Source organism: Cupressus sempervirens, chromosome 3 (assembly GCF_028749045.1).
Source record: "Cupressus sempervirens isolate cs-2001-9-10 chromosome 3, ASM2874904v1, whole genome shotgun sequence".
NCBI classification, from domain to species: domain Eukaryota; kingdom Viridiplantae; phylum Streptophyta; class Pinopsida; order Cupressales; family Cupressaceae; genus Cupressus; species Cupressus sempervirens.
In genome coordinates, this window is record NC_143120.1 from 818273997 (window position 1) to 818346085 (window position 72089).

A 72089-nucleotide genomic window follows, 5' to 3' on the forward strand; every position below is an offset into this window, starting at 1 on the left:
ATGATTCACTCTAATGTCAAGCTTGTGGAATTCCTCAGTGTACTTTTCTACATCCATCTCCTTTTGCCTAAAATTCCTCATCTTCTTGTACAACTATACTCTATAATCTTTTAACAAAAACATTTCCTTTATCTTCTCCACCATAGTATACCAAGATGTGATTTTGGGTCTACCATTCTTCCATCTATCTACCTGGATACAATCCCACCACCAAAAAGCATCTCCCTTCAACCTAGACTTTGCTATCTTCACTTTGTCCTTCTCTTCTATTCCTTCAGACTCAAATAAATTTTCAATTACACCAAACCAATCTATTAGTTCATCATCCATCTTACCTCCATGTAGGTAAGTCTATCCTTAACCTTCTATCTCCATTCCTTATGGCTTTTGCCAACTTAGCCATCCTTACTTCCTTAAGGTTCTCTTCTTCTTCTTTGTGTTCTTCCTCCTCTTCTTCATCCAATTTGATGTTCTTATCTTTCTTCTCTAGTGTTGACAGCCTCTCCATCATGGACTTTATCAATCTATCTTTTTCAACATTCTCTTTGTTCCTTTAGTCTAATGATATCCTTAACTTTTTGTTATATGCCACTTGTTCTCTCACTATCTTTGCCAACTCCACATTTTTCAACCTTGTAGGAATCTCTTCTTCTCCTTTAGACATGGTTGCTTGATCAACTTGGTACAAGAATCTACTATAAGGTTACTCCTCCTAGGATAGTTCAACTATAAGGGCTACTAAGGGATTCAAGAACCAACTTCACAAGACCGATTAAACTTTCGCAAGACCTTTCTGGCTCTGATACCAATTTGATGTGGAGCAATCTCAATGATGACAATAAAATAATAAATGACACAATTTACAAAGGAACCATATGGTAGACTCCACCCAACACTCCCTACTCTTGGAAAGTGACCTTTTATACCATTGAATGGTCAATACCAAAGGGAATTAGCCCCAAGAATTCTAAAACACCTGATTCCCAAATCTTGTCCTCACACCCTTGTAATCTAGGACTTCTCCTATCTCTAGTCAGAACACACTCCTACACCCAATTAGTTAATGATTCACCAATTAATAAACATCACAGAATATTTCAAATCATAATATCCACCCTCTGTTGGATAAATTGGTCACTGCTACACAATAGTCACCATCTTCACTATTTCTTTCACTATTCTAGACTACGACTACTTTTAATCCCCACAATTCTACATATGCAATGTTATTGGTTTATAATACAAGTTAGGAATGGTCATTCCATGAATATTAGACCTATATATTCATGGAATGATTCTTATTTTCACTAAATGCTACTGTAGTAGAGACTTAAGAAAAAGAAATATTGTTTCAAAACCAACTAGCGCACCATTGAATTCAATGTAATATGAAACACACCAAATAAACAATTAATAAATCACTAAATCCTTGTCAATGCATGAGAGTTTCGAATCACAAAATTGGAATTATATATGCCAGTCAAATTTCAAGCAACAAAGAGTTTTATTATTTCATTAATGCATACACCAGTCTCATATACTATCCCCTGACAGTGACTCTCACCCCAATATATATAGATTCCCAAATAATATAACTGTCCAAAAACTAATACAAACCAAATTCATCATTGGGTTTAATAGTTAAGTTTTAACAAAACAAAAAGCTTCCCTCTAATTCCTTAACTAACCATTTATGTTTGAAAATTTGAATTTCAAAATCATAAGAGGCACACTAAAAATTAATTGAAGAAATGCATTATGTTAATAACATTATAGGTGCCAAGATCCTCCATTTGATTTGTTGACCTAGTTTGTATAGTCCATCCTCTGAATTTTCTTTGAAGGTCTTGAAAGTCTGCCTAGTCTTCTTCTCAAATTGATTATGTGAGGTGCTCCTGCACTAGAAAAGGAAGCTATAACAGATGTTTGATCAATTAGACTTTTATAAGATAATTTGCTTATTTACATTATGAAGACATGAGAAGAGACTAACATATTGCATAATATTGACTAAGTAATAAAATAGAATATTAAGGAATTTGAATTTCATGTCGAGCGATGCTAGTGTCAAACAAGTGCCAAAATAGAGAAAGACAAGTGTGAGTACAATCTGAGTGAAACTTAGTATTGACCAACATCAATATCAATTGAGTAAATATTGTAAGTTCCAAGCAAGAAATCTAGTGATGATCAAGTCTCAAAACCTAGTAATAATAGAGTGACAATATTTTGAATGCATATGAGAAATAATGGTTTCTAGTTGACAAAGTTGATTTCTTGGGATATGGAAAGTGTGTTAAAGATAAGGATTGAAATGTGAAATCCTTTAATTTAAGGGGAGTAGTGCATAAGATATCTAAATGAATTTCATGACAATTTTCTAGAAGAGAAGGAGGTGATTAGATATAATGAATTTTTGGATTAGATTGCAAACCCTAAGATCTATGGTGATTGTGAGAAATGATAAAGGACCAAAATTATCTATTTAAGAAGGCATAGAGAAAAAATGTCATTGGGAGAAAGAGATGTGAAGAAGAGAAGAAATCAGAGTAGTTGTGTTTGTTTGATTGCTCAATTAGTACTAATTGACCTTGAGTAACTGGGTCACCCCCCATCTCAGTTATTCTAAACATTCTAACAATTGGTAAAGAGTCATTGGTTCTTATAAAGAGATGTTTGAAGGTAGTCAAAGCTAAAGATCATGCATACTTTTAGTTGAATCCCCATGACCATGGGGAATTTCACCATAAAGCTTGCAAAAAATTTATAAAAAACAACCAGTAAGACCATACCTTTTCTTCTATTTGTGAAAAAAAAAATGTAAAAGAGAAGGAATTCTTTATGTCTCAATCAAAGCAACAAAAACATCTTTCAATTTTTGTTTTGATGAATAGTCCCTTTCTATTAAGATGATAATAAAGTTATATATTCACAAAAAGGGTCTAAGGGATACTAGATGAAACCGTGGAAGTTCAAATGGCTATAGGTAAAATACTTAGCTAATCATTAAAAAGGAAATATATAAATCCCTTAGGCTGGAAAAAAAAAACATTCAACAAAACAAAGAATATGAAGAAAGCCCTCAAACTACAAGAGAAGTGCTACCCAGGGGATGATCGCTATCATCAAAAACCCATATATCAATGAACTTATTAGGTGGCTCATGAGGAGCCCACCCATCCTTAACATCAAAAAAAGCTTTATCTTTATCTCCCTCTAGCATGGGAGGGGAAATTTCCAAGTCCAACTAAGGGAAGGACCACTTTAGATCCCTACTAGAGGAGGGCCATGTAGAATCGGGAGCAATGGGAGGAATCACCAGGGACTAGTGAGAACCCTACCTCTAAGGAAGCAAGGATGAGTGGTAGGGACCACAAAAACTACCACTAGGAGAGTGATATAGAAGCTACAACCTAGGGGTGTGTGACTGTCAAGTAGAAGAGCCACGATCCTAGCAACAACCACAAGGTGATGTATGGTCTTCATAGATATTACTAGGTGGCACCCTAACCACCATATAGGAAGAATTCCCCCAATGTGCAAAAAGCTCCCGAAGGTTGGCCACCTTGATTGTCACCTTGTCAGTTTATACTTGAATTTGCATCATCACATTGTTACATATATATGATTTAGTGTACATAGAGACATTTATATAAAGAAAGATGTGAGAAAACAAGAAAACATTTTAATATTTCCAAAGAGTGAATAAAATCTTCATTTTGGAAGCATGGTAGATCTGGGAATATTTAAAGGGGAGTCTAGGTGATTCCTATAGAACAACCCTATGCCAAGAAAAGCCTTCTAGGCAAAAAATATTGAATAAGTCACGAATCTAGTGCCAGTATTGTTGAGAACATCTATAGAGCCAGAAAATATGTAGAAAGCTTTCTTGTTTCCCATAAAAGGGACATTTGGGGTCACAAACACCCAAATTTTCTAAGTTGAATGCACAATGGAAATCCCTGAAATAGGATGCACCAAGAAAAGTGCACAATTTTCAACTTAATGGTTTCTTTCCAAACAGTGGTAAACCTAAGACTCCAAGTCTTCTAAAAGGATTACAAATCCTAGTGCTAGTTCAGCACATCAACCATGGGAAGATGGGAAACCAACAACTAATAGCCAAACTTGGGTTTGTAGTTGGTCATAGGAATGGAAAGATACCACTTTAAATCCTTCCACCAAGGTCTAGATGACTTAATACCAAGCTTGTACAACATATGGGGAGGCACCATAGAAACTCAAAGATCTAATGTCTATTGATCTAGATAAGTTAGAACTACATCTTCATGTGCTCCCACAAGAAAAGGCTCATGGTGACCTTAGAAAATAAATCCTTGGGGGTCCTAATGTCAGGTTTGAAAAAACCAAACTATTTGCTCATTGAACTTTCACAACGGGCACCCCTTGAATGTAAAATAAGGGGACCATCATAGATTATGTCAGTTCATGGAGAGCCCATCTCTGAACCCATCTCTAGCCCAATAGACTCATGGCTTCCCAAGCGTTCCAAATTCTCTTAACCACAAAAGTACCCAGATTTGCATAGGTTCAGAGGTGACTAGAAGGGTTTGAAATCCAATCCCCTTCTACGTAGGTTGGTTAACCAAGAAGCTTGAATAAATACAATTTCACAAAAGAATTTCCTAGACCTCATTTCCAGTGAGAGCCTAAATGACCCACTTGGCATAGAGAGAAACACCTTTCTTTTGAGTAGAATGTACCCCTAACCTGCTAGAATCTTTAGGAAAAAAAAAAATCTCATGCTGCCCTATGGAAGCCATGGAGAGAAGCATCAGAAGCCAAAATAAAATCACACAACATATGTTCAAGCTTGAGAAAAGAGGCCTTCTATAAAAGTCCTCGTATTGCTGCAAATTTACTAACATGACCACTATATTGAGTATGTATTTTCCAAATTACAACAACGTCTTATATATATATATATATATATATATATATATATATATATATATATATATATATATATATATATATAAAGGGTAAATGCATTTGAATTGACTAAAACTTTAACACTCCATCTTAGTCAAGAAGGATAAGTACATTTTGATAATCAAAGGTAAAGGACAATTAGTATTTGAATAACCCAAAGATGATCAACAACTATCATCTAAGATCTTAGTTGTTAGTGTCAAAAATGCACACTTACCTTATACCCAATATGCATCTATATAGACAACTCAAAGACAATAAATTTAATGACATTTAGGCACTCAGTTGTTAGTCTCACAAGATACATATTCTCATGATTTAAGTACAACACTTACTCAAAATTTATAACATATAATTTAGCCAACTAAAGATTTCACACATCAACACTCCCTCTTAGCTAGGAATGATTAACACAAGACATATATTACACCATTTCTAATATTAGGAAGTCAAACATCAAGGAAGTCTTTGATCAAAATACTTCCATTATATGATATTGCATGGGTATTGGTCTATTAGAATGTTAACACACAACATTCACCAAATACAATTTTGATTTCATATTAGATAACAAGAATATTTGCCTATCTAAACATCAATCAAATGATATTCACCAAGTACTCAGAGTATTCATAAGGTATGTGCACACACATTCTCAAACTACTTAACATATAAATATTCACTATGCAAAGTATAATCTATCATAGTCTGCATAGATATCATAAAAATTATCTATCATAATATAAATTAAGTTATTGTAATATTATCACCTTTCAATAACTTCTACAACTACAATTGATATTTTTTTGTGAATCATCACTTTCTCATGATGCATACAAGGGGAAGGCCTAGTAAAATGATGTAGTCACACACATGAATTCAAAAATCCCTTTGATTCAGATATGATTAAAATATTCAAGGATCAATTAAAACATATCCTCTATTTGCTCCTTCAAATGAAAAATTTTGAGCTTCTTATCCAAACTTTCTTCCTGCAATAACAATCTCGAAAGAACAAATCAAGGAGCATGCTTGTATAGAAATACAAGTAAGGATATTGACATTAGTTAGGATGTTAGTAATTAATAGAAATAACATAAATAACTATTTAATTTATATTTCCAATAGTAGTAACATATTATTTAATCTTTACCTTTCATACTTTCATAATGAACCTCTTTATATTTAACATACATTATGTTAAACTACTAAATATCATTTTGAAAGAATTTATATATATTTTTAAAATAAAATATCTCTCTCTCTCTCTCTCTCTCTCTCACATCTCATATTTAAAGTTTTAGTAATATTTTTATGTTAATTTTTATAAAAATATCCATATGAATAATAAATCACTATTACTTTGCATAGAGAAAAACATAACACAAATTAATCAACATAATTAACATACCTCAATTTTTTACTTTTCTATACTTGTGCTTCGATGGTCTAGACTACCACCTTTCTAAATGTTTGGAAGGAGCATGTTCAACCTTAATCTTTATTTCAATATACTGTAGTGGATTTAAGTACTTATGAAAGGCGGTACTTACCTTTATTCCATACCCATCATTTCCATTGATTGGGATAAGTCTATTATACATGTTTGTACCTTTAATTTGTTTCTATCATCACATATGTTTTCACACAAACTATAGTTCAAGTCCATTGGGAGAGATGTGTTAGACCATCATTGTCCTGCAAGATTTACTGATTCTAGCTAGGGGTTGAATCACTCGCAATTTCATGCAATATTTTGTTGATTATCCAATATGTTACGACTATGAATTCTATAATTGTTCTACCCACTATCAGCAACATCTAGGTGTCACATACTTTCCTATTCCATATCTTCTTCATTTTATTAGGATGCACAATACTCTATCCTTGTGCGAGTCTTGTTTACTATCGTCAATAAATCTTGGTAGTTACGAGCCTTAGTCACCAGCAATATTTCATTGAAATATAAATTCTCATGAACTGATTCTTTTTACTTCAATCATATATTAAAGTTCCAACCAATGGAATTAATTGTAAAACTTAAGGTTGTTGCTTCGCATTGAATCGTCTACTATTTTTCACCAAACACAAGACCACAATTTTCATAGCCTCTTTGAAGGTCATCATCAAGAAATTTAATATTGAAATATAATTTGTATTTCTTTATACATAGTGATCTCAAATTCTTTCCTCAATTTAGATGTTAGAGAAGCCACGGAGTACTTTGTGATTTTTGACACTTAGTTTTACATGTTATTTCATAGGCCAGCACAAGTAAATTTAGGAATTATTGAATTTATAACTAAGATATTTAGGTTCCTTCATCTCTAATACATATATATATATATATATATAATATTTCATTAGAAAATAATAACTCAGTGCCCATGTCAACACTTGAACTTGATTTAAACTTAGGGCATTCATTCATTTCATTTCACCATGTCTCTTGCACTTCTCCTCCCTACCAGCATTTTTCTTGGTGGCTAATAAATTTTATGTCTTGTGATCTCCTACTTTACAAGTAGTTGAAGTGGACAAAACTCCACCATTGTCCAAGCCATCAAGTCTCCTTAGATTATCTAGCATTGTATTGCCAATGCTAAAGATCAGTTTCCCTCTATCAAATTATCATAAATTAAACTTCAAACCCATCAAAAAAATTATTAAATATTAAGGCTCGTGGTTACACATTATACCACCCTTAATCAATATTACTTTTTTTTGTGCCATAGCTAGACTAACAAGTGATATAGCTCTACCACTTGCAACTATGATACCATATCTCATTCTGATTCTATACCCTCTCAATCTTGGGAGGGATGGATCCCCCCACCCTACAACCCCCCCCCCCCACCCCCTTGGATCTAGCCCCTGACTACCCAAATTTGGAACTGATGGAAAAATCCCTAAATAGTCAATGTCCACTATAGGAGGATGTTTCTATCTTGGTGGATTTTGGCTCCATCCCTAATGATTGAGCTTTCTTGGGTCCCAAAACCTTGATCATCCCCTCAAATGAGGCCACTTCATTGGTGTGCCCTAAACCAAATTGGATTGGGCCTATTGTTAGTTCAAATATGCCTATAGAATATGATGCAAAACTCATGTTCTCCTCAAGTCCCACTAGATCCCCAATTTCACTCCTAGATTTAGTAGTGGATTTGACATCCTCGAGTTTTACCCTTAGCCTTGTTGGAAAGTTTGTCTATTTTTGACCCATGGTGGACATGGTTCAAAAATGGTGCTCTACTAAATGGAAACTAACGAGTTACATTTCCATCTCTACAATAGTGGGTGCCCTTTTCCTATTCAGGTTCGTGGTTGAGTTGGACCGGGATTTGATCTTGGTTGGGTCATGGAGCTTTGCCAAACACCATCTAATGATGGCTAAGTGGAAACTAGGGTTCAATCTAGAATGTGATCTATTCAAATCCACCATAGTTTGGATACACCTCCCTAGTTTTCCCTTGGAGTATTGGGATGAGTGTGTTTTTAGGTGGATTGGTAACTCCTTTGGGCAGTTCATAAAAGTAGAGTCGATGACTTTCACAAGGATTAAGATTGGGTTTGCTAGGATCTGTATTAATGTGGGAATGAATAAACCCTTTCCCACCATAGTGGGATTGAGATCAAAATGGAGTACTTGGTTACAACCACTATCTTATGAGAATGCTACACCCTTTCTACTAGAAGTGTAATAGCTTTGGACATCTTTTTTTTGGCTACCCAATAAGTGAGAAACTCAAGAACAAGGTCTCAACCGTAGGTGTTGAGGTGGTGGAAAGATTGAAAACTTTTGAGAGGGAAGCTATCCTTGAAACCATTAAAAGCACAAAACCACTTAGTTTAGGGGATCCCTAGATAAATGAAACCCCCAATATTGAGGAGAAAACCAGTACCCCTATGAAGGCCTAGGTCGAGAGGCAAGGGGAGGAGAACACAGGAAAGCTATCTGAGGCTTTGAAGATGATTATGCATGAAGAGGGGTAAATTTTGGATATCCAGACCTTGGAGATAATGCAGTCTGGTGAGGGTTTGCTAGGAAATGATATGGCTTCAACAAGAAATGGGAATGGTTACAGCCCACTCCCTGATGTGGGAGCTAGGTCACTATTTGAAAATGGAACCCTTGTGGTTTTCCTACCAAGAATTATTGAAGTTCTTTCACCCACTTTAGGAGACCCAAATACTTTTAACAAGGATTTTGAATGGACAGTCCTAGAGAGAAAGAATAGAGGAGGGAAGAAAGTGTATGTTAGATCTGATGATAGGGTTGGTGGTCCTCTGACCAAGATTATTCATCAAAAGTAAAAAAAAGGAGATTGCTTAGGGAAAACATAGAACCTTGAAGGAAACCTAGAGTTGTAAAAGATGAAGGTCATATCCTAGAATGTGGCAGGGCTAAATAACCCTAGGAAATAGTATGAAATGAAACAAAATATCATTAAGCTCAAGGTTGATTTGATTCTTTTGTAGAAAGTTAAAATGATCGCAAAGGTCTTCTCAAGAGTGGCTAGTTATATCTAGCTAGGTGCTAGCTACACTTATTGTGAGGATAATGGTGCTTCTAGAGGGATTGTCATGATGTGGAATCTTGATAAGGCATTCAGAGTGGATATCTCTACCATCACCCATTGTGTTGCCACCAAATTAACCAACCAATCTAGCAGTTGGTTTGTTTTCAATTTTTATGCCCCTAATACTCATAATGCTAGGTTTGCTATTTGGAATGAGGCCACCTATATGGTTGATTCCATAGGACCAAGAAATATCTTATGTATGGGAGACTTCAACACCCCTTTGTACCCCTCAAAAAAGATGGGGGAATTGGAGGACTTTCCAGATAGTATGTAAGATCTAGAGGATTTCCAAAGAAGAAACAATCTAAGGGATATTTATCTCCAGGGCTTAGCCTTCACTTGGTCTAATAACAGACTTGGGAAAAATCTAGTCTAGGCTAGATTTGATAGGGCCCTCATCTCTTCTGGATGGAATATTCTTCAATATACTAACCTAAAGGCTTATCCTAGGACCATATCAAATTATTCTATGCTTCTTCTCTCCTAGACACAAAGTCTAACCAGATGGCAACCTTTTAGATATGAGAGTATGTGGCATTTGCATAATGATTTCAAACACTATAAATTTCTCACTAGTGGAAGGACTTGATGGAATGTATGGCTATGTTCTAAATTGCTCGAAAACTAGAGAGAATCTCTAAGGAGGTTATTGTATGGTGCAAATTGTCATTTGGGAGTTTACCCAAAGAAAAAAAGAATACTGAAAAGAAGTTGGTTGACCTCCAAAATCAAATCACACAAAGGGGAGCCTAGGTGGTGCAACATCAGGAGGAGAGGGAGTGCTGACACAAATGAAACTCACTTCTTAATAAGGAGGAAGTCTTATGGAAATAAAGATCTAGGGTCTAATGGCTAGAGGAGGGAGACAAAAACATGGCATTCTTCCATAAATCAACCTCAAGGAGAAAAAAGAGAAATTCTATAAAATTTTTAGAGGATGATAATAACAAGGAGGTAACTAATTTGGAACAAATGGAAGAAAGAGTGAACACCTATTTCCCTCACTAGCTCGGCATGATATCCTACAAACTTTCCAACTTGTGATTATTGACTAGATGAATGAGGGGATCATGTGTAAGGCCAAAGAGGAAGAAATCAAAATGGTTGTTTTCGGTATGAATCAGTACAAAGCCCCTGCCATTGATGGGTTCGCCCTGCCTTCTTCAAGATTTTTTGGGACATTGTTAAGTATGATGTTGTGCAAGTTGTAGGGGACATTCTTAGAATGAGTAAGCTAATGAAGGAACTCAATCAAACTTTCATTATTCTCATTCCTAAGATTGAGGATCCCTAAAGGATGGAAGACTTTAGACCCATCAACATTTGTAATACTATCTACAAGATCTTTGCTAAAGTTATGTTGAATCGCCTCAAGCCCCTCCTAGAAAAATTCATTAGCCCTCATCAAAATGGATCTTTTCCTAGAAGCTAGATTCTTGATGTGGTCATAACTACCTACAAGGTGATACAGTCGATGGAAAAATCTAAAAACCTAGGTATGGCACTTAAACTTGATATTTAAAGCCTATGATAAGGTCAGGTGTGACTTTTTGTTTGTCATTCTTGGTAAACTTGGGGTTTAATTAGAGGATCCTAAGAATTATTAAGAATCTTGTGACTTATGTTACCTTCTCAGTGATTGTTAATGGTGCCCTGCGTAACTTCTTCTCTTCCTCTCAAGGTCTTCATCAAGGTAACCCCCTATCCCCTTATCTCTTTATTGTTGTAGCATAAGTTTTAAGTATAAATTTTGTCTCTTTATCTAACTCTAGAATAATTATGGGCATCAAGCCTACTTCTTGGTGCCTCCCCCAAGTCTTACAGTAGTTTGTGGATGAAACTTTTCTATTTGGCATCTCCTACACCTATGAAGCCAGAGAGTGGAAAGACACCCTAAATATGTATGCTCTAGTCTCTAGCCAATGCATAAGCTACCACAAAAGTCTAGTTTTTTTTTTTTTTTTTAACACTTGTGCCAATTTGTAGGAAAAGGTTACTAGTATCCTTGGGTGCTAGGAGGCTACCCTCCCTCACACCTATCTTGGTCTACCACTCACTATTTAGGAGATCCCAAACCATTTCTGGGAAAAAGTACAAAGTTGTGTCATCTTTCAGGATGACTTATCAGAACAACTAAAGTTGAGTATTTCTATCTGAAAAACAATTTTGTTCAAACATATGATCTTTGATAAATTTATTCTAGATAACTTATATATGGTCTCACACTTTTCCAATTGGAAATGTGTATTAAATGCATGTTTTATACAAGTTAGTATCCAATTACTAAAGAAATATAATTATTTCAAAAAATTGATGTTTCAATAACTCTTACTATTTTTAATGATATTTTTTTAATAACTTATAAAACACCATTTTATAGAGCTCAAAGTCAAAAATATTCTCATATAAAGTTTATAGTGTTTTAATTAGATACATTATATTGTAATTAAAAATTTCCACAAGTATGTATTTTAACACTTGAGAAGATGTATTTTTTGAGAAAGAAAAAAATTAAAAATTATATCGCATTCTAGAGGAGAGAGTCCTCTTCTAGAATCTATAATTTTTCTTTTGGTTGGAATAGATTTATTTTTTAAAATGTGGTGGGAGATGAAAACTATCAATTTGAATAAGTTGAAATTTGAATCATTATAAAAGAGAAAATATAGGTCTAAAGGCATTTTTTATTTTTTATTGTTCTCGCTACATATGTTGTCTATAATATAATATGAGATCAAAGAGAAATAAGTTTATTTCTATGTAGTTTTGTGGTGGGAACTAAACCCCTAATTTCTAGTCTTTTTGAGCAACTAAAAGTTATCTTTAGAAAATAGAAAAATATATAATTTCTTATTCCAAATAATGATTAAAAATTATAATCCTAAACTTCATCCATTTCTACAAATTTCATTGGTTTACTTCATTTTTAAATTCAAAATGATAATACCAATTTTATGGCATTGAAGGTGAACAACTATACTTTTGTTAGCATTTTCCTTTGTAAAAGGGTGACATTGGTTTGTGCTTTTACCCTTCTAGAATGGTCTTATGGAATTTTTGAAAAGAAAGGTAGTGGGTTGGAAAGGGAAAATATTGAGTAATGTTTGAAAACTTCAAATCCTTTTAGCCTCCCTGCAAGGCATCCCAGTGTTTTTCCTATCTATTTTCAAACTCCTATGAAGATTCAAAGATATCATTGAGAAAATTCAGCATAATTTCCTATGGTCCAAAATTGAAGAAAAGGCTAGAATAAACCTAATTATGGGGTAGAAATTTTGCAAATATAGAGCTCCAGGAGGACTAAATAAAAGAAGAATTGGACAATTGAATAAGGCTCTATTAACCAAAATTGGCTAGAAGTTGGTGAATTCCTAGGGTAGTGCTAGCCATATTGTGAGTTGCAGTATTTTGAACTTTTCCTAAATTGCCCATCTAGTTATGAAAAGTTCTTATTGCCACTTCGTGTTCTCCCAACTATTGAAAACATTGTATGAAGTCTCCTGAAGCTTCCCATCATTCCTTGTGTTGGTCTACACCTCTTTGAACCACTTTGAACCTTGGTTCAAAGTAGTTCAAAGTAGTTCAATCAAAAGGTTTTTATGCTAACCTTTGTCTTCTACAAGTAATTAGCATGAGACTATAGAGTGTTCTTTTGAACTACTTCAAACCCCTTTGAATCTTGGTTCAAACTAGCTCAAAGTAGTTCTACTACTAAGGTTCTTTGGCACAAATTAATTGTAGGTTGGTGAAGCTACCATTTTCAAATGGCATAAATTACCACGTAAGGAGGTAATGATTCAAAAGAGTTCCTTAATTTCAAGCGTGGGAAAATGTCATCATGATTTAAAGTGGAAGACCTTTCCACCAAGAAAAGAAGGATTAGGTGTTAGACAAAGTTAATCATTGTTAGTACAGCTGCAAAGGGAAGTATCTAATAAAAGGTCATGTCAATAGATTTTAAACTTGTGAGCCTAGTTGTAGTTGTTCTATCATGAATGCCTCATTATAAGGTTGTACTTTAGCATGTATGTTCTCTTCCCATTAAAAATAGCATAGTTTTTCCTTTTATTTATGATTTGATTAAGGACCAGTGGTTCTATCTCTGGTACCACTTGATCCGTAAAACTAATCGAGCATTTACTCAGAATAGTTCATGAGTTAGACTTACAACGATTACATTAGTAAATCTAACACCAAGATCTTTTAATTATTGATTTGAATCCAATATGTAAATTCAAACCTCTAATCTACTAAGCTCAAGAGACAATTGCAAAATTAATCACAAAAGAATAGAATCGAGATGATAACAGAGTTCACCGAAAATTGCCTACATCTCTGGATTTGCTAGAAAAATGAATCATTCTATTGCCTTCAAGACTTGGAAATGCCATAGGTTACAAAAAGAAGTCAGCTTTTGCCTTACAAGAGGCCTCAAGAAAGAAGCTCCACCTATGACAACAGCTCCCACATCGACAATACGTCCTTATAGAAGAACAAGAAGAAGCTTTGCAATAGCTTTTATAAAACGTAGATTCTTCGCCAAGTTACAAAATTCCTCCAAGGAATGCTTGGCTTACAAGAAGAATTACTACAAGAAGAATTGAGAAGAATTAGATGATCAACTGATGGATTTCCCCTTAGGAAGACCCTCCTAGTCCCCTTTTATACATAAAAATAAGCCTAAATTAGGCTTAAACAAATTGTTTTAAATATAGGGCCTATTGATTAATTGGATTTCGTATTTACCCATTTTACCCTATTATAAAATTAGCTCTAAACAAATTTTAGGGGTCAAAATCCTAACAAATACCCCTTAATTTAAAAGAGGTTGGTTGGTTGTTAAGATTCAAATAACAACTACACCAAAACCTTATCAAAGCACTTAAATAGTGCAACGACATCTACCATTTTAGGCATGCTCCCGGTCAAGGGTTCCAACCCTACTGGTGGCTCTTTAAAAGCCATTTTTGGTGCATAAACCTTAAATAGAAATTTTTCCTTTTCACTTTCAAAGTCAAGCAGTGGATCAATGGTCACTGACCGTGTCTTAGAGACTGCAAGTCACAAGTTTGAATCTGAGCATAATTTTTGATAGAACAAACATGTTCCTTCTGCCATGTAGGTGCCACGTGGCATAGATTTACTAGCCACAACCATGACACGTGTTTTCAAATGATTAGATCCTATTGATGGTACTTGCCATGTTTGCCACATCATATGTTGACTATACATGACATGTGTCATCATTTTAAACTGCCACAACACCATGCTAACATCATCATATAGACATGACAATCACTGGTCAACTTTTCCTAGGGAAAAATTTGATTGCTGATAACTTTTGCGTATGAATTCCTTTTTCGACAAAATGAACACCATTGGAATTGTGACGACAAGACCTTTCTGATGATGCCAAATTTGTCCAATTTGGTGACGATGAGTTTTTCACCTTTTTCTCATCCCTAATCCCTAAGTTGATCAACCTTTGACCAAGCTTTGACTGGCAATATCTTCCACAAATGGACTCATTTTTCGCCCATTCAAATTGTGCTGAATTCAAAATTTTGCACTCTACATGATGGTACTACTTCCAAGACAAACTGGAACACTTCAATTTCAGGTCCTGAAGATCCTCCTAGATCAAACCTCCCCATTGAAGAACTTTTGGTCCTCAAAAAGTGTATAGTTCCTTCAAAACATCTCACGTTTAGCATCCTGCCACTCACCACAATCTGAATCTCTCAAACACACTGTCACATCTGCCTAGTGTGGCCCTACACTTTGGTAATGTAGGAATTCACAACTCCTCATGATGCAGTTCAAAAAAAATGGAACTTAAAATACCCAAAGAAAGAAGGAAAAACTAAGTATGATAAACCTATCCCCTAGTGCTTCTCAGAGGGAGTTCACATTCTGCATCTCTCACCTCCTTTTGACTTGTTTTTGTTGCTTCTCCAACTACTCGAGCATGGTATCTGTGCCTCAGCCTAAAATATTCCTTCACCTTTGTATGTTGGAATAGCTAATTCAAGGCTCCACCATACAACTTAGGTCACATTCATCTAAAATAATGAGGTCATTGATAACATCCTTCAAGAACTTCAATTAAGTTCAGACGTATCATCAAAATGGCCTCAACTGAGTCTTCAAGCTGAAAACATACAAGGTCACTGTTGACCATTCTCAACAACTCTGTCTGAAAAGTGCTATTCAACTAAAGCTTAGCACTAAAAGAAACTACAAGAAACTACAAGAAACAATTTTCTATCCTGCAGTAAGAAGTTTTCAAGTATCTCATTCCACTGATTACAAGAGACAAGGCTTTTATGAGCCTTACAAGTTCTCAATCAGGAAGAAATAAAACTTCATAGATAAACTATTATAAAAAATTTTAATGAGTTTTATTCTCACAAAACCACACTAGCTTATCAACATATTTATTATACTACAAATACATAACAAACACACACAAGTTGATATACTAGTTCGACGAGCGACGTTCCCAGCTCTTTCGGAGCTGTTCAAAGGAACTCTCCTTTACTGGCTGCTTAGGTTGTGGCTTGGATTCCTCTAGGATTGCTTCAGAGGTGGTAGTAACTATTGTCTCTATTATTGTCTCATCAACATGCTAGTGTTTGGGTCTCTCTATGGACCTCGATTGACAATGGAGCTCTGGATGCAGCTTCCAACACTTTGTGTCCCAATGTCAACTAATGCCATAGTGGTTGCAAAAATTTTGAATTCTAGAGGATTGTCCTGTTTCCTTTCTGAATCCCAATCCTTGGTTCCATGGTCATTTCTTTGCCTTGATCGGACTAGTGATACCTTGCTCAAAAAAACCAAGGCCCTTTCCTCTAAAACCCATCTTTCCTAGTAGCTTCGTTTCGATACCTTTTGTGTGCTTCTCAAACTGCGCAAAAGACCTCTGCTCATCCTCTGGTAACTTCTTCTAGTTTGCGGAAGAAGATACGTCAAGATAATTATTGTCACTATCTGGCAGATTAAGAGTCTTAAGGTACTCCATCTGTCGACAATAAACACACTCTACTACACTAGGAGAATTCGCCCAATCATGGCCACAAGAAAACTTGGCCAATGACTTTATCGCTAAAGAGGTCCTCGTACTATCAAGCGGGGTAAGCGGGGAGTATGAGGATGATGTATCCTCAGAATGCGGATGAAACTTGCAAATACAATTGCTCTTAGATACAAGAGAACTCTGCTTGTTCTGCTCTTCAGTGATCTCTTGTAATAGGATCTCCAACCTTTGCTTTTACGCATTGGCCTCTTCCAACAATCTCTTCAATTCTTCATTCTCTTTCTATAAATGATGATTCGCCTCCTCTAGCCTTTCCATCTTTTCATACTTTTCACAATTACTATGAAAAATAGTCTCGATCATCTTCTTCATCTCAAAAAACTCTCGTACCATCAATGATGTCATCACTGTGGATGCTTCACCTGATTCGAATGCCATCTTGTGATTAATTGCAAAAAGATCCTAGTAACCTGCTCTGATACCAAACTTGATCTTATTAAGGACCATTGGTTCTATCTTTGATACCACTTGATCCATAAAACTAATTCAGCACTTACTCGGAACAGTTCACGAGTTAGACTTACAACGATTACATTAGTAAATCTAACACCAAGATCTTTTAATTATTGATTTGAATCCAATATGTAAATTCAAACCTCTAATATACTAAGCTCAAGAGACAATTGCAAGATTAATCACAAAAGAATAGAATCGTTCTATTGCCTTCAAGACTTGGAAATGCCATAGGTTACAAAAAGAAGTCAGCTTTCGCCTTATAAGAGGCCTCAAGAAAGCAGCTCCACCTATGAAAACAACTCCCACATCGGCAAGACGTCCTTACAGAAGAACAAGAAGAAGCTTTGCAATAGCTTTTACAAAACGTAGATTCTTCGCCAAGTTACAAAATTCCTCCAAGAAATGCTTGGCTTACAAGAAGAATTACTACGAGAAGAATTGAGAAGAATTGGGTGATCAACTGATGGATTCCCCCTTAGGAAGACCCTCCTAGTCCCCTTTTATACATAAAAATAAGCCTAAATTAGGCTTAAACAAATTGTTTTAAATATAGGGCCTATTAATTAATTGGATTTCGTATTACCCATTTTACCTTGTTATAAAATTGGCTCTAAAATAATTTTAGGGGTTAAAATCCTAACAAATACCCCTTAATTTAAAAGAGGTTGGTTGGTTGTTAAGATTCAAATAACAACTATGCCAAAATCTTATCAAAGCACTTAAATAGTGCAACGACATCTACCATTTTAGGCATGCCACCAGTCGGGGGTTCTAACCCCACCGGTGGCTCTTTAAAAGCCATTTCTAGCACATAAACCTTAAATAGAAAGTTTGCCTTTTCACTTTCAAAGTCAAGCAGTGGCTCAATGGTCATCGACCATGTCTTGGAGACTGTAGGTAACGGGTTCGAATCTGAGCATAATTTTTTATAGAACAAACATGTTCCTTCCGCCATGTAGGTGCCATGTGGCACAGATTTACTTGCCACAACCATGATACACGTCGTCAAATGATTACATCATGTTGATGGTAATTTCCATGTTTGCCACATCATATGCTAACTGTACATGCCACATGTCATCATTTTAAACTACCACAACACCATGTTGGCATCATCATACAGACATGACAATCACTGGTCAACTTTTCCTAAGGAAAACTTTGATCGCTCATAACTTTTGCGTATGAATTCCTTTTTCGAAAAAACAAATGCCATTGGAATCATGACAACAAGACCTTTCTGATGATGCTAACTTTGACCAATTTGATGACGATGAATTTTTCACCTTTTTCTCATCCCTGATCCCTGAGTTGACCAACCTTTAACTAGGCTTTGACTGGCAATATCTTGCACAAACGGACTCATTTTTTGCCCGTTCAAATTGTGCTGGAGTCAGAATTCTATGCTCTACGTGATGGTACTGCTTCTAAGACAAATTGGAACACTTCAATTTTAGGTCCTGAAGATCCTCCTGGATTAGTTTATCATGCGAAAAGAGAATTCAAAGGAGCTACTAAGGGACAAGAAAAGAGGTTATTTTTATTGGCAAGTTACAGGTGAGAACACATTAAAACCTTCTTTTTGTTTTACAATCTGTGTGCATTTCAAAATAGATTCAGTTAGAGCCTTCCTTTCCTTGTTTAAGTTGAAATTTGTGCTACATTTCTTTGGGAATGTTTCAAGTTTAGAATGCAAGAGACCTATTATTTTTAATACCAATTTAGAAGGTGTTAGGCTGAAAAAGTTACAGTCAAATTTCCTTGAGTGAGCTGATGAATTGTATGGTTGTATGGAAATTTTGACTAGTGGTCTGATTGAAGCTACAACTTTCCCTCTTGCATTGTTAAGCCCTAAATTGCTTCAACTCTATATTGACCATTATGATGTGAGAATTAAAAGTATCCTAAACAAAGCTGGAGAACCTGTACTGCCAATATCTGGAGAAATTATTGCCTGAGTGTTATATCTACCAGAAAGAACATTTTCTATATTTAGTCCCATCCAATCCCTAGTTAAGTACCAAGAAACCCCAAGAGAATACCGTAACATCCTAACTAGGAAGTGGAGAAAAACTAATTATGGCAGAGGTTCAAGGCTACCTAAGATAGTCACAAAAGATCACCTAAAACCTCATAGTCATGATCTTGTAGTGCTATTACACTAAGCTAAGGGTTCATTCAATGTCCTCCTTTTTGAAGAATGGATGTTTTCTTATGTTGAGATCATTTTAACGTGGTAGCAATGGATGGATTGGGCTGAAATAATTGCTAGCTCATTAAGAACATAGCTTAAACATGCTAAGGAATCTAAGGAAAATTTATATATGGCCTCTTATCCAACATACAACATTGCTTGTGTTAGTAATCTTACTTCCCTACCTCATGAGATTTGGAGTGAGGAAATAGAAATCTATCAATATTGTCCCCTACCTCAAAGAAATAAAGTGTTAAATTTTTTTAGAAAGGTACATGATGTATTGATAGAAAGTGTGCATTTATCTCTAAAAAAGACACCCATGCCGAGATTGTCCTTAGAAACCCAGAGATATATTCAAAATTATTGAAGCTATTACATATAGTACCCTAAGTTCACCTATTTGAGAATAGGTGGATTTGAGGATGGGCCAATGAGGTTACCAAATTATGCACTTGACTCTTTTGTTTTAACTGAGGTTTATAGGTAGTTATTCTTTGTAATTAAGGATAATCTACCTCAAGAGAATTGGGAGCTGGTGTTTCCTATAAAAATTGGTCCTTTGACTTGTAGCAACATGATCAATGCCTCAGTCATAGAAGCAATTTGCTCAATTTTGGTTTTGGGTCTTACCAATGAAGAAGCGATTTTGATAGTAAAGGATTTGTGGCTCAAGTTCTTGGTCTGAAGGATCAGTAATCCACAATTCCACACCTAGAATTCTTATGGAAGAATTGTAAAAATGATGAAAAAGTGTTAAAAAGTGACCACTGAAGATTAACACTTCAACAAATCAATTCCATCAAATTGAAATTTCAACTAGGAGTAGTTGAAGATGGTTTAGACATTGTTGTACCTAGGTGGGAGGAAGCTAGTGAGTTGAGAAAATTGGAAGTGGATTGGAATCTAGAAGAAGATCACATAAATCTAAGAACTAGATCCATTCTCACCACCCATACAGCCAATTGGCTAAGGAGGCAGAGCATGAAAGTAGTCAACTAACCATCTCTAGAGATGGTTTCTTTTTTTGAACCATTGACCTCTAACATTCAAGTTTCATCTCATGTTGCAGGTGGTGTGTTGACAATTGGTAAGAAGAAAAGGATGCCAACTCATACATAGAACATAGATCCTTGAACTAGATCTAAAACCAAGTCTGAAACTCTCATGGAACAAGAAGTTTAGAAGGAAAAGATGTTGACCCAAGGACATGATTCAAGCAATGGTATTGGTTTCTCAAACAATCCTAATGGTGATGCACAATTTATTGAAGCTCCTCAGGTGGACCAACCTAAATTCATGACTCCTACTTGGGATACTCAAGCAATCTTTGCAATTCCAATTGTCTCGTCCTGGTTATCTAACTCAATCAACAAGAAAATAAATTTGTAGCCAGTATGTACACCTATGAAAGATATTGTAACAAATTATGTAGCACATGGTTCAAAAGTTAAAAAGTTAAAAATTGATGCCCATTTAATTAATGATCCAATAACAAGAAAAATCATAGTAGAATTGGCCACGTATAAACAGAAAATTGAATCTAGAGAAATTGATAGCGAAGGCTTCAAAGTTACTTTAGTTGAATTGACCATAAATAGAAATATAGGTAATAACTTCTTCAAGTTTTCTATTGATGATATGCTAACCCAGTCTGAAAAGGTTAGTAGGGAGAAGAAGGAACTCAAAGCCCTAGTAGTGACCATGGCTACTTAAATAGGTTCACTGATGAATCTTAGGGCCCTACTAATTATTTAGACTCCTCAATATGTCAATCGTAATTTTGCTAATAGTCAAAAATTGGTTAAATATATGCAAAAAGGAAAGCTTGGACACAATGCAGGATTGGGTGAATTTTATCATTAAGGAATGAAATAAGTTTATCCTAGATTTCACCACTATGTATTTTGAAGCAAAAACACTACCAAGGGTGAGAATGACAACTAGCATCTCCACTTAGCTTCTCCATTGTGATGTGGCTCTTGCTAGACCTATCATTAATGTTGCCACTAGTTTGGCCACTCCTAGTGGTGGTTCTATGTGGTTTAAGCCCACTTCTCCCAAATGTTCATTTCATTGTTTGGCGTTGGGCATTTCACCCCCAAAAATTGAGGTGGAAAAGGAAAAATAAGAAGAAGATAATAATGATGGGTGATTCTATAAATATATTAACTATTATTCGATAATTTTTAAAGTTAATAAAAAATAAAAAATATATTAGCTATTGTTATATTAAAAATCTAAATACTTTGCATGGAATCTAGAGAGTCTTAATAGAAATTCTTTTGTTCCAAATTCATATGAACAAATGACTCCTATCAGTTAATTGTTGAGCATACATAAATGAACAAGTGCTAATCTAAGATGTTTTTATGCTAAATATATAACAAACTGAATAGCTAGAAATTCCATGGAGGGAGGTAGGGCTCTATTTTTTTTGTAGCAGGTGACTCTATGATAATTTTTGGATGGGGGGTTAAAGGTTTATTCATAATCTTTTCCTACAAAATGGGACCTCCAACTTTTTAGCATACTCAATTTGAATGGGTGGAAATGGGGTGGGCCTAGAAATAACCCATAAGCTTAGGGAATTTGTTGTCATGTGTCAACAATTCCTTTATTTTTCCATTAAAGCTAATTAATCAATTTAGAATCTCATGCTACTCTCACTCTATAACTCATATAACCTTTTTTAAATTTAAGAACATATTTATTTAAGATGAAATAAATTTGAAAATTCATAGGACCCTTCACCATTAAATATTTTGTAAAAATCTAGGACTACCCGCTCTAGTCTTATAATGTGAAATCATAAGGACCCATTTTCCTTCGATTACGAAAACCTAAATGTTGTGTGTTTTGGAATGGCTTAAACATCACACACAAAGCTTAATTCCTAGACCAAAAGTGTTAAATTGTCAAAGTTGACATTTTTTCCAACCTTTATAAATTGCACTATGATACATCTATTAGAAATTCTTTAAATTTATGCTTCTCCATGGGGTTTGGAGAAATTACCTCTACGATGCATGTTTTTTCACTTGTGAGATTGATGAATCAGTGGGCTTAGCATGTGAAGAGTCTCATTTAAAGTTAGAGGTTGATTTCTTCAATTTTTATTGTATGATAGCCAATAATGATTCTCTGACATTGTTACTCTCTACAATTAATCAGTGATGCAGATCAACCTCTAAATGATAATCCTAGCTAGATACCATCACCTTAATATTCGCACACAAACATATCACCTAAGTTTACAGAGGGATGGCTATCTAATATCTATATAATAGAGTTGAATGACATAGCATGCCATGTAACCATAAGAAGATATTCATGTGAAAAATCGAGTTTATAGTTAGAGGTTGATCTCTTCAGTTTTTATTGTATGACAACTGATATTTTTTGTATCATATTGATACACATGGCTACAATAATCAGTGGTGCAAATCAACTACTAAATGATAATCCTAGCTAGATCCCATCACCTTAATATTCACACATGAATGGTATATCACCTAAATTTAGAGAGAGTTGGCTATCTAATATCTATATAAGATGTATGCACCCTAAAATGGTCACCTAGACTATAAGCTCTCATTATTTAATTTATGAAATTTCCTGAATCAATGCATTGCAATATTTTATTAAATCAATTCAAATCAATTTCTTTGATCAAATTGTAATTAATTTAATTATTTCAATATTTCTTAAACATTTAATCATTTTATCCAAAGTCTTATTTAATTAAAAGAAAACTTCTCTTTTAATTAAGTAATTAATCCACATTTAATTAATTAAGAGAAAAACCCCTCTTTTAATTTAATTAAATATTTTTTTATAATTAAAAGAACTAGATCCTTTTTAATTAAATAAAATCTCACATTTCCTATTTCATTAAAAGAACTTGCTCCCTTTAATTAAATGAAATACCACTTGAAAAAGGAAATAAATTATATGAAAATAAATAAATCTTATTTTTCTCTACACTTAAATGCACATATCTCTAAATTAGATTCCTCTTTATACTTTCTTTTCAAACACTCCTCTTTTCTAATTGGTGGGATTTTATCTCACATGGATCAAACTCTATTTTCCCATATTGGTTGTGAAAAGTTGCCACTTCTACATTTCCCTTTATAAGGAGCTCTCTCCTTTTCATTTTCATATAGGAAGAACAACATAAAGAAAGATAGAGAGAGAGAGAGAGAGAGAGAGAGAGAGAGAGAGAGAGAGAGAGATGTTTGTTGCTATAGTATTATTATGCTATAGGTTTAGAGAGTGATAAGAAGTTTCAGCCTTAGGGTTTGGATATTGGAGCTTCATTGCAACTTCCCTCTTCTTGTCTTAGTCTCTCTTGCATCCATGGCTTCAATCACCAGGTTTCATCCTTACATTTTCATATTATCTTATAGTCATTTGATTTCATCAATTAGATTTTTTTTATTGCATTGCTTTGCATTATTATCATTTAGATTAGTTTATATCTTCATTTGCATTCATATTTTGATACTTCAATGTGTTGTTTTATGATGTACTTGTATGGACACAAACTAGGTCAAACTGAAAACCTATATCACCTAAATTTAGAGAGGACTGGCTATCTAATATCTATATAAGAGAGCTCAAAGTCATAGCATGCGATCTAACCATCGGGAGTTAATCTCTCACCGATAAAGATCAAGATGGCCGCTACTCGAGCTTTACAGCTCTCCCTCGTGTTAATAATGTATTTATTTTCCTTGGAGTCCAAAATAGTAGTGGCGAGATCAGTCGAGAATTCTCATGTACTAATTAATGTGACGCATGAGTCTGGAAATGGTATGGAGAAGCAAGAGCACGTAGTTCAAATGTTAGAAAGGTTAGCATGTTTTAGAATTTTTTATTTCCTTTTAATATAGCTACCATATATATATATTGGTGCAGAGCATCTAAATGATTTAACTTCAATATAAGCAGGAGTTTGAATGGATCAAAGGTGGGGTCGTGCGGAGCGGGGAACTCCATTGACGACTGTTGGCGTTGCGATTCTGAGTGGGCTAAGAACAGAAAGAGGCTTGCTGAGTGTGCCATCGGATTTGGCAAAAACGCCATTGGAGGTAAGAATGGCAAGATTTACAGAGTTACTGATCCCGATAATGACGACCCAATCAATCCTCGACCCGGCACTCTGCGCCATGCTGTCATCCAGACGGAGCCTCTCTGGATCATTTTCGAGAGAGATATGAATATTCAGCTGAAGCAGGAGCTGATCATGAACAGCTACAAGACTATTGACGGTAGAGGAGCCAAAGTCCATATTGCCAATGGAGCTTGCATTACAATACAGAATGCGAATAACATCATCATTCATGGAATCCATATCCACAACTGCAAACCTACGGGAAATGCAAATGTGAGGAGCTCACCCACACATTATGGGTTTAGAACTATGGCTGATGGAGATGGGATTAACATCTTTTCGTCAAGATCAATCTGGGTGGATCACTGTTCGTTGTCAAGCTGCGCAGATGGGCTGATCGATGCAGTCATGGGGTCCACTGCTATCACCATTTCAAACAACTTGTTCACTCAACATGACAAGGTGCTGCTGCAAATAGATCATTCTCTTTAATTTCTTTGACACTTGTAACACTTGTACATACTATATATTAACGTGTGTCTATCTCAAAGTTATTGGTTTCTTTTCCAGGCGATTCTCCTAGGAAACAGCGACGAGTATACCCAAGACGTCAAAATGCAAGTGACAGTTGCATTCAACCACTTTGGAGAAGGGCTTGTTCAGCGCATGCCCAGGTTTGAACAAAATGATCTTCGTTAAACTAGATGAGGGCCTTTTTATCCATCTGAGTGTGGTATTCATATTGTGATGCAGATGCCGACATGGGTATTTTCATGTGGTGAACAATGATTACACAAAGTGGGAGATGTACGCAATTGGTGGAAGTGCAAATCCCACAATCTACAGCCAGGGGAACAGATTCCTTGCTTCCGACTCCCAAAAGGAGGTAATTAGACTAGAAAGATCACGTGTTCGTGTGACTAGTTATAATCTAATGCAGGTATTCAGACGTAGAAATGGACTAATATAAGTATATAAATATGCAGGTGACACACCGGGAAGATTCAACGGGGAATTGGAAATCAGAGGGAGATATGATGTTAAATGGGGCATTCTTCAAAGAATCGGGAGCCACGGGGATGTCAAACTATGCCAAAGCTTCGAGCATAGAGGCAAGGCCTTCCTCCTATGTGCCTTCCATCACTGCTAATGCGGGTGTTCTAACTCTCTAGCTTCCCAACCATCATCACCACATGACTCAATTAAAGCTTCTCACTTATTTTGCCCTCTTTTGACGTCGAGATTCTCTCATCACTTCAGAGAAATGTCTGAATAATACACCTCCCAAATTTCAAATATATCAATAAATTCAATTCATGTTGCAGAAATTCATTTACATTGAAAAAAATGGAAAGCTCAGAATAGTGAAATCATGCGTGAATAAAAGGTACAAACAAAAAATCATATTGTTCTTAAAGTATTGATTGAGATAATCTTGATAAAGTGTACATATTTCATTTATGTACTATCGTTTAATATGTTTTTTATCCGATTTTTGAAAAATGGTTTTAGGTTGATTTATAACGGTTTAATAGCATATATTTATAATATATACTCCTACATCTTATTTATCATATTGTAAACCCTTTTCCCTTTTATTTGTTAAATTGCATATTATTGATTGTCAAAGACTCCATGTTTTTAGAAATACTCTAGAAAGACAACTAAATGTAAGGTCCGCTATTTTATCTTTATTGCAAGAATGAATTATCACCTTAATGAATTATCACCTTACTACCTAGGAGTATGTGAGAGTCCTTATGCGCTTTTTGGAAAAAGTACGAAATTGGTTTTTAATTCATTGATAGATATTTAAAAGGAAGTTGTAGCTATAAATAAAAAGAGAAAACAAATAACATGAATTTTTCTCAATAGTTGTGAACATTTTTGTGCTTTCTAAGTCTTGGGCATAGAGCAAATTATCATTGTGTAATCAGAACGACAATCTATTCACTAACAAATTTTTGGTGATTCTATATGCGAGAGTCCCTGTTAAATAGAGCCAAACTTTAAAAAAGGCTATGAATTACAATGGTTCTCCCACATGATGATGTGTTCCCTATGTTTCAACCTAATCTTAGATTTGAAGATACACAAGAGGATATAGTCTCAGATTTAACTGCAACTACCTAGACATTGCATCAAAATAGCTAATAATTTCAACAAGCGTTGACTATCCTAGAAAGAGAAGAAGAACATGCTGAATTATTAAGAGGTGTACCTAAAGTTCAAGAAGAAGCAGTAGTAAATAGGCTTGCTCAAGCACCTGCAAGTCCTTAAGCAAGAAGTAAGAGGTAGAGCTAGCCGCTAGGAGATATACAAGAGGAGAAGGAGAAAAGGAGATCCTAGAAAAAAACTTTTAACCTTTAAAGTATTTGACTTTCCTACCTAATTTGAATAATCCCAAAAAGAAGAAAATTAAGTCTTGTATTAGACCCAGTTCCCCACCAAAATAGTCCCCTTTCTCACCTTTAGTGCAGTCTTTACTTCCATTGAAAGCTCTTGTTCTTTCTCATTTGAATATCCAACCTCTAGAAGTCATATTACCAAACATAGTTGTCAATCAACCATGGGTCTAGAATATAGGTCCATTAAACCTTGGTGTCAATCTTGTAGCATTACCTAAAGGTACCATAGAAATCCTACCCAGATTTAGTGGAGATGGTAAAGTTTCAATAGATGATCACTTGAGTGCTTTTCATATCGCTTGTGGCATTATAAGCATCCCTACCCAAGAAATTATTGTTAGACTATTTGTCCAAATGCTAACTGATGCTACTTCTAATTGGTTCAATCACCTACCCCAACATTCCATTACTAGTTGGAATGATATGAGAGATGCATTCAAAAATAGATTCAAAGCCCCTGAGAATGAGTGCTCCTTGTTACTTCAACTTACTCAAATGTAAAAGGAAATACATGAACCTATGAGAGAATTTGTGGCAAAATTCAATAAGTTAATTCAAAGAATTCTTGTAGGATCTAGACCTAATCTAGAAAACAAAAATATATTCTTTGTCAATGGTGTCCCTCCGGATGTAAGTTTTCATCTCATCAAGGACATAGTTGCTAATTTACCTGCTACCCAAAGGTTAGCTATTCAATTGGAGGATGTGTTTATTACTATTGGCAAATGGAGAAGAGAAGTTCAAAAACTTCTAGGACCACTTCATCCTTTGCTCCTACAGATCCTATCATGCAAAAGTTGATGAATGATGTGACAATGATGAAAAGACAGTAGAATAAACCTCATAGCCATTACCAAGCTCCCTACAAGGATATTCATAGGTGACAACAAGCCCCAAGTTATAGCAAAACCCCCACATTAACTGCCCCTCAAACAACGTTACAAATTGAAGAAGCCCCTAAAGAGGTGATGTGTTCTTTTCATATGACCACAGATCATGATGGATGAACTTTTTCTCATTGGTTAAATTTTTTTCAATTAGGGAAAGATAATCTTGTAGAAGAACAAACACCTGAAAGTGAAAAGGCATAAAACAGAAGTCCAGGTGCCTATTTTCTTGAATATGAATCAGACACAGAAAGGGGAGGTGATGTTTTCATGACACTTCAAAACCTTGCTTGTATAGTAATAACCAAGGGTCAAAGAAATCAAAAACTCTATATAAGAACCAGTCCAAACTCGTCCAATGCTAAAGGGAAAGAACACATACAAGTTGGTTCTACAAAAAGCCCAGAGCCCAAAAATATTGTCCAGAGTAGAATCAGTAGTTAGTACATCAACCTTTGATATCATAGAATTCTATAAGTCTTCTTCTATATCTCTTTCTCTAGCCAAATATTTGAGGTTGAATCCTAAAGACTTAGATAAGTTAGTCCAATATGTAAAGGGAGGCTCTGGTACTAATGCTCAATTCATTGATAATATGATTGAAAACCCAAAGGCTACAAGTGAACCTATTTTTATATCTGAAGGATACAAGAAAAATGCTCCTTATAGGGAACTAGCTGTTAATACTATTGATCGAGAAATAGAAGAGAAAAAGCCCAATCCTTTCTATGTATCATTATTATTAAATGGAGAGAAGCTCAGTAACTATATCATTGACTCTAGAGCATCAGATAATATTATGCCAATGCCTATTGCAAAAGCCCTTGGCTTAGTTCTTACAAAAACGTTTGAATGTTGTTATTCTATGGACAGGAAGCAAGTACCCCTGGTTGGCCAAGTGAAAGATGTGCAAGCTATTCTTTATATGCCTACCTAGAGAAAACATTGAAACTTACTATCCTAGTAGCTGACATACTAGCTAGTTATGGAATGTTACTTAGCAAGACTTTTTGTAAAGATATGGGTGGAGAAATCAAAATGGACTAGTCTAAAGCTTACATTCTAGTAGGAAAGAAAATGATAAAAATGGAGCTAGAACGAAAGAATAAATACACAATTGTACCTTCAGTCAACCTTAAAGCATAGAAACTATATGAAGAATGTCAATTTGGAAACTATGTTATTTTTCCTAAGAAACAATGTGAGGAAATTGAAAGGACAAATAGTGATGAAGCCCTGTGGACCTCGGAGTTTGATGGAAGCCACTCAAATTTTGGGTCAGGTGTAGGTGTTTCTGATCTCACCTTCAGGAGACATTTTTTCCATTTTCTTTTAAATTAGATTTTCATAATACAAACAACATCGTAGAGTACGAAGCATTGATCCTAGGTTTGCAAGAGGCCAAAGCAAAGGGAGTGAAGCAACTGAAGGTGAGAGGTGATGCTAAACTCATTGTCAAATAGGTAAGGAAATAATTTTCTATAAAAAATGATAGGCTCAAACACTATAGAAATCTGGTTTGGGATTAAATTGAATCTTTTGAAGCCTTTTCTATTTTATTTGTTTCTCATTCTGAAAATACTAAAGGAGACTCCTTAGCTATTCTAGATTCCTTGTTGTTACCACATCTAGAATTCAAAAGTGATACCTATAGGATTGAAATGATTTATAGGTCCCTAGAATCCTAGATAATGTCAATCACTAGAAAAATTTTGATAATGATGCACAGTTGAAGGATTTCATCTAGTGTGTTGGGAATTTTGTTGAAACTTTCTTCGAAGGATCAAACCATGAGGGTAAACCTGTTGGAGAAGGATCATCCAAATTAGGAGAAGTTTTTCAATTGAAAGGTAATCACATCCCAAATGGGTTGGTATCTCTAGAACATATCTTTGGTAGAAAAGATCATAGTGCCAAAAATAGGAGAATTGACCCTAATAAAGGTGGAGAGGAACATGACAAAATAAATATCAGAAATGAGGAGAACCCCAAATGGATTTCCATTGGCTGAACCTGCTGCAAGAAAGAGAAGGATAATTTTTGTCAACTCCTTGCCTAATATCAAGATGTCTTTGCCTGGGTATATGAAGAATTGAAGAAATTTAGAAATGGAGAGTTCATACATCATATACCTTTAAAGCCAGAAGCTACTACCTTTAGACAAAAACTTAGAAACTATAATCATAAGGTATCTAAGGCTATTTTTAAAGAAGTGGAGAAAATTTTGAGAGATTGCAAAATCTATTTGATTCATCACTCAACTTGTGTAGAAAATATTGTCCCCATGAGAAAGAAAAATGGTGAAATAAGAATTTGTGTGGATTTTAGGAATCTGAATCAAGCCAGCCTCAAGGAAAATTATGCACTTCCCACTATGGATCATATTTTGTAGATGGTTGTTGGGTCTGAAGTTATGTCAATGCTCAATGGGTATTCAAGATACAATTAGATTAGCTTTGCACCTAAGGATCAACAAGACAACCTTCATTACTCCCTTGGGCACTTTTTCTTACAATCGGATGTCATTTGGTTTGATCAATGCAGGAACAACTTTCTAGAGGGAAATAAATTCTTCCTTTAAATATTTGAGGGATAAAATAATTATAATATATCTTGATGACTTGAATTTATACTCTAAGAGAAGGGAACACCACTTGAGAGACTTGGGAATGGTGCTGGACTGATGTAGGCAACACGTTATATCCCTAAATCCCAAAAATTCTATGTTCTTTATAGAGGAAGGAAAATTTCTTGGACATATTGTTTCTAAGTATGGTATAAGGATTGACCTAGCAAGGGTGAAGGAAATACAAAAACTAGCACTGCCCATTAATAGAAGTGATTTGCAATCCTTCTTTGGTCAAATCAATTTTCTAAGAAGTTTTGTGCCTCAATTTTTTAAAAAGGTAAGATACATGTTGGGTATGATGAATGAGAAACATCCCTTCAGATGGTAGGAAGATGATAGGAAATCTTTTGAGGATATTAAAATAGCCATTTCAAATGCACCTATACTAGTAAGCCCTAATTTTGAAAAAGATTTCATTATTTACTACTATGCTTCAGAACATACTTTGTCTAGCATTCTAACTCAAAAGGATGATAAAGATAATGAAGCCCCAATTTCTTTCATGAGCATTCCCTTGAAGAAACATGAATTAAATTATACTCAAATGGAGAAACATACATTCACTATGGTAAAGGCATTGAAGTAGTTCAAGTATTAAATTCTACATTCCCATTCAATTGTTTATGTGCCAAAAACAATGGTAAAAAGTATATTAACTCAGAAGGATATTGGGGTAAATAAAAGATTTTTATGGGTAATTAAGGTTCAAGAATATGATTTAACCATTAAGCTTACTTATTTAGTAAGAGGATGAGGTTTATGTAGATTAATGGCTGAAAACAAAGATTCACCTCCTGATAATACTAAAGAAACACCCACTATTTTGCTAGTAAGTTCAATAGACTCCTGGTTCTCTAATGTAGTATACTTTTTGACATATGTTGAATTTCCTCCAAACATGAGATATTAAGAAAAATGGAATCTTAGGTTGAAGATTGAAAAATATGTGATTTCTAATGGTATCTTGTATAAGAGAGCTCGAATAGATGAAACCTTTTTGAGATGTGTAGATGCAGAACAATAGGAAAAGTTGTTAAAAGCATTATCATTTAGATGTATGTGAAGGGAATTTCTCATCTATAGTGACTACCTTTAAAATCCTTAGGAATTGCTTCTACTAGCCAAGTATGTTCAAATATGCTTACAAGTTTGTAGAAAATTGTGAAAAATGTCAACTTTTCACTAGGTGCCCTCAACTAGCGGCCTTACCCTTAGGCCACTAGTGATTGACAAACCTGACCATCAATAGGGTATCGATTTCATTGGACCTTTGAGTCCTCCATTGAGTGTTGGGCACATATACATATTAATAGCCACTTATTAGTTCACCAAGTGGGTGGAAGCTATCCCAACCAAGAAAGCCAATTCTTAAGTGGTATGCGAGTTCTTATTTGAATATATAATTGTCAGGTTTAGGGTTCCTCAAAAGATAGTCTTAGACAATGCAACCTATTTTTCATCAAAAGAGATTTCTCTTTTCTATTATGAGCATGGCATATCCCTAGCTTATTCATTAGATTATTTTCCTAAAGGGAAAGGGTAGGCATAATCTAGTAACAAGATCTTGGTTGCAATAATGAAGAAACTAGTAGTTGATAATCCCTGAAACTAACACAAAAAATTGGATGAAGCATTGTGGGCTGATCGTATTACTCCTAAAAGGGCCATTGGCATAGCTCCATTTGAGCTAGTATATGGAATTGGTGCTTAAGTATCTCTCTTTCTATAATTTTCTGCTTTGAAATTGCAATCTATGATTGAGGATCATTTTTTTCAAGACTCCCCAGAGAAGAGAATAATGTATTTGAACAAATTAGTAGAAGAAAGGGAAAACCTTGTTGATCATATTATAGAGCATCAGATGAAGGTGAAGCAAATTTTTTATATGAGAACTAGGCCTCACAACTTCCTAAAGAATGATGTTCTTTTGTGGGATAAGAGGAGAGAACCTAAAGGAGAAAAAAACAAATTTGACTCCCTTTGTAAAGGGTTGTTTATCATCTCTAAAGTTGTTGGTCCAAACACTTTTTGTCTAAGTTACCCCGATGGCACGATTCTGCCCTATACCTATAATGGGTAGGATTTGAAGTTAACAAGGATCTAATGTCTTGAAGGTCTCGATCTTGTACATACCTTTTGTTTCTATTTGTTTTCTTCTTCCCGTTGTTTTTTCTTTAGTTCTAGTGTTATTTTTGTTTCTAATTTTCTAATTTTGGCTCTCTTTTGCATACCTAGTCCCTAGTTAGAGTCCCTATTAGCCATATTGTGAGTTGCCCTATTTTGAACATTTCCTAAATTTCCCATCTAGTTATTGAAGCTTCTTATTGTCACTTCATGTTCTCCCAACTATTGAAAACATTGTATGAAGTCCCTCGAAGCTTCCCATCATTTCTTGTGTTGGTCCAAACCTCTTTAAACCACTTTGAACCTCGGTTCAAAGTAGTTGAATCAAAATGTTTTTATGCTGACCTTTGTCTTCTACATGTAATTCGCATGAGACTACTTAGTGTTCTTATGAACTACTTTGAATCCCTTTGAATTTTGGTTCGAAGCAGTTCAAAGCAGTTCTACTACTAAGGTTCTTTGGTAGAAATTGATTGCAGATTGGTGAAGTCACCGTTTTCACATCGCATAAATTACCACATCAGGAGGTAATAATTCAAAAGAGTGCCTTAATTTCAAGCATGGGAAAATGTCATCATGATTTAAAATGGAAGATCTTTTCAATAGAAAAATAAGGATTGGGTGTCAAACAAAGTTAATAATTGTTAGTACAACCACAGAGGGAAGTATTTAATAAAAGGTCACATCAAGAGATTTTGAACATGTGAGCCTAGCTATAGTTGATCTGCCATGAATGCCTCATTATGAGGCTATACTTTTGCATGTATGTTCTCTTTCCCTTAAAAAAGAGCATAGTGTTTCCTTTTGTTTATCAAGCAAAAAGGGAATTTGAAGAAGGAGCTACTAGGGGACAAGAAAAGAGGTTATTTACTAGGGGACAAGAAAAGAGGTTATTTTTCTTGGAAAGTTGTAGGTGAGAACACAAGAAAACCTTCTTTTTTTTCTACCATCTATGTGCATTTCAAAATAAATTTAGTTTGAGCCTTCCTTTCCTTGTTTAAGATGAAATCTGTGTTACATTTCTTTGCAAATGTTTCAATTTTGGAATGCAAGAGACCTATTATTTGTGATATCAATTTAGAAGGTGTTAGGCTAGAAAATTTATAGTCAAATTTCCTTGAGCAAGCCAATGAATTGAATGGTTGTATAGATATTTTGACTAGTGGTCTGATTGAAGTCGTAGCTTGCCCTCCTACCCTATTAACCCTTGAATTGCTCCAACTTTGTATTGACCATTATGATGTGAGAAGTAAAAGTATCATAAATAAAGATGGAGAGCCTATATTGTCAATATCTAGAGAAACTATTGCCTCTGTGTTACATCTACCAAAATGCACATTTGCTACACTTTCTCTCATCAATCCCTAGCTAAGTACCAAGAAACTCCAAGAGAATACCATAACATCCTAGCCAAGAATTGGACAACAACTAATTATGGTAGAGGTTCAAGGCTACCTAAGATAGTCACAAAAGACCACCTAAAACCCCATATTCATGATCTTATAGTGTTGTTGCACCGAGTTAAGGGTTCAACCAATGTCCTCCTTTTTGAAGAATGAATGTTTCATTATGTTGAGATCATTTTAAAGGGGGGGGGGGGGGGGGAATGGATGGATTAGGCTGAAATAATTGCTAGCTCATTAAGAACATAGCTTAAACGTGCTAAGGAATCTAAGGAAAATTTATATATGGCCTCTTATCTCACATACTAGATTTCTTGTTGTAGTAATCTTAATTCCCTACCTCATGAGATTTTGAATGAGGAAATAATAGTCTATCAATATTGTCCCCTACTTCAAAGAGATAAAGTGGTAGAGAATTTTAAAAAGGTACATGATGTATATTGGTGGAAAGTTTGCATTTATCTCTAAAAAAGGAACCCATGCCTAGATCGTCCTCAGAAGCCCAGAGATTGATTCAAAATTATGGAAGCTATTACATATAGTACCCTAAGTTCACCTATTTGAGAGTAGGTGGGTTTGAGGATGAGCCAATGAGGTTACGACATTATGCACTTGACTATTTTGTTTTAGCTGAGCTCTGCATGCAGTTATTCTCTATTATTAAGGATAATCTACCTCAAGAGAATTGGGTGTCAATGTTTCTTATCAAAGTTGGTCCTTTGACTTGTAGCATGATCAAAACCTCAGTCGTAGGAAGAAATTTGCTCAATTTTGGTTTTGGGTCTTATCAAGGAAGAATAGATTTTGATAGTAAAAGATTTGTAGCTCAAGTTCTTGGTCTAAAGGGTCAGGTATCCACAATTCCACACCTAGAAGACTTATGATAGGATTGTAAACATGAAGAAGTGTTAAAAAGAGACCACTCAAGATTAACACTTCAACAAATTATTTCCCTCAAATTGAAATTTTAACTAGGAGTAGTTGAAGATGGTTCATACATTATTGAACCTGGGTGGGAGGAAGCTAGTGAGTCAAGAAAATTGGAAATGGATTGGAATCTAGAAGAAGATGATGACATAAATCTAAGAACTAGATCCATTCTCAGCCATACAAACAATTAGCTAAGGAGGCATAGCATGAAAGTAGTCAATGAACCATCTCCAAAGATAGTTTCTTTTTCTAAACCACTGACCTCTGACATCTAAGTTTCATCTCCTATTGTAGGTGGTGTGTTGACTCGTAGTAAGTAGAAAAGGACACCAACTTATATACAGAACATGGCTCCTCAAACTAGATCTAAAACCAAGTCTAATGCTCTCATGCAGCAAGAAATTTAGAAGGAAAACATGTTGACCCAAGGATAGGATTTAGGTGATGGTCTTGGTTTCTCAAAAAATCTTGATGGTGATGTGTAATTTATTGAATCTCTGAGGGTGCCCCAACCTAAATTCATTACTCCTACCTAGGATACTGAAGCAATCTCTGCTAATCCCATTGTCTCATCCTAGTTATCTAACTCAATAAGAAAGAAAAGAAATTTGCAGCCAATATGCACATGTGTGAAAGATATTGTAATGAAGTATGTAACATGTGATTCCAAAGTTAAAAAGCTATAAACTGATACCCATTTAATTAAAGATGTAGTAAATAGAAAAATCATAGCAGACTTGGCCACATATAAATAGAAAATTGAATTTGGAAAAATTGATAGTGAAGGCTTCAAAGTTACTTCAGTTTAACTTGGGATCATTAGCAGAAATATAGGTAATAACTTCTTCATGTTTTCTGCTGATCATTTGTTAACCTAGTCTAAAAAGGATAGCAAGGAGAAGAAGGTACTCAAAGCCTTAGTAGTGACCATGGCTTCTTACATAGATTCATTGATGAATCTTGGGACACTACCAGTCATTTAAACTCCTCAATCTTTCGATCCTAATTCTACCAATAGTCAACAACTGGTTAAATAGATGCGAAAAGGAAAGTTTCTTTCATATACAATGTAGGATTGGGTGAAGTCTATCATCAAGGAAGGTAATAAGTTTATCCTAGATTTTACCATTGTGTATGGTGAAGGGGAAATGCTTTTGGGAGAAATTCATACTTTAATTCCAAGGTGGGAAACCAAAAGGAGTCAATGTCAGGCCATTGTGTTCCAGGTAACTGAAGTTAAAAAATACGAGGGCTTAAACTCCTAAGTGAGAATCCTATGAAAATTGTAGATTCTTGTATGATGCTCATTATGAAAAAAAAAATGGGCTAGAAAGAATTGATCTACAAAGAAGCTATTAAATAAATGAAATCCATTGAAAACAAGATTGCTAGGATGCATGAGGAGCTTCTTAAAGATATGAGCATAGTAAATCCTATAGGAATTGCAGTTTAATGATGGCAACATGGATTTTGAAGCATTAACAAAAAGCTTCAATGATGCTCTTGCAAAGATTAATGATAATGAATCACCTATCACTAGTGATTTCACCACACTAGCAGATGTTGAATCCATGCTATGTCTAAACAGGAACCTCATGCCGTGATAGAGCTTGAAAATCAAAGAATTCAAATGGCAAAAAGATGCTTGTAGGACTAAGCTATTTAGTTTGAAGAATCCCCATTCTCATGCGATGTAGGAATTTATGAACACCTTCAAAAGCTAGAAATTGGTAAGACAAACTATGGGTGAGGGGGAAAAGACCACCAGTGAAGTCTGACTAGGATAGTTACTTACAGTCATGTTTTGGGCAACCATTGTTAAAACTATTTTTATTCTCATCATAACTTTTTAAACCAAAATGGTTAGGTTTTAATGGAGGCCTTTCAGATATGTAATGAAACTATAAATGTTGGGCCATTGGACTAATTAGGGGTTAGAATAAAAAGCTAGAAAACACTATGATAAAACAGGTACTTTTTGCATAGCAATAGATAGATAGTATATATATATATATATTCTTTTTGAATGACTGTGTGTAGGAAAGAAGCTTATATATATATCATCATCATCATCATTGATCCCTCTTTAAAACTTAGTGTTTGAAGTGCTTAAATCATTGTTACTTTGTGAACATTTGCATTATCGTTTGAAGATATCTATTGTTGTTTCTTCTACAATTCATGTTGATCAAATTTATTGAATGGTTATTATGAAGTTTTTGTATCATTCTTTTCTTTGAATAAGTGGTTACAGTAAAATGATTGTGAGTTATTTTATCTTTATTTCAAGAATGAATTATCACCATACTACCTAGGAGTTTATGAGAGTCCTTATGCACTTTTTGGAAAAAGTGTGAAATTGGTTTTTAATTCATTGATAGATCTTTAAAAGGAATTTGTACCTATAAATATAGAGAGAAAAAAAATAACATGATGTTTTCTCAATTTTTGTGAACATTTTTGTACTTTCCAAGTCTTGGGCATAGAGCAAATTATCATTGTGTAATAAAAAAGACAATTTGTTCACTAACAGGCAGTTGGAGTAACATCATAATTGCCAAATAATTTGGGGGATTATCTTCCCACCACTTTATAGAGGCACATGCTCTAAGGTTTGGAATAACATTATTAAGAACTAAAATATCCTAAGAAATTAGTTTCACTACATCATGGGGAATGATAATTCAATAGACTTCTAGGAAGATTAGTGGATCAATGAGGACTCCCTCAAGAAAACTATGTTTTCCCCTCAAACTTGAGACTTTATCACCCCTAAAAATCAAAGGATCACTTTTTAGAATCTCCAACCAAGGGAGTTGAGTTTAAGTCTAGAATTGGAGGATCTCTTGCACACCTATAGGATTCCCCTCATCCCAGTTGAGGACTCCTTGGTGTGGAAGCTCACACCCTTGGGAGAGTTTACTATTAATTCTTCTTATCTTAGTCAGATGGTAGGGGAAGGCACACAAGATGATTGGAAAAAATCTTGGCACCCTTGGATACTACCTAAAATAGACTTCTTTTGGTGGTCAGCTCTACATGGGTTGATCCTCACCACTAACAACCTCTAGCAGCATGGTTGCCAACTTGCCAACTACTATATTTTATTCCTCAAAGAGGTTGAATCCATTTTGCACTTGCTCATCCACTGTCCTTTTTCCATGGATGTCTGGAGGGAGGTTCTTTCTTTATGGGGAGTTAGTTGGTGTATGGATAATGAGTTGAAGCAATTTTCCTACTAGGAGAGCCCAACTACCCACCCTTATCTCAGAAACCTTTGGTTGATTCTCCCACCTTATGTCTCATGGAAAATATGGAAGGAGAGGAACAATAGGATTTCTAGGGAACAAGGCACAACTAGATTGGGGGTGGCTCAACAAGTTATCAGGATCCTAAAGGAATGCAGTGGGATCTAGCATTGAAACCCCCTCCCCCCCCCCCCCCCTCCCGCCCCCCAAATCCCCTAAGTGAAATTGATAGGAACTAGGCATTGGCTTGGGATGTGGGACTGATGGTGGCATAGTGTGACAATTCCAAAATATAGGCAACAAAGGAAATAGTTTTGCACAGCCCCCTCCCTAAGTCCTATATAAAGTTAAATTTCGATGGGTTGGCCATGATAGGCAACACTACTATAGGAGATTCCCTTCAAAACAACATGGGAAATTTGGTGGCTGCTTATTCTAGTAACTATGAGTAAGGTTCTATAGTAAAACTGAAGTGATTGTGCTTCTTTGGGGTCTGAGAATGGCAAAAACTTGGGATTCACTAAGATAGCCATAGAGGGGGACTCTATGCTAATCATCAAAGCCACTAAGGGAGAGGGAAAATGCAATTTCTCAATTAATATCATTATTGATGAAATATTATCAAGATATCTGTGTGGCACATATATATCAGGAAGGAAACAACGTGGCAGATGACCTTACCAAATCTAGCCATGACACCATGCAATTAGTGGAATGGGATGACGCTAGCTTATTGGCATCATCAACACAAATGATGATGGAAAGGGACCATACCTTCAATAATGACACATGAAATATCAAATTAGGTGGCAGGTCTCCTTTTCTACACATGGTCATAGGAATGTGACAATCGGTAAAGGGATTTTTTTCCATGTTTGGATGTTGATTAACATTTATGTTCTAACTAAAATGAACATTGATGATTGTAGTAAAAGGACATAAAGGGGGGATTCAACAAGATTTAAAGATTGATTTCATAATTATCATAAAGGTAGGTTGATTAATTCTCATAATTGGTATTGATGGTGATGACCATTTATAGATGGAAATGATTTGCCCACATGTGCTATTTTGGGAGATTTTTGGTTTTTTGGGAAACATTAAAAATTCATGATGAGTATGCAATGCCTTTTCATTTTCTCAATTGTGGCTTGGCATTTTATATTTTGCACCTCCAAAGCCTGGTGCAAGGCTATATCATCAGAGGAATTGGTTGTGGACCTATGCGATGATATGGGCACTAGCTACTATATTGATCTAGTGGGTGTGGAGGCATGTACCAATAGTAGTGAATTAGTGATAGTCTACTTGTAGGAGGGGGGACTTTTACCTTATATGGAGGGCATGGTTAAACACAACAAGATCATCTCAATGCAGTTCTATCAAACTTGGAAGGATAGAAAAGTTACGGTTAATGGCATGAGTTTTGAGATTTTTGAAGAAAACAATGTGAGGGCTAGGGATTTTCCACTGGATGGTAAGAAATGGTGGAGGAAATCTAAGTTCAATGAGGAGGCAAGTTTGTAGAAATTATTCAAATCTGAGGAACCAAAGTGATTGTGTGGTGGGTTTGCATGGGCTACCCTCCCTAATCCTTGGGATACCATTTGCTATGTGATTATTAGATACATTACCTTGGAGGAAAACTATTAGGTACTATATTATTATCATTCTCCTATCCTAAATCATTTCAAAAATCTTGACCTTATCTCCTTTCCAGTTTTGTTATTGCATTTGCTGGAGGATAGTATCTTTAAGGCTAGAAGGAAACATGAGGAGGGGAAACCCTTCTACCTTATTCACTAGGGCCTAATGAATAAAATTTTAATCTAATAGCTAGCTTAGAATCCCCCTTTCCTACTCAACACCCTGGCCACTATCACCCTTCAAACCCCCTAGACCCTAGCCCTAGCTCTATTCTTAAGAGGCCTAAGAAAGTTCATGCTATTGAGGTCAAAATTAACCCTGAGGTTAAAGTTAGCATTATTGAGCCAGACTTGTATTCCAAGAAGAGTAAGTAGTGTGCTAGGAGAACCAGCAAGCATACCTATATGGAGAAATTCAAGACCCCCCAAAGTACAAATCTAGCTCTAGCTCCTTTGATAGTGAGGATAAACCTATTAAAAAGAAAAGACATCACCTCTCCTAGGAAGGCTAACCCTAAGGTTACTGGGAAGAAAAGAAAACATAGTCACACCAAGATGTGGTTGGAGAGGCTTGAGATGGCTATGAGGGACCTGGTGGATAACCATAATACTATATACCAAAGATTTGAAACCCTGGTGGAGTTCATTGCCAAGTTTATGCACTCTACTGCTACAATCGTTGACTACCTACAAGCTAACAAAGAGGAACATGAGCTTGGTAAGACTACTGAGACAACCCAGTTCATTTATGGGTTCTTAGTGGAGGATTGGCTAAAAACCATCCTAGACAAACTAGTGAAAGTGGAGGAGGAGGATGTGATAGGGGAAGCTTCTAAGGAGAAGAAGATTGGTAACCAGGAGAAGGAAGAGGACATCTAGCCTAGGTTCTATTGTGTTTTATTTCTATTTTTATGATTATGTCTCCGAACTTTACACCCAACAGATTTTTTTGGACTATGGCAATTAAGTGGACCACTAGCAACAATGTTTTTAAATGCTACTATTTATTATTTAGTTTCTTATGCATAGTAGTTTAAGGACCACGGTTAATGACAATTTGGCTCATCAAGTTTGATGGTTTTTTATGTTTAAAGTTGTTATAGGATAGACTTTTGCGAGGTAACCTCTGTCTGGTTCTCATGCTTATTTGTACTCTGGGTTCAGCCCCATGTCTTTTTGGATGCTATTAACTACTTCAAAAACATTAAAAAAAATTGCTTACACTTCAAATGTAGAGATCAAAATTTCTATATCTTGCCATGCTTTAATGATTAAATAAAATACTATTTGCAGTACAAGCTCTCCTTGGATCACAAATCCATGAAATTTCTCACTACAAATTTTCGCATAGGCTATGTCTAATTTTTACTTGCTCTACTTGACTTTAAGTCTCTTTCTTAATGATTGGAAATTCAAAATTCCTATAAGGAACATGAATCACTAGATGTTATGTACATTTGAACTTGGCTATGAGACCACCTAAAATTCCTCCTATTGCTACAAATGTAGTAATACTACCACTATATTCGGTATGTATTTTCCAAATGATAGCAACCTCTTATATTAAAAAAAAGAATAACAATGAAGAGATGTCCCTTGATGGGACATGTCTATTCATTAATTAGATAACTAATATATAATATAAACTTTAATCATATATATATCATATATGATGAACACATATATAAAGGGTAAATACATTTGAATTGACTAAAAATTTAACACCTTCAATAGATCCTAGTGGGAGGAATAGTACACATGGATAACAATCAACACCTTAGAGAAAATATGAATTTTGCTAGCTATGGAAAGTAGTTTAGAGATTTAGTATTCCAATTTCTTCTCAATTCTCACTAAGACTTCATTTAAAAGCTCTAAAGGGGAAGCTTGAAAGAAAAAAGGGATGCAGAGAAAGAAATAAATTTCTCCATGTTATGCCCATCACCATTGGTATCAAGCAAGCCATGATGGACCAGGTAGGAAAGACTATCGATATAACAGAGTTTTTCTACCATTGAATGGTTGAGCTAGAGGATAAGTAGAAGTTGTCTAGAATTTGAAAGGTATTGGTAACATTTTCTTCATCCTCAATGAGGGTGATGAAGGAATTATCCACAAAGTGGTTATTGACTAGCTGGTCAGAAGAATCAAGAAGAGTAATTCCATGCACACTGCCCATCGAAATGGCATTGGCAAGCAAGTAGCCAAACCCTTCTGGAACTAGAATGTAGAGAGAGGATACAAGAGGGAACCCTTGGCAAATGGACCTGAAGAGCCCAAAAGGATCATATTTCTACTCATTAATGGTGATGCACATAGAGGCATCTGTAAAGAGTATTGTCATGGACTATAAGAAAATAGGACAAAACCCCAAAGCTTACAACATGGCCAAAATGAAGGACCATTAAATTTGTTTGTAAGCTTTTTCAAAATAAATCTTGAGGAACAAGGATTTCTATTGATGATCCCACTACATCATCTCCTAGACTACAATGATGTTATCTAGAATATACTTGGATTTCATAAATTGAATTTTCTCAAGGTGCACAATCTATAGCAAGAGATGTTGAATCTTGAGGGAGAATGCCTAGGAAGTGATCTTATAGAAGACATTTAAAAGTTTGATGGGCCTCTAGTTGTAGATATCCCTTGGGTCACGAGCTTTAGGTATGAATATGATGTTTTATAAATGTTAATTATACTCCCTAAGGATTTTGAAAGAAAGGAATCCACATAGGCTTTGTGAAAATCAGGACCAATGGATTCCCAAAATGATTTATAAAATTCATAGGGAAAGCCATCGCATATAGGGAATTTATCATCCACCATTAAAAAAATCACCTATTTTAGATCATAAAGAGTAAGATCCTCTCTGAAAAGGTGTATTTCTTTGGTGCAAGTCTATTAGAAGTAACATAAATTCAAGACTATAAGACTTGCTCTCGTGAAACATAAATACCCTATGTAGTGAGAACTTTCTCATAATGGCACACAAAATCCTAGAGAATATTAGGAAGCTCACATTAATTTTTTTGACCTTCCTTGATTTTCTTTATGCCAATAGTAGAGTAGCAAGCTCGAAGAGCCTAAAAGAACTCATTGGAATCCTAATCACCAACCTCTAACCAATGGAGACAAGCCTTGATGTGAGCTCCCTGAGCAATATAGCTATTGACAACTTGGTTTAGGTGACAGAGGTGGGAAAGTTGGGTTGGTAAATTTATATCAAATGGATTTATAGAAAGGGCTTTAGAGGCCATACAAAGATCTTTTGTAGTGGTTCCATAAGATCTAGGTTTATACTTAGCCAACTATCTATCGTAAATGCATATAAATCTCACAAAATGAGTATTAGCATAATTCCACCATTGAATCTTCCCAACATGAGTGTGGGGCTGAGGCTCAATATTCCAAATGCGTAAGATATGAGTAGAGGTGGACACATGAGACAATAGAGAAGTTCTAACATAAAATTGTATTTTGAACGTATGAGGCTGATTTGAGTGTTAGATGATGGAAAATAAGATGGGAGAGTGATTTGACAATGTCACATCCACCAAGGGAGTGACAAGTAAAAACCTCTCTTTAGAGAATGAAAAGAAAGAATGTATTGTATGTATAACATGGTCAAGCCTCTTAAAAACCATGTGTGTACCAACTCAAAAGTTGGACCAAGTATGCTAAACCCTAGTAGACTATTGATAGTTGGTATTGGGATAAGAAAAGGCCTAATTTATTATGCATGTAGAAATAGGCCTCTCTTTTGATAGTTGACCATAAAAAAGGAATTAAGTCCTTCCTTGTCAATAGCAAGCTCAACCATATTGAAGTCCCCAGAAAAGAACCATGTGGCAGGAGGTAGATGATCTACCATCCAATGGCACGGGTGTGAATGATCCATAACATCATTGGGAGCATAAATATTAACAATATGAAAAGAATGATTCTCAAAAGACAAAAAAATCTAAATATTTCTTTCCATGAGATCTAAACCATGTGAAATAACTGATGAAAGTAAACAAGGTGAGAGAAGACTATCTGCACCACCTTGATTAGCTTTATTTCAAAAAGAAAATATTGCACTCTCCAACCAATTAAAATAATAGGTTGAGTTGAGAAGAAAGCTAGCAATTTGACTTCTTGAAGGCAAAAGAAATCCAGTTTACCAAGCTTACATTTGGTATCAAAAACATAATATTTTTGAGGGAGGTATGTTAGTCCCTGCACTTTTTATGAGAGAAAATTCATTATAAACCAGCTTGCATTTAATCTTCATCCCTAAGAGAGGAGAATTTATTATGCAAGAACATGGAGGAAGATTCAAATGAGAAATCTCTAAAGGAGATGATCCTCTATTTCTCCCCACTATTGAAAATCTCATTTCAATCTTCTAGGTTGTGAGAATGATGAAGGGACTATGAGGAAAACATTGAGGCCACTTGTGGCACATTGACCTAAGTGGGTCAACACTTGGTATTAATAGGACCCTCGATCCCCTCAAAACTAGGATTTGAAGGAGGTAGAGGCATGAGTAGAGGAACCGAATAGACCAATGACACCATACTAGAGATGGGTCGTCTAGTATTGTGTGGTGAAGAACCTTGTTTGGCAAAAATGTTTCCTTTGCAATATTTGAAGATAGTGGTTCACTCATATTTTTTTGTAGCTATAGAAAGCTTAGATTTTTGGGGTTGGCTAACAATTATGCTCCAGTAGGGGACAATGCCTAATCTTTCATTTAAAAGACTACCAATGATATAAAGTGTTCAGAATATTTGGATAAAGAACCTTCTAGGTGAAGGTGGTACTGCCAACCTAAATCTCCACAATTTCCTTGAGGTCCCTAGAAAGGCTGACATCAAAAAACACTCTATGCTGAGGGTGAGCACTATAAAAATTATCTAGCTCAAGGTATATAACATTTCCAAGAATTTGTATAATAGGCTATAAGAATGATCATCACTGTAGTGAGATCCTAGTATAATCGACCCAAACTAGCACTTTAAGATCCTGATCATTGTAGACAATAGAGTCTTGAGACCATCTCCTAAAGACTAAAGGGAAAGACCTAATAGACCAAGGGCCATGGGAAAACACATGTTCAGCCTAGCTAGTTTTACCAAAACAAAATAGAAAAAAAAAATCCCTTGGTAAGGTTTTGAACACCATCAAGGTAGACACCATGTGGTGTGAAACTCATTCTTTAACAATGATTTTAGAAGGAGTAAAATCAACAAAATAGCTTATCAAAGTTTTCTTCTCAAGCCATGCACTTGCAGAATCAAAATCCTTAGCATTGAGAATAATATCAGTAAAGGAGTTACCTTATGGAATACCTTGGGAACAAACACGTGTGGTTGTTTTCTGGGAGGAGACATTAGAGCCAAGTAAGTGGTTCCAATGCCAACATCAATTGTTGGGAAAGAGAAGGTCAAGGCCATTATAACCTAAAACTAAATCCCATAGTAAATGCAGTATGATAGGTGATGAAAATTAAAAGTTTCATAAGAAAGCCATACGAACCCTAGCATAGCTTAATGAATCATTTCAAGTTTTAATATTTCAAATTTTCAATCATCGTATTGGAAAAAAATATTCAAAAGAATAAATACAAATGAAAACACACTAATGTGATGTAACAACCCCAAACCAAATATATGAATATTCAATTATCAAAATATTGAAGAAGATAATTTCTTGATAACTTAAATGATTAAAATGATATTTATTACAAAGTAAGAAGAAATTCTAAAAAGAAAATAATGAAAAACCTCACCTACCAATATCCTAAGGCAAGCTTCTTCATTACCTAAATTTGGAAAACTCAACTTCTTACACTTTCAAATCAAAACTTCATTATATCTTAACAAGGTATATCTAATTGAAAGAGGAAAAATAGAAACTAACATGAAATCTCACAAGTCCAATAGCAAAAAAAATGATTCTTTACTTGCATGTCATTCTAACAATAGAATGTGTGAGGGTCTTAGCAACACAAATGGAATTAACAAGATTAATCAAGGAAATATGATGAATAAAAGGGAAAGAAGTTAAAAGATTAGCCAGTAACCAATATGGATAACAAAAATTCTCACAAATCCATATATAAAAATATAATTTTCAAAATCTTGGTTGGAAGAATACAAGAGATATTGTTCTAGTTTTAAGTTTCTCTAGACTAGATGGATAGGAAAATTGACACCTAACTTGGGAGATTTAACAAGCCTAGTGTCGTTTGACCTCTGCAAAAATTCTAATAAATATCATTGTGAATCTAGTCAACTATAGAAAATTGAAGTTCCTTTGAATAAGGCTTGTGGGAAATATCCCCAAAACTCTAGGAAAGATCACTAGTCTTGTTGCCCTTGACCTTGGATAGAATCTACTAAATGGAAGCATACTAGTATGATTGTTTTGTCTCTTTCACATGAGGTTTCCATCTTACCCACTCTATGCCCTTATAATCAAAACAAGGAAAATATTTCCTATTTTTTTAAATGTTGACTAAACTTTTAGAAAGATCTCTTAAGAATCTAACAAAATTTGAAGACTGGTAGAATTAAAAATAGAGTTGAGGCTATTCCATAAATCTAAGTCATTTTTGAAAGAGTGGATTTTAGAAAATACTCCATAGGTCTCCCATCTCACTTGCATGACAATTTTTTTTATAAATGCCAACTATTTTGCTACTTAATGTGTGAGAGGTGGATAGTTGTGGTCAAGTATAACATGAAGAAATCAATTAATTTTTTACCTAGAGCTTCAATCTTTTCAATTGTAAAAAAAATGCTAATCTCCAAAAATGGATACCTAAATAGCTCTATTTACTAGCCTTGTGCTATGTGATGAACATTCTAGATGGCTTCGAAAACTAGGAACTTCTTTGCATCATACTACATCTTCCTAAAAATCTATGACTAGACCTCTATTACTAGTCCTCTTGCCTCACAATGTGCATAGAACCTTTGAGAAACTAAAACTCTACAATGCACACCAATTTGGCCAATGGGGGCTTGCTAGGGCTCAAATGTTGCATGTAAATACTAAAAATTGATCAACTTTCAATAAAAAAACATTAAATAATATCTTGGAAAAAGAATATTTAAATGATGTGATTGGCTGTACAAAAAATGTATAATCACTATTTAAATGTAAAGCCCTACATAGTAGTTCTCTTCCATGGCAATAATTAAACAGTTAGAAATGATGTCCATTTGTGTACACATAAATTGAATTTTTTATGTAAGAGCATGTAAATTATCTTCTAATGGAAAGAGGATTGGCTTAAGATCCATTTGAAATGTTAAATTTAAAACTCAGAAGGGTTGAAGTTGTTACAAAAGTGAAGCATATCTAATCAATGGATGTGCATTAAAACTTGGAAAAAGAATTGATAATTTATAGTTTGACAATAGTTTTGATAAAAGGGAAATAGATGCTTTTGGATTCATTTTTTATTTGAATTTGGAACTTTAAAAATGCTAAGTTCATAGTTATGGAAATAAAAAAGTTTTAATTTCATGCCATTCTTTTTAGGCCTAGCATAATTTTTACTAATAAGTTTATTGTGATTACTAGCATGTACACTTTTGTTGCACTTCAATAATATATATCTCTACTACCTATTATATAACTTTTTATTATATTTTATCTTATTGAGCCATATAAATTATTTCTTTGCAGTTACTTTTTATTTTTATCTATTAATTTTTATCATTCAATATATTATCCAAAACATATATAACTTTGATTTGTACATCAATAGGCCTTAGAGATTATTTTTGTTTGAAGTTTAATTACTATGATAGACATGCTCATAGATGTGTAGTAAATTTTTTTATATGGATTATATATGGACAGATCCATAGATACTTTATTAGCTATGGTCAGTTTTTGTGTTGCACTAGTGGTTTAAATTGTGCAATCAATAATTATATAAATATGGTTACTATATGGGCTGGGATTATTGTCTAGATGAATATGTTTTTGACATTTTTGAAAAAAGAAAAAAGAAAAAAAGGTTTTTGGTAATCTATTATTGTTAATGATCATACCATGGTAATGCAGTGAGGATCATCCCATGGAAGTGAATGAACTTAGTTGTGAAATTGTGGTATGAACACAAATTTAGCCAATCTCAATCTTTATATTGCACTTCTTATAAGGCATAGTCAAGAAATAATAGAAATTTTGTGACAATCAAGATAATATAAATGTTATTGGCTTGATGTTCCATGATGATTCTTCAGTTTTGAGAATAACATTACTGATATATTCAACTTTAGTAAAATATGACTCGAGACTCTCCACAAGCAAAACTAAAATAACTAAGATGCCTCGCTTTGTGCTCTCATGCTTGGCAAGCTACAGAGTTAAGGGATTCCTAATAGTTAGTCTATAATGCATATGTTTTGGTCTAACAGATCGAGCCCTTTCTACATGTGAGAACACCAGAAGTTGCAGTGATTGAGCCCACAATAGATGAAGGTCTTGCCGCCATACTTGAAGCCTTTGCATAGCTTGAAGATGCTCCAGCTCCTGATGCTGTAAAGAATGCCCCATTCAACATCAGATCTCCCAATGATCTCCAATTTCCTTCTGTTGAATCTTCGTGCTTTGTGACCTACACATTTCTCATTACCATACTTATTCTACATTCATTGAACACTAGAGAACATATATGAGACATCAGTTGCAAATGGACTTTTACCTCCTTGTGGAATTGATTGTTAGGGGCAAGGAATCTATTGCCTTGGCTATTAATTGTGGGGTTTGCACTTCCTCCAATGGCATACATTTCCCAGTGAGTGTAATCATTGTTCACCACATGGAAATATCCATGTCGGCACCTGCACCACAACATATATGTCTTATAGTGAAATGGAGATTAAAGAAATAAACTTTAGTGAGCTAATGTCTTGAGTTCTTTGTGCAAGGATTAATATGGAGTTCTATACCTGGGCATACGCTGAACAAGTCCTTCTCCAAAATGGTTGAATGCAACTGTTACTTGCATTTTGAAATCTTCGGTATACGCATCACTGTGTCCAAGGAGCATCACCTACAAAGAAAAATGCCCATAAATACCAACACTTTTTATGTTTGTCTACTAATAGTCTTTTAGTACCCTACTCTATGATATAAATATAATCATCAAACCTTTTTAAAAACAATGCTAAATTAATGGCAGACTAAATAAACCGGCAGTTTTGAGCACCTTGTCATGGTGAGTGAAAAAGTTGTTTGAAATTGTGATAGCAGTGGACCCCATGATCGCATCGATCAGTCCATCTGTACAACTTGACAATGAACAGTGGTCTACCCAAATTGCGCTTGATCCAAAGATGTTAATCCCATCTCCATCAGTCATGGTTCTATACCCATAATGGGTGGGTGAGCTCCTCACATTTGTATTTCCCGTAGGTTTACAGTCATGGATATGGATTCCATGAATGATAATGTTATTCACATTCTGTATTGTAATGCAAGCTCCATTTGCTACATGAACATTGGCTCCTCTACCGTCAATAGTCTTGTAACTGTTCATGATCAGCTCCTCCTTTAGCTGAATCACCATATCTCTTTCGAAAATAATCCAGAGAGGTTCCGTCTGAATGACAGCGTGGCGCAGAGTGCCTGGTCGGGGATTGACTGGATCGTCGTCATTGGGATCAGTAACAATATAAAACCTCCCGTTCTTACCTCCAATGGCGTTTTTGCCAAATCCAATTGCGCAGTCAGCCAGTCTCTTTCTGTTGTTAACCCAATCGGAATCACAACGCCAACAGTCGTCAATTGGGTTGCCTGTTCCGCAAGAGCTCAGCTTTCTTCTCGAACTATTTATACTCCTGCACACAGCTACTTCTTTAAATTGCTAAATAATCTCAACTATCGACATATGCCGGATATAAAACAATGCTAAAACATCGAAGCTTTCTTAATTGAACTGACTTAAATAACTTTTCTGCAGTGAATTATTGATACATTTAGTATCTCAGCAACGACAATTATTAGCAATCTAATGGGCTAATAGTATCAGGAATAGAAATTTGATCTCCAACTATTAACAGCTCCGCACCAACTACAGTCACAATGAACTCAGCTAAGTTCCAGATCAAAATTTTAAACATTGAAAATATTAATAGATTTTTCTGAAATTTTCATGATTTGCATAATTTATATTCTAAAATAACAAAATATTTGAAAAATAAAATCAGTATTTTTTAAATCTAAAAAATAATTTTTATTTATTTTTGGTTTTTATCTTTAGTACAATTTATTTGACGATTAGCCAGCACCCACAAGAATGATATCATAGAAATTGCACTAAAGAAAACAGTAAGCATGAACAGGATAAGAATAAATAGAAAATGAATGACATACATTGTCATATGCATTTCATATTAATGGGTTGAATGCGATAAGCTATTGAATTTAACTTCCGCGATACCATTAAATTCTATAAACTGCCTAGATCATTTTGAAAACAACATGCTTACCTCTCTACCATTTGAACTACAAGCTCCGGATTCTCAACATGATATTTAACGCTATTGTCAGCCTTGGTCGTGTTGAAATGAGTTCTTATTGATTCCGCCATTACTGACATGAAAAGAAAGGAGGCAAGCAAAAGAAGCAATGATTTTAAGGCTCGACTGGAGGCCATTTCCGATAGGAGGACGAAACTCGCTTTGGTTGGATGAAATGCTATGGCATTGGTCTCTCTTATATAGACAATGAGCGTCTGTGAAAACTTTTTCTAGTGAAGAATATTGACTCTGCCTGTTGAAATTATGGTTGTACGCACGTTATTACAATGCGAGTATTACGGTCGTAATGCACATGACTAGCATCTATTGATTTTCTTACCTATACCCACAAACAACGGTGAGTAATAATGTGATAAAGCCCTCCTTGAGTGTTTCTTCGCATGTTTATTCCAAATTTTTCCTCAATGGATATAATTATCAAAATAAGTCTTTGAAAAACATAGATATAAGAAGTGAAACTTTCTTGGATGTAGTGGACGCGGCATCTTCTTGTCCTCTTAAGCTGATTGTTCCATGGTTTTCGAGCACATATATTCGCTCACCATATCATGAATGGGAGAGTCTTTGTAAAGATTTCCAACAATACGTTTGAAAATGGCGCAGATTGTCGTCTTCTGAAATCAGGTTGGATCCGTAATCGAAGGGCATTGAGGCGATTGAGTAAGACTAGTTTCTGCCAATTTCAGTTTCACATTTCAAAGCTGATAAACATTGTCCAAGGCGATTTGACCCACGATGGTTCTAAATGACTTTCCCCTTCCGTAGTTTGCACGGGATTGTTGGTACTAGATTTCCTACGAATAGTAGACAAAAATGAGGATTACTTTTTGCTCTCACATGGTTCACACGCTTTTCATATTTTCCCATCCAGGACCAAAAAAAATAGAGTTTACGAGGGAATCTAATATTATGAGAACTTGTGAGTGCAGGTTTTTACTAGGATAAACGTCTTTACTTAATGCTCGTTTTTTCTAGGATAAGCTTATTTAGTTAACGCAATATTTAAAACATACTAAATAAGATGTCATCAAGAGTGAGGGTGGGATGATGTCATAGAAATGTCCTATACATAGATGTCGTTTTCATCTAAATTAGTGTAAATGGGAATAGGATTTTCTAAGTTAGGAAAATTTAGGAAGTTGGTATAATGTCATAGGGGACGGCAAGGGTTGTAACATAGAAAAATATATGATAATTATTAGAATGAAAATCTATGCATGGTAAGAGTTATGAAAAGTAAACATCATATATTAAGACTTGATTCTTAGACTAAAAGTATTAAAGAGTTATAATTGACTTTTTTCTTTAGTCTGATTTTTAAGGATGACCTAAAAAGTATGTTGAAGTGAGATTAATTGAAGTGAGATTAAGTATGGTGGCTTGTAATTTAAAAAATTAGAACTTTGTTGTATGAGATATCACAAAGACAAGTATAATAGAAATACTTAAAATATTAGTCTAAAATTATTATATTCCTATGATTTCACTATCTTTAATTTTGCATTATATTGTTTAATGATACAATAAACATTATATTTATTTAGTTTATACTTTTTCTTTAAATAATTAAATCAATTTGAATGTGTACAAAATCAAAATAAAATATTCAACTTTGTGAAAATAATAGAAAATTCTGATATTGTTGAAATCTTTCTGTATGTTAATTAAATAACTTAATTATTTAAACCCTGTTAAATTCTAACACACAATTTAATAGTGATGAGGGTAAGAAGCATGCATTAAGAATGGCTGTTAATCCTTTCGATCTAACAAGATAACATCTATATATATATATCAAACTATGTTGAACTTCTCTAATAGAGTTGTGTGAACAATAGAGAGTTTTGGAATGCTTACGATTTTACTTTGTATTCACAGCAATCGCCATTGGAAAGAGACGGTTGCATTCAGAGGTATCGCCAAAAGAAAGATGCCCCACAGCAGCGTTGATAGCTTGACTTCTACATGACAGCTGGTCAAAAAGATTTAATGTTTTTCCATTTATGCAATACATTAGGTTTTTGCCTCATTTTATCTTCTCAACGCGAGAAGTTTCGTCCCAAAGCTCCCGGACTAAATAAAGTTGAAAAAAATACACTCGATATCTTAATCAGGAGGTAGTTGAACATGAAACTGTACCACCCAATTTAGTTCACCAAAGCGTCTAGTCGTGGTTAACTGAAATGTAGAAACAAAATCATCCAATTAAAGTCCAAATTTGTGAGCAAGAAAACAATGTAGATAGACATATAACTTGTGGGGATATTTTTGAATTTTAACCACAGAAATTACGCCTAGTTGAACGACATAGTTGATGGATTAGTTAACTACTATTACAAGCTCAGCATCATCCTGACTAGAAAAGCCCACACACTTTCATTGGAACATTTCTTTCTATCACGCATGGATTCAAATTGACCAGCATTATTTTGATGTACAAAAGGTCTAAAATATAATGGTAGTTTATGCACGGATACAATGCCTTCGATAGCGGAAATCTATAGAATTCACGAGTGTTTTTCTTTTTAATTTCTCTCACTATCGCTTTTAATGCCCGGTGACAATATATATGAAAATTCAATAGTTTTTGTTGAAATTAGTAGCACAAAAAAGGTTGAGGATGTGATATGCATAGTGCAAACATTAACAGATTCACGGAATAGCAAGGAGATTGATATGCATAGTGCCTCAAATCAATGTCAACGAGATTATTGGTAGATAGGTCGTTGAATACTGTTTATAACTGTAGATAATGGTGTCCCTGCGACTAGTTTATATTCCCATTTGATATCACAAACATTATAGTATGCACATATGTCATGGTATCAACTTTATGTTTTATTACTTTATTCAAAAGATTACTATATATTGTTGTAAGTAAATATTCAAGAGATTGCTATATATTGTTGTAAGTAAATTTTAAGATTGTTATAAGAAGACGTCAATTCTGAAGCGTGTATATTATTTTTTCCATGCAAATCTATGATAATAGATATATGTTTGTTTTTATTTTGATATTTGGTTATTTATATTAGGTATTTCGGCATTTCTATTTAATGACAATGATGACTTGAATGGGGGAGGAAGGCTTAGCCATTGATTTTTCTTGCTCCTTCCCCTTATCTTTCTCACCGTGCTTTTCTCTAACATTTCCAGTCTCTGGAAGAGAGCCACTTTCACACGTAGGAGTAATTGACACGTTCTTCTCTGGAGGTTGATCTCCTCCCTGTCCAATGGATTGAGCAGGACCTGCAACACTTGAAGTAGTGGCTGTGGTGTTTGTTGCTGCGGCGAATGGAGTGGCCCCAGATGAAACTCTTCCCATGGAACCAGTACGTCCTGTTCTTTTCTTCCTTGCTTGTGTCCACTCAACCCATTTATCAGTTCTTTTAATGATCCCTCTGTTGGTGATTAATTCAAACTAACAGCTCATACTCTTCTAAATCTTAACTTCTAGTTTACTTCTAGTTTCACTGTTCAAACTAGAAGTAAACTAGAAGTTAAGATTTAGAGGAGTATGAACTGTTAGTTTGAATTAATCACTAACAAAAGCACGTACTAATAGTGAAGAGGGGATATAGTCACTACACCAACATCCTCGCATGAGTACCTCTATGGTATCAGTAACTGGGCTAGCATATGGAGTGGACAGAATAGGGGTGTTCTTGATCTTTCATATGTGGGATGTATTAAGCCTCCGTCATCTACAAGGTCAGAAACATCAACTATAGTTACATAGTTGTTCAAACAATAATGAAATTTAAAATAATTATAATGATTTGATTGATTTTTTAGTGAATTGTAACATTTTTAAAAATCAATTCTTTTGAACAATTGAAAAGTTTTTAATTGAAAATACTCAAGGAGTCGTTTAAGTGAAATAAGGATGATTTTTTGATAATTTTTTATCAAATATAGATCAATAACATTATTACAAAATTTGACATGTTATTTAAAATATTACAATAACTTGAAATTCATGATAATATATATAATTTTTATAAGAATGTCATTGATTGTTAATTAATTTAAAATAAAAATTAGCAATCCTATTTATCTCTCTACGTGTCCCTATCTCTCAACAACTAGATGAAATCGACAGTTCATTGTTTTTTAAGTCAACCAAAATTTAACATTCATAATAACAAACAAACAACTCACTGTCTAATGCAATATTTAATTTTAAAAATATTTCTAGACAAATATATCGTAATATTTGAGACACCTAGTTAATTTGGAAAATAATCAACCTTCCTCGAAACTTCCGAAGAGGAAATAAACCTATTTAATATTACTGGAAATGCACCTCATTAATAGTGAAATAATCTTAATGCTAATGAATGTGACAGCCTTCCAGCTCTGAAATAATTTTAAAATTATTAATGCCAATTGTTTTCTCTGTCCATTGATTTAAGAAAAAATAGAAAGTAGCTTCGTTCCGAAGCAAACAATACAACATAATTTTATCAGATAAAAAGTCCATTTTCTCGCAAGCCAAATCATAAGGCCATATTCAAGAAATCTTATGGAGGAGTTGACAGATAATTGTATTTCAACAATTCTTTCCTTCACAACTGTGGAAGATGTTTGCAATCTGGCTGATGTGTGTCGATTTTGGGGATCTACTGCCAATGGAGATTTGGTTTGGGAGAAGATGATCACTCAATGCTTTGGCTAGAACATTTCCAAGGGAATCTCTTCTCTTTCCTTTTCTTCAAAGAAACACCTCTATTTCTATCTTGTTACAGAACATGGGAACAAGGTAGGGAGAATCTATCTCTTCTTTTTTCTTTTTTCTATTAAGAAGGCTTTACCATTCACTTTTAGAAAGTCTTTATAAGTTATAGGTATAAAAAAAGTTATTTTCAACTTTTAGATTGTATTGCTATTAATATAAGTATTTATTTATTTATTTATTATGTTGCAGCTATTGTCTATTGCAGATTATTTGATTGGATGAATCTACTAGAAAGATTGGTTGCATGATGTCTGCAAGCGATTTATCCACAACTTGGGGTGATAACCGCTCTTATTGGGAATGGGTGAGGGGGGATGATTCAAGGTTAGTTTATAAGCATTTCTTTTATGAGGTGACTTTATAGATTTTGACCTTCATTTTAGTTGTTTAGATTATAGATCTTGATGCTGGTATTGGGTTTTTTATATTTCATACTTTTGAGATTGGTTTCTTAGATTTCAAAGCTGATTTTAGATTTTGATACTAATGTGGTTTATCTTAGAAACTATAAAGAATTTTTATTTTAAAAGCATGTCAAATTTGATTGAATTTAATAGAATTTCTAGAATAGTGTTTCAATCATGAAAAAGCATAGTACTAAGGTAGTAGAACATAATAGTTGTCGGTAACCTAGACCCATTTTCCAACCCCTTCCTATCTACTTCTGCTGTCATCTATCTGATAACTCCAAATATCAATGCAAGAAGTCATAAATAATACTCTAAAACATGAATAGTTGAAACACAAGGGAGAGAAATGACAAACATACCTATCAATCTGTAGCAAAACATCAACCTCTTACCACAACAACAACTATAAGAACCATGTCCTACTTAAAAATGCCACATTAGATAGATGCAAAAAGATTTTAAAAAGTAGCAATCATTACAATATGGAAAAGTCAAATTGATTAACCATTACCAATTAGTTTATTAGCATAGCATAAACATTAAGATGCTGATCTGCAATATCACATCTTCAACATGTACAAAATAAACGTTCAGAGTTACATCTTCATGTGATGACTAATCACTTAAACACATCACATATTATGTCAAAAAAATAATACCATAGTTGCTGATCCAACTTACATAAATTATAGTGCAATAATTTATATCAGTTTCTAGCTTTTACATAGCTCTCAAATACAATTACATAGACTAGTTTATCTCAAGGATGAAACAAATACAATAAAACTAGTTAAACCTTTTATGTTGTGTTCTTCAGCGTGACCTATCTCCAAAGCTATAGGATGTTGTCCATCTACTATCTAAGATGGGAGTGTGGTCCAGGCACTTTTACCTCACCAAACACGGAGTGATTACTCCCCCGAGATTCTTCTTGACATGAAAAATACTCCAACCCTAGCACGAGAAGCCTAGCTTCCCAGAACAAGATGGATCAAATGGATCCAGTGCAATTGTGAAACACACTACATGCAACCATGTGCCTAGTAGCCTAATCAAGGAATGTAGCAGGGAATAAAAAAAAAGCTACACATCTACACATATGTAGTAAAACCAAATAAGCATAGTCACACACACACACACACACATATGCATTATCTGGGTAATCAAATGGCTTGGCCAAACACTTTACAAAGCCAGACTTAATGGTAGAAGAAACAAGGACAACATGTATCCATTCTATAGACTTGGCAAATAGAAGAAACTAAGCATTAAGTATCCATTATGTCTTTCACAATATTGCTACATTGCACCCAACCATGAAGGAAAATACACATTTATATGCTTATTTATAACAAGAGGTTTGAACTAATGTTGTTTCAAGACTAAAAGTAATAACACGTATGTTCATTTTCTCCTCATAGTACAGTCAATCACAGTAATGCTGAAAGAATTCTCTTGCAACTAAAAACACATATGTATATCCATTCTTTTCTTATGATTTAGCCAATCACTTAAATGCTGAAAGAATGCTCTAGCTAGAGGAAAGAAACAGAAAATGTATATCCCTTCTTTTCTTATGGTTTAGCCAACACTTAAATGCTGTTTTAATACTTTGTAACTGATCAAAACACACATAGGATTGTTCCTTCCATAAGGTACAGTTAGACAATACCTATGATCCTACAAGTTTGCATGATTATTCTAATAAGAAATTATATAATTATTCATTATACTCTTAACTTTGTTTCCAAACATTCTACTAGGCATGCATAAGGTCTTCGACTATCCTAAATTGTGAATTATGGAACTTCGTAATGCCTACATTATAGAGCAGCTATTAGTGCAACACATTGAGCTTATGTGAGGTGTAAAATCATGAATGACTAATTCATGCACATGGTTACTCTGTTGACCCTATATATCCTCTGAAGTTTGTAGTTGTTTCCTCATGCTTTTGAATCATATGTTGCAACAACTTGTGGAGAAAAAGAAATTAGAAAGAAAAATACAATAGATGGAATGAAAGACCCTCCAAGCTAGACGTGCCCTCTATAGGAGCTTCACTAACACAATACAGATGTCTGAGGAGGAGAAGCAAAATTTAATACTAGTTTATTAGGAGCTAACAGAGAGGACATGGACCATCTACTTTCTTATGTGCCATTATCTTTAAATGCACTTACAAGGCATGTTTACTACAAAAAATAAGTGAATCATAGGTGGCAATGGGGGCAATAAGAAGCTAAGAACACCAACATACAACTAAAACATGAAGTAAAAGAAAATTGTACAGACTAGCTCTCCAAGTTTCCAATTTTGGTTGTACGCTAAAAGATTAATGTTCTCCTTTTTTTGCATAGGTGGAATGACATTTCTAAAGATGAGACATGTTTTTAGATTGATTTTTCTAGTTTAAAATATTTTGAGAGGACATTCATTCTTTCTTAATTTCCACACCAAAATATAGAAAGTTCATATTCAACATACATTAATACAACAACATTTTCTCTACTCTATTGCAAAGCCCTCTAAAACAAGCAAGAATTGTATAGCCTATGCATTGAATAGAAACAAACAAAATAGAAAGAACCTAGCTCAATTGATGACTTTGATCAATAATGCCTCTGCTTGATGATGCTCCCCCTTCTTCCAACCCCAACTACTGATATCCCCCCTTTTCCCCCAGTTCTCCTTTTTTAACAAAACCACAATTGTAATTGACCTAAAAATAATTCTTGTGCTGTGATTTCTTCCTTAGATTTTTTTTTTTTTTTTTTTTGAAATTAAAATAATAAAATGTGTAAAACATTGTCCATGGAAACTTGTATGTATTAAAATCAAATTCTATGTTCCAATCAAGGACTCAAAATGAGACTTTAGTTTGTATATCATAATAAAACATCAAAACTGATTCGTTAGCAATTTAATATATTCACTTTCTATCTATACATCTTTAAATATATCATCTATAAATAAAATGAAACATCTAATTTTCATTTTGAACTTTTAAATTTAATTTTAGTAAATGTAAAGAAAAACATAACAAACAACATAAAATTCTATGTGATGTGTGTGTGTGGTAGCACGACATCCGATGCATCCCCTTCTGAAAGGCTAGCCCTCACTACCTCAACCACACTCTCATCGTGATGATCCCTACATCCACTCAGACACTCGAAACCAATAATGAGTCAGTATGACCAATAATGAGTCAGTATCCATCATAATTGATATATCAAATCTTTGTTACATCATCATTAAGAAATAAATACATTAGCATAATCACATTGTTATTAAATAATGACATTTAAGAAAACATTTTATGGAATTATCATCATAACATAATAAATCATGTATTTCCATATTAAAGTAATTCATTTAATTTTGGTATATTCTAAGATGTTAACTTTCATTTATCATAAATTAAGATTAAACCATCTTTGACCAAGTTAACATTTGATTATTCACCACATAAGCAAGAAAAATAAAATGATACATTAGCATAATCACATTGCTATTAAATGATGACATTTAAGAAAAAAATTTATGGCATCATCATCATAACATAATAAATCATGTATTTCCATATTAAAGTAATTCATTTAATTTTGGTATAATCTAAGCTGTTAACTTTCATTTATCTTAAATTAAGATTAAACCATCTTTGACCAAGTCAACATTTGATTATTCGCCACATAAGCAAGAAAAAGAAAATGATTCAAGGGCAAAACATGACACGAACATTAACCAAATTTATAGGAGGCTCTGGCATTGCATACACACTACCTACAAAGGCAGTGACTGAGTGTATAAAGTCATGTAATCTAGCATCTACCCTAACTACAAACATGTGGCCTCCATCCATCTGCAAATCGAATGTTTATGGTGACACCCATGGCCCCTCCATCTCTCTTAGACGCAACTATCTATCAACATAGTTACAACTAGGACACAACAGTAGTAGAAATTTAAAAAACTCAATGGCTCATCATGGCTAGAAGAACTAGTGGGGAGAAAATCCAGGCAACTCCATATGAAATAGCTCTGTGTCGAGCCCTTGCCTTTCTAAATTATGTAGTGAACCATTTGTTAGGCTGAACAAGACACTTCCTGGCAATGAAACCCTAGAGAAATAGCCTATCGATTAATTAATTTTTTCATATTAATGAAATAAATAGTTTTAGATGATTTTTTTTATTTTAATGTTTAAGTCATTATATATAAGATATCTATATTAATTTAACATGAGTATTATTATATTTATTATGTAGAGAACTACAAAAATATTTTTAAATGATGTATTCATGTTATTATAATTGATTTTACTAAAACTGCAATTTGATAAATTTGATAAATATAATTATATCATCTTTGCTAAATTTGATGAATATTATATTAATAATTAATTTTTCAATTTAGTCAGTATTGAAATAAAATATTCTTCCTTCATCTATATTCAACCCTTCAAGTTTTAAAGAAATCTTTTCAAAATGTATCTTTAATTTTTTTTTCTTTCCATTCATCATAAAAATTTAGAAATGTATCTGTGGCTCTTGTAGTTGATCTCCTGTCAAGTAGATACATGACCTATCACTGAAAATTTTTAAGCAAAGCACCAATGTGTTCTATTGAAATATTCGTGCACACAATTTTTTTTCTCACTTTATGGAAATATATTATGTTTCTATTTGTTGTTATGATAAAGTAAAGTGGGATGGGGCCAGAACTCATACAACCAAAAAACCAACAAGAAAATAGAAATAATATCAAGCCTAAAAGGTAGTTAGAAAGGAATTCAGGAGAGGTGAATTCAAAAGGCTTTCAAATGGAGACACAACTAGTAGGACTCAAGGTCCTAAGGACGGGAAGGGAAGAGGAGAAAAGAGGGAAACCAATAGAACAAATGAAAACTCCAACTACACCAAAACACGACATAAAACCTCCAAAATTGAATAGATAAGATAAAGATCAACAAGAAGAAATTATGAAGAACCAAACAACTAAAAAGAATGGAAAGACACTCTGAGCATAAATGAGAGTGAATAGATAACCAATGAAAGGCATCCAACTAGAAACTAACATGTAACTTAACAATCATGCAAGGAAGAGCACCCACAATCACATAATTCTTAGTACCAAAAATAATCCACCTCCTAAGGATGTGCCTCCACCTCAAAAGTAAACCAAAAGTAAGAGACACATGTAGAGGACACCCTAATTTCCATAAATAAACTAGGAGAGGTCTCACCTCAATGGAGAAAGACTCTCCCTTTATAAGAAGCTCACAAGAAGAAACCTGCAAGGGAATACCTTCAAAAAGGAAAAGGAAGAGAAGTGGGAAACAAGTCTCTCATTTGAAACTAACCTCCAAAAAAAATAACAATTTCTTGGTAGTGAAACAAATCCTTCTCAAACCCACCAAACTATGTAGGAAAGCTAGGAAATGCAAAATGAGTAGAGGAGACAGAAAAGATCTAGCGAGGCACCAAAAGCCTTACCACCAAGAAAGTATAATACATGTACTCCATAGGCTTAAACTAAATCACTTTAGCTTGTAGAAAAGGCCAAAATAAGTGCTCCCATATCCAAGCCAAAACTCTTGAACAAGAACATGTCCACACCTAAAAAGGGAACCCACAAAGCAAATGAGAAGACAACAAAAGCCCCTATGAAAAAGCAATAGGGATCCCCTATATTACAAAATTTAACCAGTATGTGTTGTCTAATTATAGTATCAAGCCATAAGCCCATACAACCATAGTACCAACAAAAAAGATTTCCCTAAACTAGCAAGTCATCTGGATCACCATCGTCATCCTCGACCATCAACTCCTCCTTGCTACTACAAACCCCAGTAAAATATTGCATGCTCATTATCATAAATATATTTTTTTAATTATCACTTTATATTTATTGTTTATAATGAAAAAATGTTTAATTTTGTTTCCTTTTAAATCAAATTTGCTAAGAACTCTCTTAATAATTATCAACATGTTTTATCAAAAATTACACACACACACACACACACACACACACACACACACACACACACACACACACACACACACACACAAGTTTATTTATTGTTATAAATCTCTTAGATTTGATAATGATAGCTTTATTTCAACATTTTCTTTTAGCCTTAAATGCACTTTGGTTAAGCATACACATATTTTCGTATTTTATTTATGAATATTTATAGAGGTTGATAGACCAAACAATGTCTTGAATCATTATTGGAAATATTTCAAATAGTTTTCTTATCAAATACATAGGTAATTGGAAAAATGCAACCACCGTGTACCCTTTTTTTATCAAATCATTTCTATTTTCATTTACATATCTTAACTATTATATTTATTTTAACTTAAGTTTACTTCATTTGATCTCCTTTGGTTTGTTATTTTTTGTTCTCACTATTTCTTATTGTATATTTCTATATAGCTTGCTCAAGCTTTGTGTGCCAATGTATCTTTTACATGTCAAAGGGTTTTTTCCTTCATAGACCTTCTCCTTCCTTAGAATTTATCTACCGAAGTCACCGACTTGTGTTATGCTAGTGAAACTTTCAGGAAAGTATGAAGAGTTAACCCCTTTTTAAACAAGATCATGTGTATTTTGAGGAATTTGAAATGAGTGGAGTATTTCTTTATATGTGGGTTATCACTTGTTCATTTCCTAGTTATCATGTCTTGCCTATATATATATATATATATATATATATATATATAGGAATATCTATATTATACTTATTCATTATATTCATTATTGATTGATGTAGTTGATAATATTATTTTGTATCTCCTTTGTTGTTGGTATTCTCGATGTTGTCATATCACCTAACACAAGTTCTTTCATTTTGTCTAAGCTTACATTGCAACAAATCTTGATGCAAATTCTTACATAGTATTAAAATTAAAGTCCTTATAATTTTAATTTATGGATTTATTTTTTTAATTAATAAACTTAAATATACTTATTAATTAATTCTTTTTATTTTTTTGGTATTTTAAATGAAAAGGGAAAATACATAATTATTAAAATATTGATATAAAAGAGTGGTGTTGATAACTCTAAAACTAGTTTATTTTGTGCATCACAAATTTCTAAAGAAAACATTAGATTTTAATGTTTCTATATTTTATTTATTTTTTCTCTACATGTATTTTAAGTGTTTATAGTTATTGTTTTAGCTTTTCAATAGCTTTGACATATATAGTGAGATTTATTACATGCTCAAGAGTGAAAATGTCATCATTTCTAGGTAATTTTCAATACATAATCATTTTCTTTGACCACCACAAAATTTGTACAAAAAATCTAAGATTTAAGGACAAGTATTGAAAGGGATACCCTTACAGATGACATTGTCACCAAAATTGAATAATTATTCTAATTAGGAACCTATTTTCTAGCTATTCAATATATATCAGAAATTAACTATTATCACTAACACTTATACCCCTCCGCCTAATCATGTTAGATATATCTATCTTGAAGAAATTTATATCTATCTAGATGACATATTAATATTTAGGACAAATATTATTAAGTAGAAAAGAGGAGTTTTTAGTTTTTGTTTATTATAAATGTGTATATATAAAACAGAACAACTATTGTTACTAACCAATAGATCCCTCCCCTTATATATATGTATGTATGTATACGTACATTATTAAAAAAAGGAATTTTAGATTTCATATATTATTTGGGATCAATTTAGATCAATAGATTTAAAATTCAACTAAATTGTGAACATATTATATATATAATACAAATCCATATATTTAGCAAATTAACCAAAAACAATTAAAGACGTTTGTATGCTAAATATATAATGAGAAACATATCATATTTGGTATTGTATTCTTGTCTTATAATATGAAATCAAAATCATCTATGTATACTAGCCCACCTAGAAGAGTTGTTTAACCATTGGGGGAACACACCTTGTATGGTGGCCAAAGTGCCAACAAATTCTAGCTCTACAGACTGCACTCCACCTTGTGGTTGTTGTCAGCGCCATAACTCTTCTTCTCGCCACTCTTGGACACCTCAGTCAAAGGCTCCCCACCACTCTACTGGGGGTGAGAATGACAACTAGCATCTCCACTCAGCTTCTCCACTGTGATGTGGCTCTTGCTAGACCTATCATTAATGTTGCCACTAGTTGGGCCACTCCTAGTGGTGGTTCTATGTGGTTTGAGCCCACTTCTCCCAAATGTTCATTTCATTGTTTGGCGTTGGCCATTTTGCCTCCCAAAATTGAGGTGGAAAAGGAAAAATAAGAAGAAGATAATAATGATGGGTGATTCTATAAATATATTAACTATTATTCTATAATTTTTAAAGTTAATAAAAAATAAAAAATATATTAGCTATTGTTATATTAAAAATCTAAAATTTTTTTATGGAATCTAAAAAGTCTTAATAGAAATTCTTTTGTTCCAAATTCATATGAACAAATGACTCCTAGCAGTTAATTGTTGAGCATAAATAAATCAACAAGTGCTAATCTAAGATGTTTGTATGCTAAATATATAACAAACTGAATAGCTAGAAGTTCCATGGAGGGAGGTAGGGCTCTATTTTTTTTTGTAGCAGGTGACTCTATGATAATTTTTGGATGGGGGGCTAAAGGTTTATTCATAATCTTTTCCTACAAAATGGGAGCTCCAACTTTTTAGCATACTCAATTTGAATGGGTGGAAATGGGGTGGGCCTAGAAATAATCCATAAGCTTAGGGAATTTGTTGTCACATGTCAACAATTCCTTTATTTTTCCATCAAAGAGCTAATCAATCAATTTAGAATCTCATGCTACTCTCACTCTATAACTCATAGAACCTTTTTTAAATTTAAGAACATACTTATTTAAGATGAAATAAATTTGAAAATTCATAAGACCCTTCACCATTAAATATTCTGTAAAAATCTAGGACTACCCGCTCTAGTCTTATAATGTGAAATCATAAGGACCCATTTTCCTTCGATTACAAAAACCTAAATGTTGTGTGTTTTGGAATGGCTTAAACATCACACACGAAGCTTAATTCCTAGACCAAAAGTGTTAAATTGTCAAAGTTGACATTTTTTCCAAGCTTTATAAATTGCACTATGATACATCTATTAGAAATTCTTTAAATTTATGCTTCTCCATCGGGTTTGGAGAAATTCCCTCTACGACGCATGTTTTTTCACTTGTGAGATTGATGAATCGGTGGGCTTAGCATGTGAAGAGTTTCATTTAAAGTTAGAGGCTGATTTCTTCAATTTTTATTGTATGATAGCCTATAATGATTCTCTGACATTGTTACTCTCTACAATTAATCAGTGATGCAAATCAACCTCTAAATGATAATCCTAGCTAGATACCATCACCTTAATATTTGCACTCAAATATATCACCTAAGTTTATAGAGGGATGGCTATCTAATATCTATATAAGAGAGTTGAACGACATAGCATGCCATGTAACCATAAGAAAATATTCATGTGAAAAATCTCGTTTATAGTTAGAGGCTGACCTCTTCAGTTTTTATTGTATGACAACTGATATTTTTTGTATCATATTGATACATATGGCTACAAGAATCAGTATGATACAAAAAATATCACTGAGTTTTTTGAATTTCTACTATTGTACACATGGCCACAACTGCAAACCTACGGGAAATGCAAATGTGAGGAGCTCACCCACACATTATGGGTTTAGAACTATGGCTGATGGAGATGGGATTAACATCTTTTCGTCAAGATCAATCTGGGTGGATCACTGTTCGTTGTCAAGCTGCGCAGATGGGCTGATCGATGCAGTCATGGGGTCCACTGCTATCACCATTTCAAACAACTTGTTCACTCAACATGACAAGGTGCTGCTGCAAATAGATCATTCTCTTTAATTTCTTTGACACTTGTAACACTTGTAAATACTATATATTAAGCTGTGTCTATCTCAAAGTTATTGGTTTCTTTTCCAAGCGATTCTCCTAGGAAACAGCGACGAGTATACCCAAGACGTCAAAATGCAAGTGACAGTTGCATTCAACCACTTTGGAGAAGGGCTTGTTCAGCGCATGCCCAGGTTTGAACAAAATGATCTTCGTTAAACTAGATGAGGGGCTTTTTATCCATCTGAGTGTGGTATTCATATTGTGATGCAGATGCCGACATGGGTATTTTCATGTGGTGAACAATGATTACACAAAGTGGGAGATGTACGCAATTGGTGGAAGTGCAAAGCCCACCATCTACAGCCAGGGGAACAGATTCCTTGCTTCCGACTCCCACAAGGAGGTAATTAGACTAGAAAGATCACGTGTTCGTGTGACTAGTTATAATCTAATGCAGGTATTCAGACGTAGAAATGGACTAATATAAGTATATAAATGTGCAGGTGACACACCGGGAAGATTCAACGGGGAATTGGAAATCAGAGGGAGATATGATGTTAAATGGGGCATTCTTCAAAGAATCGGGAGCCACGGGGATGTCAAACTATGCCAAAGCTTCGAGCATAGAGGCAAGGCCTTCCTCCTCTGTGCCTTCCATCACTGCTAATGCGGGTGTTCTAACTCTCTAGCTTCCCAACCATCATCACCACATGACTCAATTAAAGCTTCTCACTTATTTTGCCCTCTTTTGACGTCGAGATTCTCTCATCACTTCAGAGAAATGTCTGAATAATACACCTCCCAAATTTCAAATATATCAATAAATTCAATTCATGTTGCAGAAATTCATTTACATTGAAAAAAATGGAAAGCTGAGAATAGTGAAATCATGCGTGAATAAAAGGTACAGACAAAAAATGATATTGTTCTTAAAGTATTGATTGAGATAATCTTGATAAAGTCTACATATTTCATTTATGTACTATCGTTTAATATGTTTTTTATCCGATTTTTAAAAAATGGTTTTAGGTTGATTTATAACGGTTTAATAGCATATATTTCTAATATATAATCCTACATCTTATTTATCATATTGTAAACCTTTTTCCCTTTTATTTGTTAAATTACATATTATTGATTGTCAAAGATTCCAAGTTTTTAGAAATACTCTAGAAAGACAAGTAAATGTAAGGTCCACATTCTCTAGTGTGAACTCTTTTAAAAAGAAAAATAGGTGTCTACTCACCATAAAGATATGTGGGTATTGATTGTAATGCAATACTTCAATTCTATTTAATGTGTCAAATCAAAATATTCTAATGTTCATTACAAATATGAATTATTGTTCAACAATTGCTTTAAAGTGAATTAATTTAAACCTCAATATCTTAAAATGCCACAATTAGATGGATCATTGCATAGACATTGCAAAGTAACCTACAAATGGTAACAAAAAATGGCAGGAGTTTTTGTGTTTATGTGTCAAAATTCAATTTTAGAGTTAGATATAAGCAATGTGAATTCGGTCCTGAATTTTATAGCACGACGATCCAGACAAAAAGACATGGAATATAGGAATCATGAATGAATGTATGTGAATGCAACCTAGATGTCCAAGGGTATCATTAGAGCATGTAAATATTGAACAAGAGAGGGATCTTAGGTGAGCTCTTTTCATTTTGAATAAATAACAATGAATGAGTTTAGATAAGAAATTAAATATAATTAATGATAAAATTACTCAAGACATGGCAATAGAAACTATTATAGTTCTTCAAATCTACTTTCAAAGTACTATCATTTAAAAAAAAATGATCTATATTAAGGGTCTAAATTGGAACACAAAAATGTTATTTTTGTATTTTGAATTTATAGCACACCATTTCATATACAACCTATAATATTATATTTTTTAATATTTCAAATATAATTTTAGTAAACAATTAGTTAACACTACATGTTTTATGTCAAAAGAATTTATTGATTTTCTAAGTTTACATCTTGAAACATGGAAAACAATAATACTCTCCTAGATTTTAAATTTATAAATAATTATCTTTTTAATATATAATATTTAGACTAAAAATTAGGAGGGAGATATACTCGAGTATTTAGAGGATGCGTGCAATATAGATATATATAACATAGAGCAAGGAACATAAAATAAGATTAATAAATGAAGAGTGATATGCTGATATATAAAAGGTTGGAGACCTGAGAGGGAGATAGAATTAGAAATAGATGGACCTCTCTCAATTTATAAATAATTATCTTTTTGATATATAATATTTAGACTAAAAATTAGGAGGGAGATATACTCAAGTATTTAGAGGATGAGTGCAATATAGATATATAAAACATAAAGCAAGGAACATAAAATAAGATTAATAAATGAAGAGTGATATGCTGATATATAAAAGGTAGAGAGAGAGAGAGAGAGAGAGAGAGAGATAAACTAAGGAGAGAGGAGCAAGGAGAGAGAAAGTGAGAGGAGAGAAAAAGTGAGAAGAGAGAAAGTACAAAAAGGGAGGAGAGAGAGAGAGAGAGAGAGAGAGAGAGAGAGAGAGAGAGAGAGATAAACTAAGGAGAGAGGAGCAAGGAGAGAGAAAGTGAGAGGAGAGAAAAAGTGAGAAGAGAGAAAGTACAAAGAGGGAGGAGAGAAAAAGTGAGAAGAGAGGAAGTACAAAGAGGGAGTGAGAGGAGAGAGAGTGAGAAGAGAGGAGAGAGAAATTGGAGAGAGAGTGAGAAAAGAGATTCAAGTGAGAAGAGTGAGAAGAGAGAGAGTGAGGGGAGAGTGAGAAGAGAGAGAGTGAGGGGAGCTCAGAGGAAGTAAAGAAAGAGAGTATGTGAGTTGAATTAAGTTTTTCTTTCTATCCACCTAGTACTAGATTTGTATTTTTTTCTATGTCGACCTAGAGTTTTTAATTTTCTAAGCCTATTTTTTTTCCAATTATAGTTTGAACTATGTTTTTTCAATATATTTTTAACTATTGTTTTGTTAAAAACTATCTAGCATAAAAAATACTTATCTATGTACATAAAACTAACTACGTCAACATGTAAACATAAAACTAATTAAGGTACATTAAAAAATAGCCAAACTTTCATTGAAAACAACTAAATATTTACTAAAATTGACTAAATATTCATTAAAATTAATTAAATATTCATAAACACAAAAAAAAAGAAAATACATACCTAAATACTCCAAAGAGATCAAAAAAATGGCAGATGGAGAGGCTGATGTAAGCTATGATGTCATGAACTTTTTTCTAGGCCCCCTAGTCCACCAACTCATATAACTAAGAATGATAAAAGAAGAAGAAGATAAAATGGTGAATTTAAACTTTTTTGTCCACTCATTCGAAGCCCCTTTGTCAACATTGGTAAGGGGGATTGATTTGAAGCCTCTCTACTAGGGGCTTCAAATGAAGCTTGTAGAGCTCTTCATTCAAAAGTTGGGCTTCATTTGAAGCTTCTAAAATACAACATTTCCACGTTCCATCTAATTTCTTCATGATGGAAAGTGGAAACCATTATTGTGTCGCTACCCTCTATGAAATCAAAGGATGATCAATATACTCTATATGTGTAAAATATATCACATGCCAAGTTCTTTCTAAACAAATCATTTTTTATATTTATCATTTCGATCAATGAAACCTATAAAGGGATAGTATAATAAACCACACTTGTGTTGGTTATCTAGTATCCCTTATTTTAAAGAAAAAATAGTTCTCTAAAGTTAGATTAAAATTTATTTGGTAAAATCATGGTTTAGGCAAGAAATGAACTAGTTAACTATAGTTTATCTGTATTCCAATTCATGATTATATGTAAATGAGCACCACATTGTCTTATTTGTTTTCAAATTAACAAATTGATGAAGAAGAAGAAAGTGTTAATGAACACTTAACAGACAAGATGCAAAACAAAACTCCCTTGATCCAATATTAGAGACCTCCCTACAATTTAGACTTTACAAACATTGTGCAAAGGCAAGTAAAAAATTAAGTTAACATTTTTTAACCAAAGCTAATGGACACATAATTATTTTTGTATAAAATTTCAATCAAATTTAAGCCACCAAAAAAATTATCTTTATTTAAATATTTCACCTCTATACCTAAATCACATTATATATTTTTCAATGAATTTTGAAAGTAGATGGTGAACTAAGAATGAAATGACGAAAGCCTCTCAAAATCAAGTTACAAGTTAAATGCTTAAGGTCATTTAGTGTAAATAGTTGCACAATAAAATAAAAGAGAAAAATAGAATGTCCTTTGCTAAAAAATAGAGGTGAAAAAATGTATGGTGTTGGCTAAGCAATAGACAAAATGCTCAAAGAAGAAAAAATTAAAACCTTTTTTTTTCATATTCATAAAAACAAAGTGATTTTTTCACAAATTTTAAACTTTTTGTTATCACAAAGTTTGCAGACCATGAAGAACAAATGTTAAAAACTTTAGAAACATCCATGGTGTTTTTTTTTTTTGAATTTTTGTCAATGGTACATTTTGTCTTGAGCTTAGCCACATCCCACATGTATAAGGGAAACAAGGTCAACTCCAAATAAATAAAGCCGATTTTCAAAATGATTGCAAATGTCAATTGCATTGAGATTACACTCTCTGTGAAATATTAACACTAGATTTAATCTACCATAATAATTGTCCCAACTTACATTTTTGTTGTATCTTTCAGCTTGTAGTAGAAAATGCTATTTTTTGGCACCCTTATCATCATATGAGTCTAAGCATCCCTTATGGGATTCTTGTTGTGGTTCACATAACACTCTTTTAGATTTCCTTATACTAACACAAGGAGCCTTTGATTCTTATCCAACATTAGTGGGATTTAACCTTTTCCCTGTCAATAATATTTTTTTGTCTTGCCATATGTTCATCCAAGATAATCTTTAGACCCTATTGAAGGGTGTTATTTCTTGAGTACGCACGGTCTATTAATTTTTTTCTATACCTATATGTGTGATCTTCACCTTTCTCATCAATTAAGGTGGATATAATCATTTATTCGTATCTTGGAAACAACTTCTTTTGATTGGAATATTGTACTAGGTAGGATGATGATTTATTACGACAATTGTAATTGCATCCCAAGGAAAAAAGTGAGAATTTCAGAAATATATAGAAAGATAGTTTTTGCAAGCGATAAGTATGTAATTATTCTTAATATTTGCTTTTTTATCATTATTCAAGAATATTTTACTTAAAATACATTTAGTAGGATGTGTAATATGTATGGATTTCTTGGATCCTAGTGTAGACATTTTAGTTCTTAATATATATATCCATGTCTAATATTTTCATGTAATATCTCTTATTATATAAAATTATTTATGAATCTATAATATATCTATTTATCTAATTAAAAATAAATCATACATCTAGAGTTTCTAAATATTTATTAATTTGGTTAATTATAGAATCACGTCTCATTCTTTTTAGAGTTTGTCTTATAACTTTTGCAGTATGCTAGGAATAATTTTATTTTTGGAGAGTTTTCCTATCTAATTCAAGATGTTTAACCTTAGCTAGATTTTATTTCATTGTCTTAAGAATATGTGAACCACATACCCATCATGAGGTTACAATGGGACAAAAATCAAAGATTCATACTATCACCATTATTCATTATAAGGTTTGGTAATTTAAATTCGACATCTCATGACCTCCACCACTACACACTATAGTTATTGTTGAAAATAGATTGATACAAGTATGATAAATATGTTTCAATCATTGTTTTTTCACTAAACTCAAACATGCTTTTTCTGGTAAGAAAATTGCTTATATGATTTAAGTACTATTACCTATTTGATTGATGAAGAGGATTTGATCAAAAGATGTAATAATAGCACCTAGAGGAAAGCTTGAATTATGATATAAAAAGTAGTACAAGAATCAACTAAGATAGTGATATAATAATGCATTGATAATCTACTTAAGGTTACAAAGGTTGGTTACAATAAGCAAGTTCAGAAGAACAAGTTAAACAAAGTTTTTTTGCCAATCTTCACCAAATGGATAGTAGATTCTTAGAAATGTCAGTGCAAGCCGAGTAGTAAATCAGTTGGAGCTAAGTAAAAGTCTATTTTAGTGTATTCTGAGAAAAATAGTAGATGCAGAGTAAAGTTTAGTTGATGTCGAGCACTAATAAACTTTAGTCAATGTCGAGTGATTTTATAAATGATGCCAAGAAACTTAGTATGTGTCGAGCATTAGAAGCAAGTTAATGCCAAGTGTCAACATTATTAGAAAGATCATGAATTAGATGGATCTGAGCTAGTAAGAATTTTTTTCTTGGATTGTATGAACTAGGTGGAAGATAAGATTGATGAGCTGGTGGCACAAAATTCATGGTAAACCATCTTGAGGAAAATTCAAAGAGGATTGAAGGAGAAGTTTCTAGAAGTGATATTGAATAAGGGGTAGATTCATTGAATCCTACATAATCTGTCCTAACCCTGAATTGGATGATGGAGAATGAACAACAAAGGATCATAATTTATAGGGATGGCTGGTCAGAAGCAAGGGTTGTCATGTATGAGAACCTAAGAAAGACAAGGAGTCAAGGGTATTGCTTCATTTAGTGACCTAATTGAGAGTCTGCATTGGCATGTTAAGAAAAAAGGCTTAAGGGTATGAATGCTTAAAGGGTGAATAAGCTATCAGAGCTAGAATGTATGAAATCCAAGAAGAACAAAGGATTGAAATAGAGATCTGTAATCTACAAATGGAGTTTTAAGTTGTTATCAGATCAAACCTTAGTGTTACTCTCTAATAATTATATCAT

At 33.9% G+C, this 72089-nt stretch overlaps 3 protein-coding genes across 3 annotated transcripts; 2 read left to right on the forward strand and 1 right to left on the reverse strand.

The window, feature by feature from the left end:
* Nucleotides 1-23967: 23967 nt before the first annotated feature.
* Nucleotides 23968-25677, forward strand: LOC149569295 (putative pectate lyase 22). The gene is made up of 5 exons (XM_089816879.1): nucleotides 23968-24143; nucleotides 24242-24866; nucleotides 24975-25078; nucleotides 25158-25290; nucleotides 25391-25677. Exons 1-5 carry the CDS (start codon nucleotides 23968-23970, stop codon nucleotides 25574-25576), a joined length of 1224 nt encoding a protein of 407 aa, XP_089673005.1. The 3' UTR covers nucleotides 25577-25677.
* Nucleotides 25678-47867: 22190 nt separating this feature from the next.
* LOC149569296 (putative pectate lyase 18) lies at nucleotides 47868-50404 on the reverse strand. The gene is made up of 5 exons (XM_089822019.1): nucleotides 50179-50404; nucleotides 48897-49527; nucleotides 48637-48740; nucleotides 48390-48528; nucleotides 47868-48302 (listed from the first exon to the last, which is right to left on the reverse strand). Exons 1-5 carry the CDS (start codon nucleotides 50343-50345, stop codon nucleotides 48096-48098), a joined length of 1248 nt encoding a protein of 415 aa, XP_089678145.1. The 5' UTR covers nucleotides 50346-50404; the 3' UTR covers nucleotides 47868-48095.
* A 14554-nt stretch (nucleotides 50405-64958) lies between these two features.
* LOC149569297 (putative pectate lyase 5) lies at nucleotides 64959-65959 on the forward strand. The gene is made up of 4 exons (XM_089816880.1): nucleotides 64959-65253; nucleotides 65362-65461; nucleotides 65541-65673; nucleotides 65774-65959. Exons 1-4 carry the CDS (start codon nucleotides 64959-64961, stop codon nucleotides 65957-65959), a joined length of 714 nt encoding a protein of 237 aa, XP_089673006.1.
* The last annotated feature ends 6130 nt before the right edge of the window (nucleotides 65960-72089 follow it).

Coding starts and splice junctions, on each gene's coding strand:
- LOC149569296 (XM_089822019.1), bottom strand. CDS start 50,345: ATGGCCTCCAGTCGAGCCTTAAAATCATTGCTTCTTTTGCTTGCCTCC. Junction 48,741..48,896: donor TTTTCACTCACCATGACAAG/GTGCTCAAAACT, acceptor TTTTCTTTGTAG/GTGATGCTCCTTGGACACAG. Junction 48,303..48,389: donor ACAATCAATTCCACAAGGAG/GTAAAAGTCCAT, acceptor AGAAATGTGTAG/GTCACAAAGCACGAAGATTC.
- LOC149569295 (XM_089816879.1), top strand. CDS start 23,968: ATGGCCGCTACTCGAGCTTTACAGCTCTCCCTCGTGTTAATAATGTAT. Junction 24,144..24,241: donor GTAGTTCAAATGTTAGAAAG/GTTAGCATGTTT, acceptor CAATATAAGCAG/GAGTTTGAATGGATCAAAGG. Junction 25,291..25,390: donor CTTCCGACTCCCAAAAGGAG/GTAATTAGACTA, acceptor ATAAATATGCAG/GTGACACACCGGGAAGATTC.
- LOC149569297 (XM_089816880.1), top strand. CDS start 64,959: ATGGCTACAAGAATCAGTATGATACAAAAAATATCACTGAGTTTTTTG. Junction 65,254..65,361: donor CACTCAACATGACAAGGTGC/TGCTGCAAATAG, acceptor TTTTCCAAGCGA/TTCTCCTAGGAAACAGCGAC. Junction 65,462..65,540: donor CTTGTTCAGCGCATGCCCAG/GTTTGAACAAAA, acceptor ATTGTGATGCAG/ATGCCGACATGGGTATTTTC.